At 43.2% G+C, this 71689-nt stretch overlaps 2 protein-coding genes across 4 annotated transcripts; one reads left to right on the top strand and one right to left on the bottom strand.

Moving 5' to 3' along the window:
- The first annotated feature begins 15052 nt into the window (after positions 1-15052).
- On the top strand, positions 15053-25393 carry DNAJA4 (DnaJ heat shock protein family (Hsp40) member A4). Of its 2 annotated transcripts, none has more exons than XM_007068349.4 (8): positions 15053-15207; positions 15504-15641; positions 21234-21414; positions 22351-22455; positions 23259-23486; positions 23671-23901; positions 24592-24692; positions 24777-25393. In XM_007068349.4, exons 2-8 carry the CDS (start codon positions 15510-15512, stop codon positions 24990-24992), a joined length of 1194 nt encoding a protein of 397 aa, XP_007068411.1. In that variant the 5' UTR covers positions 15053-15207; positions 15504-15509; the 3' UTR covers positions 24993-25393. The 2 variants fall into 2 exon arrangements, with proteins under 2 accessions (XP_007068411.1, XP_037766172.1); XM_037910244.2 differs by having other exon boundaries at positions 15063-15209; positions 15507-15641.
- Positions 25394-28827: 3434 nt separating this feature from the next.
- Positions 28828-43786, bottom strand: WDR61 (WD repeat domain 61). 2 transcript variants are annotated; one of them, XM_043523532.1, is made up of 11 exons: positions 43228-43786; positions 40291-40336; positions 40179-40206; positions 39017-39122; positions 38461-38633; positions 36488-36636; positions 35644-35737; positions 34083-34176; positions 32282-32374; positions 31428-31506; positions 28828-29534 (listed from the first exon to the last, which is right to left on the bottom strand). In XM_043523532.1, exons 2-11 carry the CDS (start codon positions 40300-40302, stop codon positions 29445-29447), a joined length of 918 nt encoding a protein of 305 aa, XP_043379467.1. In that variant the 5' UTR covers positions 40303-40336; positions 43228-43786; the 3' UTR covers positions 28828-29444. The 2 variants fall into 2 exon arrangements, with proteins under 2 accessions (XP_043379467.1, XP_007068412.1); XM_007068350.4 differs by having other exon boundaries at positions 43140-43248.
- Positions 43787-71689: the final 27903 nt, after the last annotated feature.

Raw genomic sequence — 71689 nt, 5'->3', positions numbered from 1 at the left:
AGCCAGAGCCTTCATCCCCCCAGACCCCAACCCTCTGCCCCAGCCCTGAGCCTACTCCCACACTGCAAACCCCTCAGCCCCACCCCCACCACATGAATTTTGTTATGTGCACCAATATGAAGGTGATGTGTCACACAACACCTCCATATTGGTGCACATAACAAAATTCATTCTGCATATGGATGTAAAAAATTATAGGGAACACTGGTCGCAAGGTTACTGTAGGGGGGTCACAGTACTGCTACCTTTACTTCTGCGCTGGCCAGAGACTGGCAGCTACTAGCTGGATGACCAGCTCTGAAGGCAGCACCCTGCCAGCAGCAATGCAGAAGTAAGGGTGGCGATACCATACATTTCACCCTTATTTCTGCATTGCTGCCTTCAGAGCTGGGTGGACGGAGAGTGGCAGCTGCTTGCTGAGGGCTCAGCTTTGAAGGCAGCAGCGCAAAACTCAGGGTGGCAATACCATACCATGCCATCCTTACTTCTGCGCTGCTGCAGGAAGTGGTGCTGCCTTCAGAGCTGAGCTCCCAGCCACCACTGCCGCTCTCCAGCCGCCCAGCTCTGCAGGCAGCGCCACCAGCAACAGCAGCACAGAAATAAGGGTGGCAATACCGCAACCCCGCTACAATAACATTGCAACCCCCACCCCCACCCCATGACCCCCTTTTGGGTCAGGACCCCTACAGTTACAACACTGTGAAATTTCACATTTAAATATCTGAAATCATGACATTTATGATTTTTAAAATCCTCTGACTGTGAAATTGACCAGAATGGACCGTGAATTTGGTAGGGCCCTATCTATGACCCAAGGGTAGCAAGTCACAATTCCTTTTTATTTTATCTTTAATTGTTTCTGACTGTTTTGTAACTGGTTTCACACTATTTGAATTGACTCTTGTATGTAGCAGGTGATGTGCTAGGATTGGTTAAAGAATTGTTTTGTAATGTGCCAGGACTGGTTAAAATATTGTTTCATAATACTTTAGTAAAAATGATTCATTAAGGTACAGATAAGCAGGACCTAAGTTTAATTATATAAACTTGAGTCTAAAAAGAAGTTCTTTGGAACTTAGCTCCAGGACACAACCTAAGATCAAAGCTGTCAGAACCCTCACACCCTGCCGATCACACCATGCAGAAAACGGAGGCCCAGATGGCTCAATCCTGACTGGCCATCAGGAAAAGTTTGTCTGCTTTATCGGAAGTGATGAGCATTGTATCCTTAGCGTGTGTATTCTCTTGATCAGTTGCTAATAAATACAAGTTAAGGATATTATTGTGTAAAGGCTCTTTCATTGGGAAAAGGCCCCGCCAACCCATAGAGGGTTACACCCCGAGCCCAGGCAGGGTAGGAGTGGGTGCCCTAAATTGATTGGCTTACACCTCAAGCCCACGGAAGGGTAGGGGTGGGTGGCCTACATTATGCGGATAACAACATCAAGAGGCATTTATGTGGCATTAGATTTTAGTGACACTAACATTCTTCAGTAGCTGATAAAGGAAAACAGACCCCTTAGAATCCGTATTCTTCAGGAGGCAAAAGGAGACTTCTGTTATGTTCACTGAATATTGCTTTGGCAATTTACAAAACTAGAATTTAAACAGAATACACAGAACCTCCCCAAGCACCAGAAGGGTACTCTCATCAGTCTAGTTACTAAAACATTTACAGTCCCTAGTTCAAAACAGATGAAATCATGATTGCTAGTATACAAAGAAACTTATTATGTATCCAAAGCTTTATATTAAGTAAAAAACAATTGATATTACCTCCTTTTTGCTTGTTAATAGGCAGCCTGAAATTATTGCTCCTTGTTGTTTTCTGGCTTAAAGCCACAATTATTTTCTTGACCTGCTTGCTATTTTACATCTGCAGGAATTTCCCAGTACTCACCATTAATATATTATTCACTCTGTTTGTAAATTTATTCTCTCTAGTGTTGCCAGACAAAGAATGTTTGCATCCCTACCCTAAAAACAAACTGCAAAACTTTTTTTAAAAAAAATTAAAATTAAATATCTTAATATTCTTAAGAAATATGTATAGTCTTAAAGTGCAAATTATTTACATTAATTAACAGACTATCTCAATACCATTCCCTCCTTCATTTACCCTCAAAGACCACAATACTCAAACTAGATGATCAGAGTTGTCCCTTCTAGCCTTAAAATCTATTATTCCAAATACTGTACTTGTGTAAAAAGAATCTTAAAAAGCATAACTGAGACTGTACATTATTATAGCAAATGCCTGATTTTCAGAAACGCTGAGCATCAGCAAGTCCCACTGAAGTCAATGGGAGTTGCAGGTGTCCAACATCCCTAAAGATTAGGCATTCAGACATCTTGCAACAGTGTAAATGGCCTTTGTTATGAAGGTTTAAGAAGGGAGATTCTGGGCTAGATTCTGTTTGTTACCACCAGTGTAAATCCAGATTACCTCTGTTTACTTTAATGAAGATACTCTGGATTTAAATTGGTGTAACTGAGTTCAAAATCAGGCATAAATCCAGACATGAGCATGACTGGTCAAATAGGAGGCGTGTCTTATGCAAAGTGCACTTAAGAGCATCCTTTGTTAAAATAAAGGGCACCTAAATCAGTGAGGTATGTTAGAGTAGTTCCCCCTTTCCATCACTGCACTGGGATAATTTCCAATTACAATACTCATCAAAAGACTATGCAGCACATCTAGCCAGCTGAACAGAAAACAATCCCAGTAAAATGGTGAGGAGCAGTGTCCTCCAAACTTTACCCCTGTTACAGTGTTCCCCTCTGTGGCCACACTGCTGACCAGATTTCAGGTCAGGATCTCTCCCAAAGCCCAACGGCTGGTCCCTTTGTCTTTTTAGATGAAAGAGAGAGCATGAGCAGTGATGAGCTGACAAAATCTTAACAACCAGTTCCCTATAAAAAGTTCTGGTTTAAGGGATGTGCCCCAGTATGTATTTTTTCTACCAGTAGAGTTACCATATTACCTTATTTTTATCTTACCTTAAATTACCTATTACCCCCACCCCCGTCCTGATTTTTCACACTTGCTGTCTGGTCACCCTAGGGTGTGCACATGTGTGGTGCCCAGCTGCTCCCTGCCCCCCTCATTGAAGCAGGTGTGCAGGGTTACTGCCCTGGGAACTGCAGGGCACCAGTGGACACGGGGCCAGCTGCAGACAGGGGCGTGTGCCAGGGCTAGCTGGAGGCAGGGGGTGCGGGGCTGGCTGTGGGCAGGGCAGGGGGTGCAGAGCTGGCTGGAGACAGGAGGGTGCGGGGTTGGCTGGAGGCAAGGGGGTGTGGGGCTGGCTGGAGGCAGGGCAGGGGCTGACTGGAGGTAGGGGCTGGCTGAAGGCAGGGCAGGGGAGTGCGGGGCTGGCTGGAGACAGGGGGTGTGGGGCTGGCTGGCTTCGGGCAGGGCTGAAGGGGGTTGCAGCAGGGGTTGGCTGGAGACGGGGGGATGTGGGGCTGGCTAGCTTTGGGCAGGGGGGTGTGGCAGGGGCTTGCTGCGGGCACGGCAGGGGGTGAGGCAGGGGCTGGCTGGAGACAGGGCAGCGGATGCGGCAGGGGCTGGCTGGAGACAGGGCACGGGGTGAGTGTGGCAGGGGTTGGCTGGAGATAGGGCAGGGGGTGCGGCAGGGGCTGGCTGCGGGCAGGGGGTGCGGGGCTGGCTGGAGACGGGGGCTGGCAGGAGGCAGGGGCTGGCTGCGGGCAGGGGGTGCAGGGCTGGCTGGAGACGGGGGCTGGCTGGAGACGGGGGCTGGCTGTGGGCAGGGGGTGCGGGGGCGGCTGGAGGCAGGGGCTGGCTGCGGGCAGGGGGTGCAGGGCTGGCTGCAGCAGGGCAGGGGGTGCGTGCAGCAGGGGTTGGCTGGATACAGGGCAGGGGGTGCGGGGGTGGCTGGAGGCAGGGGCTGGCTGCAGGCAGGGGCTGGCTGCGGGCAGGGGGTGCAGGGCTGGTTGCAGCAGGGCAGGGGATGCATGCAGCAGGGGTTGGCTGGATACAGGGCAGGGGGTACGGCAGGGGTGGCTTGATACAGGGCAGGGGGTGCAGGGGTGGCTGGAGACGGGGGCTGGCTGCGGGCAGGGGGTGCAGGGCTGGCTGCAGGCAGGGGGTGCGGGGGTGGCTGGAGGCAGGGCAGGGGGTGGCTGGAGACGGGGGATGGCTGCAGGCAGGGGGTGCGTGGGTGGCTGTGGGCAGGGGGTGCAGGAGGTGGCTGGAGGCAGGGGATGGCTGCGGGCAGGGTGGTGGGTACTCACGGGGAGAGCGGCTCGGAGCAGCCCGAGCAGCAGGACGCAGCCCAGGCCCAGCAGAGCAGCCAGGGACCCACCAGGCAGCAGCAGGAGCCCCAGGGCCAGGGGAGCAGCAGCAGCAACAGGGCTCGTGTCCAGGGCCAGGCGGCAGCCCACATGGCTCCCGCAGCGCAGCGCCCCCGGCGGCCAGAGGAGGAATTACATCACTTCCTGACTGGAGCCCATCAAAGCCTCAGCACCCCCTGCAGGGAAGCGGGTTAACAACCGGTTCTAAAACTGCTTCAGCGTCACTCACGGAGCGCTGAAGGGAAACCACTGTTGTGTGTTCACGCTGTCAGCTGCCTGCGCAATAGCGTGTTCACACTTGCGGCACTTGCAGTGGTACTCGGAGTGGTGCACTCCGGGCAGCTATCCCACAGAGTACCTCTTTCTCTTCTGCCGCTAAGACTTGTGGGAAGGCGGAGGGGGTCGTGGAGCATCCTGGGTCCTGTCCCAATGACTTGTGATGCATTGCTTCACATCCCAGCAATCCCTGTGCTTCTGTCCACATTTGGCACCATCTTTCAACGGTTTGTGCACTGCACGCCCTGCCTCTTCAGGCTGCAGGAATGGATCCCGAACTGTTGACCAATATGCTGCTCGCTCTGACTAACATGTCACAAGTGGCAGTGGAGTTATTTCTTAAACTACAAAGGCAAGAGGAGTGCGACATTGATCTTGCCACACATAGGAGCTACGACACAAGATTGCTTCTGGCATTCATGGAGGTGCTGACCACAGTGGAACATTACTTTTGGGCTCAGGAAACAAGCACTGAGTGGTGGGATCACATGTGATGCATGTCTGGGATGATGAGCAGAGGTTGCAGAACTTTTGGATGAGGAAACCCACATTCATGTGACTGTGTGATAAGCTCACCCCAGCCCTGCGGTGCAAGGACATGAGAATGAGAGTTGCCCTGTCATTGGAAAAGCGTGTGACAATTGCACTGTGGAAGCTGGCTACTCCAGACTGCTACCGATCGGTCTCTAACCAGTTCAGAGTGGGAAAGTCGACCGTTGGACTTGTGTTGATGGAAGTGTGCAGTGCCATTAATTCCATCCTGCTCCGAAAGACTGTGGTTCTGGGCAACGTGCATGACATTGTGGATTGTTTTGCACAAACGGGCTTCCCTAACTGTGGAGGAGCGATAGATGGCATGCATATTCCAATTCTAGCACCAGACCACCTAGCCACCAAGTACATTAATTGCAAGGGGTATTTATCAATGGTTCTCCAGGTGCTTGTGGATCACCGTGGGGGTTTCACAGACATTTACGCAGGCTGGTCTGGAAAGGTGCATGATACAAGCATCTTTCGGAACACTGGCCTGTTCAGGAATCTGCAAGCTGGGACTTTCTTCCCAGACCAGAAGATCACTGTAGGGGAAGTCAAAATGCCCAATGTGATCTTAAGCCTGTCTACCCCTTAATGCTGTGGCTTATGAAGCCATACACGGGGCAACTTGACAGCAGCAAGGAGCGATTCAACAACAGGCTGAGCAAGTGCAGAATGACTATTGAGTGTGTTTTTGGCCATTTAAAAGCCAGCTGGCGATGCCTGTATGGGAAGCTGGACCTGGCCAATGACAATATTCCTATGCTTATAGTTGTGTGCTGTATGCTCCACAATATTTGTGAAGGGAAGGGTGAAAGCTTCACTCAGGGCTGGACTGCAGAGGCTCAGCGCCTGGAGGCTGAGTTTCAACAGCCAGAGACCAGGGCTATTAGAGGGGCACAGCACGGGGCCATAAGGATCAGGGATGCCTTGAGGCAGCAATTTGAAGCTGAAAGCCACTAATATTTGTTGCTATGCTCGGGATTGCAGTGCTTGTAATGCTAGGAGGTGGCTGGTACACATGATGCAATAAGGGGATTTAGCATAATTGTATGATGCTTTGCAGTGCTCTTCTTGCTTTCAATTAATAGAATAAAGATTGCTTTCAAACCAACACAATTCTTTTATTAAAAGACAACAACCGGAGGAGAGAGTAAAACGAAAAAATACATCAGCAGGGAAGGGGATGAGGGAAGGGAAGGTCCCAGGAGGAGGAGGGGTCCCGGGATGGCTAAAGATTTCTGTATGTCCTGGGATCATATCCAACCTTCTCCTTTGGAGTACAATGCAGCAGGTACTGTACTTCAGCAGGGCCAAACTGCAGAGGGATGGGTGTTAAATGCAATGGGTAGTGGGAGTCCACAGTGCTGGACTGTGAGGAGGGAGGAGTGGAATGCTGCGGGTAAAGACTGGAGCCAGGAGGTTGATAAGAGTGTGTTGGCGGTGTCTGGGGAGGCACATGGGAAAGAGTTTTGCGACAGCGGCTGCAGGGGAGGGCGGGCACAGAGCTGCTCAGTTTGAAGAGCTAGTATCGCCTGGAGCGTGTCCACTTGGCACTCCATAATGTTTAAGAGCCGCTTCATGGCTTCATTCTGGCATGCCGCATTCTCCTTTCGGTCCCTCTTCTCGCTGTCCCACCACTCCTTCAATTTCTGTTTCTCGGCGGCGGAGTGCATCATAACCTCACACAGAAAGTCCTCCTTAGTTCTTCTTGGCTGCTTTCTAATTCTGCACAGCCGTTCTGCCGACGATAACAAAGAGGGAGGCTGGGCTCCCAAAGTAATCTCTGTGAAGTTTAAATGCAACATTTTACAGAAGCAGTATTGTTTGCAACACAGACAACACTGATTCAGTGCTTTAAAACACAGCCAGTACTCACACACCTGTCACTAACTGGCTGACTCCAGGCAAGCGCACATGAGCCTCAAGACCCCCAAAATGGTGAGTAGCCGCAGGAGCAGGGTAAACCACTCTTTCTGGACCCTGCTGCTGTACACTGGGCATGTGGCTCTTGGGGAGAGCCAGCACTGTAGTGGGGGCCTGATAATCATTCCTGTCCCCATACTTTCCACAGGATGTGATCATTATGGAAGACATCTCGCTGCTGAGGGTGAGCAGGGAATCAAGGGAGGGTCTTCTCCAAGCCTGTGGCCTCCACCCTGGCCCCTATGCGGCTCGCCTGTGTGCAGCAATGAGCCCAGCATAGTGGTGTGGGAAAATCACCATTAATGGGGCAAAAAACAAAGCAGTTCTGCTGAAGAACCTGCAGCAGCAGATTGCCCAGTATCTACACGAGAGTATCCTAGAGATCTCTGAGGGAGATTCCCGTGAAGTGAGGGAGTCAATCAACAGCCTGTTCTGCCGCTCAGACTAGGCATACGGTGGGAGACAAGCCTGTTTTCTGCAACCCTCCTATCCCCAACAACTCACTTCAGCGATTCCCAAAATCAGATCCACTTACCAGGGGCCTCCTCTCCTGTTTGCGCTTAGTCAATCTCCGATAGTGGAAACACAAAAAAGAAGCTTACAAGAAGTGGAGGTTGGACAAATGACCAGAGAGGAGTATAAAAATATTGCTCACACATGCAGGAGTGAAATCAGGAAGGCCAAATCACACTTAGACTTGCAGCTAGCAAGGGATGTTAAGAGTAACAAGAAGGGTTTCTTCAGGTATGTTAGCAACAAGAAGAAAGTCAAGGAAAGTATGGGCCCCTTACTGAATGAGGGAGGCAACCTAGTGACAGAGGATGTGGAAAAAGCTAATGTACTCAATGCTTTTTTTGCCTCTGTCTTTACGAACAAAGTCAGCTCCCAGACTACTGCACTGGGCAGCACAGCATGGGGAGGAGGTGAGCAGCCCTCTGTGGAGAAAGAAGTGGTTCAGGACTGTTTAGAAAAGCTGGACGAGCACAAGTCCATGGGGCCGGATGCGCTGCATCTGAGGGTTCTAAAGGAGTTGGTGGATGTGATCGCAGAGCCATTGGCCATTATCTTTGAAAACTCATGGCGATCGGGAGAGGTCCTGGATGACTGGAAAAAGGCTAAAGTACTGCCCATCTTTTAAAAAGGAAAGAAGGAGGATCCTGGGAACTACAGGCCAGTCAGCCTCACCTCAGTCCCTGGAAAAATCATGGAGCAGGTCCTCAAGGAATCAATTCTGAAGCACTTAAAGGAGAGGAAAGTGATCAGGAACAGTCAGCATGGATTCACCAAGGGCAAGTCATGCCTGACTAACCTAATTGCCTTCTATGATGAGATAACTGGCTCTGTGTATGAGGGGAAAGCAGTGGACGTGTTATTCCTTGACTTTAGCAAAGCTTTTGATACGGTCTCCCACAGTATTCTTGCCAGCAAGTTAAAGAAGTATGGGCTGGATGAATGGACTATAAGGTGGATAGAAAGCTCGCTAGATTGTTGGGCTCAATGGATAGTGATCAATGGCTCCATGTCTAGTTGGCAGCCGATATCAAGTGGAGTGCCCCAAGGGTCGGTCCTGGGGCCGGTTTTGTTCAATATCTTCACTAATGACCGGGAGGATGGCGTGGACTGAACCCTCAGCAAGTTTTCAGATGACACTAAACTGGGAGGAGTGGTAGATATGCTGGAGGGTAGGGATAGGACACAGAGGGACCTAGACAAATTAGAGAATTGGGCCAAAAGAAATCTGATGAGGTTCAACAAGGACAAGTGCAGAGTCCTGCACTTAGGATGGAAGAATCCCATGCACTGTTACAGACTAGGGACTGAGTGGCTAGGCAGCAGTTCTTCAGAAAAGGACCTAGGGGTTACAGTGGATGAGAAGCTGGATATGAGTCAACAGCGTGCCCTTGTTGCCAAGAATGCTAATGGCATTTTGGGCTGTATAAGCAGGAGCATTGCCAGCAGAGCGAGGGACGTGATCATTCCCCTCTATTCGGCATTGGTGAGGCCTCATCTGGAGTACCGTGTCCAGTTTTGGGCCCCACACTACAAGAAGGATGTGGAAAAATTGGAGAGAGTCCAGCGGAGGGCAACAAAAATGATTAGGGGGCTGAAGCACATGATTTATGAGGAGACACTGAGGGAACTGGGATTATTTAGTCTGCAGAAGAGAAGAATGAGGGGGTATCTGATAGCTGCTTTCAACTACCTTAAAGGGGGTTCCAAAGAGGACGGATCTGTTCTCAGTGGTAGCAGATGACAGAGCAAGGAGTAACGGTCTCAAGTTGCAGTGGGGGAGGTTCAGGTTGAATATTAGGAAAAACTTTTTCACTAGGAGGGTGGTGAAGCACTGGAATGTGTTACTTAGGGAGGTGGTGGAATCTCCTTCCTTAGAGGTTTTTAAGGTCAGGCTTGACAAAGCCCTGGCTGGGATGATTTAGTTGGGGATTGGTCCTGCTTTGAGCAGCGGGTTGGACTAGATGACCTCCTGAGTTCCCTTCCAACCCTGATATTCTATGATTCCTTCACTTGACCCTACATTACAATGTGTCCCAGTCATGGCCTCTTTCTGTCATGCATCATGATATCTTTCCATCGGTATCATAATTCCTACAGCTGGAGCGCAGCTGGACTGGACAGCCTCCTCTCCCCAAATGCTGATGAGGTCCAGCAGCTCGGCATTGCTCCAAGCAGGGGATCGCCTGGTGCGTGGAGCATTCATGGCCACCTGGAAAGATGCGTTGAGACCACTGCACGTATCACCAAGCAAACAGGAAGGGGACTTTCAAATTTCCAAAGGAATTTACAGGGTGGGGATGATGGTTGGTCACCTGAGGGCAGGGCAGTAGAGTTCAAACCGATGACCAGAGAGGTGAGAACAGGCATTATAGGACACCTCCCACAGACAATCACAGCGCTGTAATCAACCACAGTGGGTTTTTTAAAGCGCTACAACTGCACAGTTTCTGCGCACTAAGTGGCTTGGCAGTATGTACACCTCAGGAGTTACAGCGCATAAAGCTGCTTTACTGCACAGAAACTTACCAGTGTAGACAAGGCCTAAGTTTATTCAAGTTTATTCAAAGAAGGTGGTGAAGATGGCCCCATGCTCTTTCTTCTCCTCTGTGTATGCTGAAATGCTGATTTGCCTTGTCTCCTGATTGTCTCAAGGAGCCTGTTTACTACTTATATGTAAATTGAGGTAAACACACATTTCTTTGTTTTAACCACTCCTGCCTAGACAGTGCGGGGTGGATTTGAACAAGTGCCACCAACATCTTACAGGGAGAATTCCTAAGTTTGCATAGAGCAGGCCAAGCGCACAAAGGATCAGAAACAGGGCCCAGATCTACTGACTACAAGTTTTGTGCCTTAACTCCAAGACAATTTATCCTCAGACAGGTGCGCCAACTACCGCATCAAACATATAGCCATCTCCTACAAGGAAGTGCCCAAGTGGGAAGGGGGATTACAATGCTATCCAGACCAAACCATAGGTAATATCTATGAATAATGCTTAGTCTGTATAGCATTTATGAGTAGTTTGTTGTGAGTTTTTGATATTCAAACGTCAAGCTGTATTGGTTAATTTCAATTGGACACACAGGTCATGTGGTATTCTTCTGTTTCCTGGTTGGTTGAGCATAACTCCTAGAAGCAGGTTTTTGGTGTGAAAACTCAGGTTTACAAATTTCTATGAGTATTCTCTTGAACAGTGCTGTTTCCACAAACATCCCTTCTACAAAACTCACAATCCTGAAGTTTTGAAGAGTTGGGGAAGACCGTGATTTTTCAAATATTTTAATGTACATTCATTTATGACTATACATTCTGCTCTACACGAGCAACTTCAGTATAGGCCCTCTGAATTTAAAACAGTGTAACAGAGAGCAGAATTTGGCATAAGAACCTGATTTGCTGATGCCCTGATGCTGCGTGGCCCCACCAGTGAATACTCCCTGGTTCAGCATAACCCCAAACAGCTTTGTGCCACTCCCAAAGAAGTCCCTGGCACAAGGGACATTTCAGGGCAAACTAGAGGTTGATCAGAGTAGGAGGTGGAGGAGGGTATTTCAGCAGGAAAAGTCGCAGCCCAGACAATCCTGCACCCTGGCTATTTCACAGTTCCTCCAAAACCAGGGCTCAGTTTAGCCATGGCTAGGGGTTGAACTGGCACCCAGCAGCCCTAGAATTAGAGTAGAAGCCACTCCCCATCCCCCTCTGCACAACCACAGGGATGAATTTAGCACTAGATGTCTTGCCTTTTATCATGATATATTGGGAATTATTATCAGGAGAATTTTTTTACTAGACATTCCATGTGCTTTGTGAAACCATTAACTTCATCTTTATGTTGATTATTTTGTTCCTGGATCAAAACTCTGTCTTGTGCACTGTATCTTTTTTTTTAATTGTGTTTTTAAGGGGTAGCTCCCTCCCACCCCCACCCATCTCTCCTTTTTGCATGCTCACCTCCTCTTTTTCCATCCATTACTGCTCTAGGAACAGTTCACTGTTGAATGGTGGAACTTTCGAATTAGAAGTAGTTCTTCCTCTTCACAGTTCCTTCTGCTGCTGCTAACCCATAAATAGTGCAGCTCATCATTCAGTGTTTGGATTTACACGTGAGAAGTGTGTGACCCTGTTTTTAGGGGTGGATGCCAGAAGAAAGCCAGTCACAAAACAGATCACAAAAACTGAGGCACAGAAGAGCGGTGGAATTGAGAGTGATGTCAGAGGGGAGAAGGTGATGTCGTGGGCACAGTTGAGATGGCGAGGTTAGAGGTGGATGGACAATGCAGTTGGTGGAAGTGGGATAGTGACAGAAGTGGGGTATTGATGTGGCAGGTGGGAGATCGACTCCTGGCAGTATGAGAGGTGAGTGTCAGGGCAGTGGTATAATGACCTGAGCGGGTAGGTGATATGGGAGGGCAGGGAAGAAGCCTCAGGGGGCACTGTGAGGAATGCAGAGGAGTACCTCAATGATGTGGATAAATCATGAAAAAGGCAGTGTTAGGTGTGTTTCGGGGAGCACCCCAGGGGTTGTCTCAGAAAAAGGTGTGAAGCGGTTCATGGGGAAGCAGCGGGGGTTGTGTTTTGCATTGAGGCCAAGGAGGCTTTGGAGAGGGAAATGACAGGTATGTCTTTGGGAAGGGGGGTGACCTAAAGGTGTCTCAGTGGGGAGTTATGTGTGGGTGAGGAAGGATGTTGGAGGAACGGCAGTGTGTGTCTAGGGTAGGGTGGCATTGGGGTTGTGTTGTGGACTGAGGGATTAGCAGGAGTACATTGTGGCGAGACAGAGGGCATTGTGATGCTGGAGGATTTTTTTTTTCTGGTGAGAGGGCAACCTGGGGTGTCTCAGGGAAGGAAATTTGGAGCATACTGGGCATGGGTTTGTCAGAAAGAGTCAGGAGTTGTGTTTCTTCTGATGTGAAGAGAAAGGGATATCTCAGGTAAGGGTTGCCTCCGATGCGGGGTGCTTCCTGGAGGTACATAAGAACTGCCATACTGGGTCAGACCAAAGGTCCATCCAGCCCAGTATCCTGTCTGCCGACACTGGCCAATGCCAAGTGCCCCAGAGGGAGTGAACCTAACAGGTAATGATCAATTGATCTCTTTCCTGCCATCCATCTCCACCCTCTGACAAACAGAGGCTAGGGACACCATTCCTTACCCATCCTGGCTAATAGCCATTAATGGACTTAACCCCATGAATTTATCTAGTTCTCTTTTAAACCCTGTTATAGTCCTAGCCTTCACAATCTCCTCAGGCAAGGAGTTCCACAGGTTGACTGTGCACTGTGTGAAGAACTTCCTTTTATTTGTTTTAAACCTGCTGCCCATTAATTTCATTTGGTGGCTCCTAGTTCTTATATTATGGGAACAAGAAAATAACTTTTCCTTATTCACTTTCTCCACACCACTCATGATTTTATAGACCTCTATCATAGCCCCCTTAGTCTCCTCTTTTCCAAGCTGAAAAGTCCTAGCCTCTTTAATCTCTCCTCATAGGGGGACCCGTTCCAAACCCCTAATCATTTTAGTTGCCCTTCTCTGAACCTTTTCTAATGCCAGTATATCTTTTTTGAGACAAGGAGACCACATCTGATGTAGTATTAAAGATGTGGGCATACCATAGATTTATATAAGGGCAATAAGATATTCTCTGTCTTATTCTCTATCCCTTTTTAAATGATTCCTAACATCCTGTTTGCTTTTTTGACTGTCGCTGCACACTGTGTGAATGTCTTCAGAGAACTATCCATGATGACTCCAAGATCTCTTTCCTGATTAGTTGTGGCTAAATTAGCCCCCATCATATTGTATGTATAGTTGGGGTTATTTTTTTCCAATGTGCATTACTTTACATTTATCCACATTACATTTCATTTGCCATTTTGTTGCCCAATCATTTAGTTTTGTGAAATCTTTTCAAGTTCTTCACAGTCTGCTTTGGTCTTAACTATCTTGAGCAGTTTAGTATTGTCCGCAGACTTTGCCACCTCACTGTTTACCCCTTTCTCCAGATTATGTATGAATAAATTGAATAGGATTGGTCCTAGGACTGATCCTTGGGGAACACCACTAGTTACCCCTCTCCATTCTGAAAATTTACCATTTATTCCTACATTTTGTCCTCTGTCTTTTAACCAGTTCTCAATCCATGAAAGGATCTTCCCTCTTATCCCATGACAACTTAATTTACGTAAGAGCCTTTGGTTTGGGACCTTGTCAAAGGCTTTCTGGAAATCTATGTACACTACGTCCACTGAATCCCCCTTGTCCACATGTTTGTTGACCCCTTCAAAGAACTCTAATAGATTTCCCTTTACAGAAACCATGTTGACTTTTGCCCAACAATTTATGTTCTTCTACGTGTCTGACCATTTTATCCTTTACTATTGTTTCAACTAATTTGCCCGGTACTGATGTTAGACTTATCGGTCTGTAATTGCTGGGATCACCTCTAGAGCCCTTTTTAAATATTGGCATTACATTAGTTATCTTCCAGTCATTGGGTACAGAAGCTGATTTAAAGGACAGGTTACAAACTACAGTTAATAGTTCCGCAATTTCACATTTGAGTTCTTTCAGAACTCTTGGGTGAATGCTATCTGGTCCCGGTGACTTGTTACTGTTAAATTTATCAATTAATTCCAAAACCTCCTCTAATGACACTTCAATCTGTGACAATTCCTCAGATTTGTCATCTACAATGGCCAGCTCTGGTTTGGGAATCTCCCTAAGGTCCTCAGCCGTGAAGACTGAAGCAAAGAGGTAGGTAGGTAGGGGTGTGTGTCCTGTATGGGGGGTGACAGTGTGTGTGTTAGGGTGACCAGATGTCCTAATTTTATAGGGATAGTCCCGATATTTGGGGCTTTATCTTATATAGGCACCTATTACCCCTGCCCCCCCCCCCCGTCCTGATTTTTCACACTTGCTGTCTGGTCCCCCTAGTGTGTAGAGCAGCAGGGCATGACTGTGTGTGTGGGGTGTGACAGGAGCATTTTATCTGGGAGGGGAAGGCAGCCTGGAGCAGGTGGAAGGAGGAGGCGGGTGGGGATGTCTCAGGTGGAGGGGAGGCCTGCACTGTCTTGTGGGGAGGAAAACACTGGAAGTGGCTTTGCTGCGGGTTTCTCGGGGTGTGGTGGGCAAGCAAGCAGAATGGTGTGCTGGGACTGTGTGTAAGTGAGCTGTAGCTCAAGAAAGCTTATGCTCAAATAAATTGGTTAGTCTCTAAGGTGCCACAAGTCCTCCTTTTCTTTTTGAGTACTGGAGTGTCTCGCACGGTCAGTCTGGGCTGGGAGGAGCGGAAGTGGCTGTGTACAGTGTTTCTCCGGGGAAGGGCGTTGAATGTGCGGTGTATGGGGGGGGGGGCACAGCTAACCCCTTTCAGTACCGTGTGCGCCGATAGCAGCAGCGGTTGCCTAGTAACAGCAGGCGACTCCTGCAAAGCGCGTCCCGCCCCGGCTCCTCCTACTACAAGGGCTGGGCGGTGATGTCACGCGCAGGCATTCTAGACCGTTCCAGAACTGTGACATAGGGTGGCGTCATTCCAGAAAGTTCGGCGCTGCCGCTATAAAAGCTGCGGAGCTGGCCGGGCGCTGCGCTACGAACTAGTACTAAATCAGTTGCGTGCGGGGGCTCGTGAGTGCCATAGCGGTAAGAGCGGCCGGTCCCAGCGGCGCCGGGTCAGGGATGCCCACATGTCTGCTGGGGGCTGGAAGGATCAGCCGGTGCCTGACCTGAGGGAGCCGATCGTCTCCCGGCCGGCGTCCTATGCCCTAGGCACCAGCTGCTCGGCAGTCCCCAGCCGGGGCCGGGCAGCGCCGTGCCGGCGTCCGGTCGGGGTGGGGGGCTGGCCGGGCCAGGTCGCTGGCCGGGCCAGGCAGCGCCGTGTCGGGGGCGCTGGTTCCCGGCCCGCAGCCCTCTAACGCTGGTGTCGCTCTCCCGCCCAGGGCGCCATGGTGAAGGAAACGGGATACTACGACATCCTGCAGGTGAAGCCCAGCGCCTCCTCGGACGAGATCAAGCGCGCCTACCGCAAGCTGGCGCTGAAGTATCACCCCGACAAGAACCCCAGCGAGGGCGAGCGGGTACGGGATGGAGCGCGCCCGGCTCTCGGCGGGCACCGCGCGGGCTGGCGTTGGGGCGGCACTACGGTTCAACCGCCTGTGGGGGCGGGGCCTGCCGCAGCCGTGAACCCCTCGGCCCCCCTGCCCAGGGGCTCTCCGGGTCTTGCACAGCCGGAGGCGGGGTGTAAAGTCTCCCTGATCATTCTAGGGTCCGGCAAGAGAGACGCTGCTTAGCCGGGGGGCGGTGTGTAAAAAGCACCTGCCGTGCGGGGCGGGGTTTGCTTTTCCCTGGCTCGCCAGAGCCTTGGTGTTGGCGGGTGCTGTCCCTTTTGCCCTAGCAGCCGGCGGGGCCGGGGACGGACCGCTCACGTTAGCTCCTTCCGATCGCCAGCTGGCTGCAAAGGGACTTGCATGGCTGCTGGTGTTCCAGCTGGTGAGGCTTTGCCGCATGAGGACGGCCTCCGACGCTGTGTTCAGAAAAGCCAGTTGTAATTAAAAGCTCGTTTGAAAACCATGCTTCAGTTTCGGCATATAACAAATGCTGCTTTCGGCAAGCTTCTAGGATGAGCAAAACAGTTGTGGCACACATGAAAACTAGCTTTTTAACCTGGTTCTGCATTTCTACACTAAGATCTTTCCACAGGACCACTTACTTGGCTGTGTCTAGGACTTTGCCTTGAGTCCCATGAATAATGCCACTTACATTTTAAACATGTGGCTCAACTGCCCAGTATCTTGATGTCTATGGTATCAAAAGAAGAGCAGTTAGGAGCACTTGGGTATCAGGATTGTTGATTGGTCCATGAAAAGCAAGTTAGTTATATTTAGTCATGTGCAGATGAGTGATCATTGGTCTTGTAAATAGCAGATGCTTTCTACAAGTGCCAGGGTGGATTTGGTTTAAATCGAATTGATTTAAATCATGATTTAAATCACCGGTCAGGAAGACTCGATTTAATCATGGATTTCTACATAAAAGTGCATTCTTGTTGGTTGTTACAACCTTAATACATATTCTTCACAACTTGGAGGTAGATGCAGGTTTCATTTTTAGAAGGTACACATTATACATTTTTAAAGTGATTTCTTTTGAAAACTTTTCAGATTAGTTTTACAGCTATATCAAAAAATGAATGATTGTTTGATTATTTCATTTACCAAAGCTAATTGAAGTAGCTATGTATGAAGTCACTGGGAGGTGAACTATCTCCATTCCAATTCAACAGGTTAATTACATTAACATTTGGAGGATTTTCTTGCCATGCTGTATTAGGAGGAGAACATCAAGAAGTGAGCTGTAGCTCACGAAAGCTTATGCTCAAATAAATTGGTTAGTCTCTAAGGTGCCACAAGTACTCCTTTTCTTTTTGCCAATACAGACTAACACGGCTGTTACTCTGAAATCTATCACCACACATCCAATGAAAGCTCATGCTCAAATAAATTGGTTAGTCTCTAAGGTGCCACAAGTACTCCTTTTCTTATCACCACACAGACATTTAAGTTGTTTTATTTAACTAAAACAATAATGTTATGTATTCTGGATTTTTTTCTTCAACAGCAAACATACAATATTTTAACAAAACAAGCATATGAATTTTTGAATTTCGTTAAATATTCAAGTTTTTAAAAATCAGGTTTGTTTTTGTTAAAACTGTTAACTAAAATAGTTAAATGAAATTTAAAAAAAAACCCAAAAATTAAATAGACTATGTCAGCCAGGTCAACAGGAGAAACTTAAAATATTGTCTTCTGCAGCTAACTCCTTCATCTTCATTTTCCTGTTTGTTCATAATCTGGAAAAGAAGAACAAGCTTTCCTGCTTTTTCAGGTCCCAAACTATTTCTCAATTTGGAATGAATTAGTCCAAAGGAAGAAAATATTCTTTCTACCGGCAGAAGAAGCTACTGCTGTTAAAAGTGAGATTATCACTTCAAAAGTCTCTGAATCCAAGTGCTTAAGTGACTTCCACCAGTTCACTGGTGTGACTTTCTTTAAAACATCATCAGAAAACATATATTTCTTGAATGGTTCTTATTCCCAAACTGGGTCTCTTTTACAGCCTGCTGCCATTACAGGTTTTCCTTTCTAGTGAGAGAATGGTACGGTAGATCTCAAATCAATGAAGGCTACACTCAGAAAGACCTCAAGACTTCTGGAATATGCTGCTCAAACAGTTTCACTTTTGTTTCTACTGCCTGTCCCTCCCTTCTCACATTTATCTCCAGACTTCTTCTCCTTGTCCAGATCTATTCCGCTCCCAGCAATCTTCTAGTCATTGAACTTTTTGAAACTTTGCACTTTTAGAGAGAGGTTAGGGATTGAATCTCTGTACACAAATTTGCAGAGGGACAATGGGGTTGAGGTCTGTTATTTTTCACTGTTATCTATTATTTACTTATTTTAAAACATATTTGCTGTTAACAAGCATGCTATCTCTGGAGATACCAATCCACATTTTGAGAACTGCAAAACTAAGCATCTCTGATGGTATCTTCTAGACTGAGCACTGAGTCCCATTGGGTAGATAGAAAGATTAACCTAAATAATCTATACAGAAGCCCCTGGAACTCTGTAAAATTGGGTCCCTAATCCATGAACTATTGGAACTCATTTACAAAACTTTTCTTAAACATTACATGAATATATTGTCTCATACTATAGAATTAGAATTTATAATCCTATTCCATGATGAAATATTTTTGAGCTATAATGTATCTTAATTAGAACTATCTTTAGATAGGTTTTTTCCTCAAAAAGGATTTTATCAAAAAAAATCAGATTTAAGTTAAAAAATCTGATTTTTTAAATTGAATCATTGATTTTTATCCACCCTGACAAGTGCAGAGTAAAGGATTATTTAGTTCTGGTTCTCTTCTGTTATCTCTGTTCTATATTTAATGAATGAATGTAGTGTTCTTATTGCAGTAAAGAGTATTTCCAATTAAGCATAATGCATTTTCCAGACCCTTTTGAGACTTAACTTTTTTGCTCATGTCTTTGGAGCATATAATCTCATATGCTTTCATAAACTTTAAGGGGGGGAGGATTGCTAGCTCAGCTGTCACAAGCTTGTGGAAGAAGTAGATTGACACCATTTTTGTTCCTACAGTCTCTTCTGATTTATGGGAATTTTTGGTGCTATCCTATTGCTAAGAAATTCAGTTCATCAGTGTTAGTTCTGCTGTAAACAAGACTCAAATGACGGCTATGAGCACTTTAATCCCTGTCATGCAGTGCTAAATGGCATGATATGTAAAGCACTGCTACCAGTATTGCTGTACTACGCTACTGTTACAATTGTTGGAGCTGTGCTTGTAATGGCAACAGCAAAAAAAGACAATGGAGATGTGTGACTTAATTGTACAGAGGGAGCCATGTCAGCTCTCTATGTGGAATTAACTACAATAGAAATTTTTTTGTGGATGGTCAGAAGGAAAGCGCCTTTCTCAAACAACATTTGATGAGATGACAAGAGCCAGTGTAGTTACATGCTCAGAAAACTAGCTGTACTCTGAGTGGTAGGTTTATGAATTTAGTGAAGCTTCTGGAAATTGCTTTAACAAAGGGCATAAGTGAAATCAGTATCTCTAGTCTTAAAGAGCAATGTGCAGAACAAAAATTGAAGTAGCAGGGTCTAGCATGTAATTACTGTAATGTGGTCTGCTGTGTCTTCCATTTTTGGAATTTTGCCATTTTATTAATGCATGTACCGTTGTAATCTAAGACCTCTGGCTCCATAGGTATTAAAAACCCTTTCAGAAACAGTGTAGACAGTCTTTTCTCTAAGAAAATAAACTTGTGTCAAAAAGAATGCAAGATTAGCCTCTTTACTTAGGAACTCTAACTGCCTTACAATTGAGTCTTGGTCAGGGGAAAAGAACTGCAGGTAACATGTGTTAGGATATAGATAGTAAGGCCTGTCTGTAAAGGCCTATACTCTAAGAATTTAGGTGTATTCTTATCACTTGGCTGGTTAGAGGTATAAAAGAAAGAATCAAAATCACTATCTGCCAGTGTAAGGTCCATCTCTTACTGTGACAGTCTGAGGCCCTGTTCTTAGGCTAAGGCCTTTGGCTAAGCAACAGAGGCAGCCATAAGCTGGGAAGCGACCGGTCACCTCCTCACATTCCAAACTAGTCACATTGAAATAAGGTGCTATTGGGCTGTTAGGAATACAGTCCTGTCCTGATAGTGCCTCTCACCTCCAGAGAAAGGGAAGTGCCTAGAAAATGTAAAAGGAAACTTAGTTTGATAGCATCCTGTCTGGCAAGAACTCACTTATCAATAGCTGGGATGTGAAATCCTCACTTCTGTATTGTTTTGTCATTATAGTTCCCACTTTTCTATTGTTTGTCTGTATAATCTCTGTCTGGTTCTGTGATTGTTTCTGTCTGCTGTATAATTAATTTTGCTGGGTGTAAACTAATTAAGGTGGTGGGATATAATTGGTTACATAATCATGTTACAATATGTTAGGATTGGTTAGTTAAATTTCAGGAAAATGATTGGTTACGGTATAGCTATGCAGAACTCAAGTTTTACTATATAGTCTGCAGTCAGTCAGGAAGTTGGGGGGGGGGGGAATTGGAATCATGTTTTGCTAAATGGGGAAATGGGAACAGGGAATGGGGGTGGGGAAATTGGAATCATGTTTGGCTAAGGGCAGGAATGGGAACAGGGACACAGATGTAAGGCTCTGTGGTGTCAGAGCTGGGAAGGGGGACACTAAGGAAGGAAACTGGAATCATGCTTGCTGGAAGTTCACTCCAGTAAACATTGAATTGTTTGCACCTTTGGACTTTGGGTATTGTTGCTCTCTGTTCATGTGAGAAGGACCAGGGAAGTAAGTGGGTGAAGGAATAAGCCCCCTAACAACATACAGCAGCAGATCATGAGGAACACAGATCATAAAAATAATAGTCAAAAGAACTGACATATGAGTCAGGTCACTAGAAAAAAGTTCAATTGTTCATCATTTTGTCTTCAGCCTGTTGCCTAGTAATAGGAGAACTATAAATCTGGATTCATATAATAAAATTTCCCTTGAAATCAAGGGATATGTCCACTTCTAGACAAGACATAAAACTGACTTTCTGACCACTTAATGTCAGTGAAGTACCTCTTCCTTTTGTCATAAAAGGGTTGTTAAACCTAATTTGACCAAAATATTACAGTTAAATCCTGCAGGTTTAACTGGATATAAAATCCTTCATTGCTATCGTTGCAGGTCAGAGGTAAGTGAAGTAGTTATCAAAGGCACTTCAGTGTTCTGTAATAAAACTAATGGAAGCAAACAACACCCAATCAGAATGTATAGCTGTTGGTGGCAGACAGTTGAGAAGGCTTGATGTGACTTTGTTGTAACTTGTATTTACCATCTCTTAGTGCAGCATAGAAATCACTTAATATGTGTTGGGGAAAACACTGCAAAAACACAGATAGTATCTGTACATTTTAACTAACTTTCTGTTGACAGTGCTTTCTGCCGCAAAAGTATTACAAGTACTGCAGAAAAATCTTGTTGCAGTTCAAATTTTCTTGAGATTCACTTCTAGGTTATTCTTGCTCTTGGTCATAGTTGCTCAGAGCTTTTCTCTTTCTCTTTTTTAGTTTAAGCTCATATCCCAGGCTTATGAAGTTCTGTCGGACCCAAAGAAAAGGGACATCTATGACCAGGGTGGGGAGCAGGCTATTAAAGAAGGAGGCTTGGGTGGCAGCAACTTCTCTTCACCCATGGACATCTTTGACATGTTCTTTGGTGGTGGAGGCCGAATGAATAGAGAGAGAAGAGGTACATAGCTCTAAAGAGAAGTTCTAGAAACTTACTATGAACTAGTGCGTAAGACACCTGTGCTGCAGTATTGCTATTTTTATTAAAATGCATCTAGTGTGGATATTGTTAATAGCAACAGCATAGGTCATGTATAGTATGAGCTGATCTGTTGATTATAGAAATAATTTTCTAACATGTAGCTGATACTAAAAAAAATCAGTGACATGGCTAGATTATGTTAAATGGGACATGGATAATCTAGAGGAGAGACAATTTAGTGGCCAGAACAGAGGACTGGGAGTCAGGACCTATTTCTAGGTCTGCAACTGACTTGCTGATACACCTTGGACAAATTGCTTAAAAGGGTACTATCAACTTGAAAATAACACTTCAAAATGTTACATGTAACATCTAACACTACAAACAAAAGATTGGAGGGGGTAGGGGGAACAAAATTTAAAAACTAAGAATTCTTGCTGTGCTTTTGATGGCACTTTCTGTATAGGTCGTTTTACTGTCTGCCTATCCCCCATTTTTATGGGTTTAGTAATAGGGGAGAGAAACTTTTTAAAATTATGCCACAAACTGGTGAGGGAATATGAAGGCAGCTCTAGCATTAAAGTGCTTCTAAATTGACATGATCGCATGTTTACAATGCCCCAATAATGTCTTGCTGTCTCAGTTAATCTACAAAATGAGGTTAATAATGGCTGCCTAATTTATGGCCAAATTAAGTTCTCACGTAAGTGGATGCAACTCCATGGAAGCTGACAGGAGTTACATTTGCTTACACCAGGATTGAATTTGGCTTTTTAAAATTTGTAACAAACTGAGATTCCTCAGTTAGACTAAACATATACTAACAAGTAGTCTGTTTAGAGACCCTATAATAAGAAATTGCCATTAATAATGTTTGTATTGGCCTTTAATATTTCTAAACTCTTTTCCTTGAAGGCAAGAATGTTGTGCATCAGTTGAGTGTCTCTCTTGAAGACTTATATAATGGAGTTACAAGGAAGTTGGCACTACAAAAGAATGTAATCTGTGAGAAGTGTAAAGGTATGAACTTCAGTAATGTGGATCATATAAAATTCAGCTTTTTGAAGTACAAAGGGAAAGAAGTACTGAGTGGCTACATGAATCTCTGTAGAGCCCATCATTATGGCACCTAGCCATCAATGAAAGGGTCTGAAAACCTTTTTTACACTGTACTTATCAACAAATAAGGCCATTCCTTTCAAGTAAAACAGTAGCCTTATCGTATATTAGTGAATAGAACCTAGATTTTAGTTCCCTAAGGAGCAATAATAAAATTCAGATACAGGATGTTAAGATGGTCGCTTCTCTTACAACATTAACCAACCATGTATGTTCTTAAAATCTTCTTTTATATGTCCATTAAACATCATATGCTTACATAATTGTCTGGCCTTGTTGACTAGCATAAATCTTCAAGTGTTAAGACGCTAGACAATTATGTAAAATTCTAGCAGACAGCTTTGTTTTAGAATGCTGCTGGAATGCCAAATGGCTACATTTCCAAGACATGATAAATATGCTGATCATTCACTGAAAATGGCTAAAATGTGAAGGGAGGGTGAAATCAAGTGTGTGCAACTGGGAATGTACCAAATGTGTCTGATTTCACATGCAGTAACACTTAGAAGGGGGCGGGGAGAGTGTGAACTAAATTCAGAATGTGGATTTGGAAATTCTATTGAAAAATTGTTGTACAAACTACATCCTAAGTGTACTTCCCTCTTAATGCTAAGAGCTAGGGTTCAAGCAGTCTTATTGCAGAATGGTATTGAAGGAATAGCTTTCCCTAAGGTGTCGACCTCAGATTTTCTTTCTGCCTCAAGGATATGGTGGAAAGAAAGGAGCAATAGAAAAATGCCCCATGTGCAAAGGAAGAGGAATGCAGGTTCTTGTTCAGCAGATTGGACCTGGCATGGTACAGCAAATTCAAACTATGTGCTCAGAATGCAAAGGCCAAGGTGAACGAATAAACCCAAAGGACAGATGTGACAACTGCAATGGATGTAAAGTTGTCAGAGAGAAAAAGATCATAGAAGTTCACATTGATAAAGGTAAGAATACTTAAAATAGTAGCTCAGTCTCAAATTTAGTGTAAATCTTTGAAGTGTACAGATTTGTCCCAGAAATTTATTTTTGTTAAAATGAGTTCTAATGAGCTCTTAAAACATGTTACAGTATTGGTATCTAACAAAACCAGTATAGAGTAAACCTATTAATTTAAATTACCCTTTATAGGTATGAAAGATGGGCAAAAGTTGGTATTTCATGGAGAAGGTGATCAGGAACCTGACCTGGAACCTGGTGATGTTATAATTGTGCTGGATCAGAAGGATCATAGTGTCTTTCAGAGACGAGGACATGATTTAATTATGAAAATGAAAATTCACCTCTCTGAGTCTTTATGTGGCTTCAAAAGGACTATTGAAACACTGGATAATAGAGTCCTTTTTATAACTTCTAGACCAGGTAGGCTTTCAGAATTATGCTTGTTCTTTTAGAAATTGCTTGTTAGTTGGCAAAAGTCAAACTTCGCTGTTTAAGGTTCCACTGAATTTGTTACAGGAATGGGATTTTAGAAATCAGTCAACCCTGATCTGATTGAGTTACTTCTGTCACAGTTCCTGCTCCGGTTCTATTTCCAACTCCAACTTGTTGGCTTCCTTTATTACAGGTGGAGTGGATAGCACTGCCTGTAGATGAGGTTGCTTGACACTTTCCAGTATAAGATCCTGGTTTTGATTGCTTTATAATTTTGCTAAAACTAAAATGGGAGTCAAACATCTATGAAGTTAAAAATTGGAGTGAAGAACCAGGAAGCTGCTGAGTCCATGTAGAGCTGCAACACTTTCTGCAAGAAAATCCCTTAAAGAGAAACCAACTAACCCCGCCCCCACACACCTACCCCCCCTTGGATTTTCACCTACTGTTCTTTAAGGGTTACTTTTAAGACTGGAGAACAGACTTCATTTTTTTTCTCATTACACTTTGTGTACAGTCAGCATCCCCTTATGTTTGTATGGGCTTTCACAGGAATGGTGAAGAGAAATTCATAAACCCAGGAATGTTTCCTGTTACAAAGCTTTGCTTTTATGGCTGTAAACCCAAATGTAAAGATACCAAAATGTATACTGATTCCAGATCCCTCTTTCTGGGCAGGTGAAGTGATAAAGCATGGTGCTCTAAAATGTATCCTTAATGAAGGGATGCCTATCTACAAGTCTCCACTGGACAAAGGTTATTTAATTATACAGTTTATGGTAAGTTCACTGCTTATTCACCTTCATATTTAATGGAAATGTAAGGCAGGGAATTACTTACAGGGAAAACATTTTTATTTGTAGGTCATGTTTCCAGAGCATCAGTGGCTTCCCATGGAGAAACTGCCTATATTGGAAGCTTTGCTTCCTCCACGAGAAGAAGTAATGATTACAGAGGACATGGATCAGGTTGAACTTACAGAGTTTGATCCAAGAGAGCAAACTTGCCGTAATAGTAGAGAAGTATATGAAGAAGATGAAGAAGGTCCCAGAACAGGAGTGCAATGCCAGACATCTTAAAATGAAATTGAATGGATGAGTCATCTGGAATGTTAATTTTCACAATGAAAACTGCATGGCTTCAATAGCCACTACCTCTTCTTTTTTTTTTGTCTTCAGCAAATTGAGTTGCTGTGTTGCCCATATGTTTGTAACCAATTCATATTTAAGTATTCATAGTCTTTATATGTAACTTAACATTTCCTAGTTACGCAGCTGAGAAAATTGACTGTGCATATCTTTTAGTTGCTATAAAGGTCCACAGCTTTAGTGAAGTACCGCTCAGGAAGCAGAGTAAGTTCAAGAGTACTATTTTATGTAAGACTCTTGCAATACCAGCTTAGTGTGTCTTATGTAAATATTTTTCATATGGTAAAGTTAGCTTGTTTCCTACAATAAAAACATCTTAGGTCCAAGCAGAAGTCTGTCTGAAAAGTACAGTCTTGTGCTCCTTTCATCATTAAGCCTGTTATAAGTCTATAAATCTTTGTTCTGTATGCCAGCCCAGAACTAAATGTTGAGCTGAGGCTGTGTTATGTCCAGTAGCCAATCTCAGAACTAACTTGCTTTAGTGTCTCCATGTTAACTTTTCAAAGTTTATCCCTCTGTTGCTAGGCAGTTCAGGCTAGGGCTTTAAGGTTTAGTTTAAACAAGCCGTTAGACTGTTTAGTATAGTAATACTATGTTTTTACCTCCTCAACAATGTCCAGAAGTATAATGGATTCTGGGCAAACATACTGCTACACAAAACAAACTTTTCATTAATCATTTACTTGAGCACCAGCTTTGTCTGCCTGTCTTACCACCTAGCATAAGTATGGCTAAGTAGCAAAAACTCAAATAGGATAAGGCATGGTATGTCTATAAGTTAGTCTACTAGGAAAAGCTTTTTACCACTATAATTCCTTGTGATGAATACACTTAGTCTGGTAAGTAATGTCAATTTAGCTGAAACACTTGCCAAAATGATAAGCTAAACTGGAAAAAGAGCACTTCCACCAGAATAAGTACCCAGAGGGGCCATTATAGCCAGAACTCAGCTTTTTCTTTTCCACAAACCAAGTACATGACCTTGTCTCAAACAGTGCGTAGAGGCCCTGAGACTTCCCCCATTCCTCTCTGTAATTCACAGTACCTTTAGATGGAGTGGAGAAGTTAGGTTTACCTGCCACTTACATTAGCAGGCCAAGGGAACTTATGTCCTGTATTTTTAATAGGGACCTATTTTTTTCCTCTCCCTATACTGTCAAATGTACTCTTCCACCTTAAGATCTGTTCTATTTGTACTTTAGTCTGTAGAGTAACTACAGTGGCTGTCTGACAGTGATCTCTTTAGATTTTATTCCAGCACCAAGTTAAAATAATAAACCTGTAAAACATTAGTGTTACTGTTCCAGCTTCAGGTAGCAGAGGTTTCCCTATCCTATGTTTTAGGTCCTTTCTTAGCTCAGTTACACTCTCAAAGCTAGGACTGTTTTGGATTACAGCAGCCTACAGTAAAGTCATAAGTTTTCTGAAGGGGGATCATATCAAACAAGTCCCTATTCAGAATCCATTGGTTCTAAAATCTCCAGACTGTATTCAGATAAAATGCACAGGGGCTATCAGCACTTGTCAATTATATTTCTAGAAGTAGTTGAGATGGTCTGTACTCACTGCAACTACAGTCTATTAGCAGTTTAGTCACATGAGGTAGCACCATTGTCTAAATCAGTATAGGATTTATGTACTACTGCTGAATGGAAAAGTGGGTGCTTCCTGTAGCTGAGCTTTTCAAATTTTCATTGATGTGCTGCAGTAACTGTAACAGCAATGTGCAGGGCCTCGTACATAATTTTACAAGCACAGAATGACACCAGTCGTGCTTAAGTTCAAAGTAGCTAGCTGTTTTTATTTATGCAGCTGACAGGACTTACTGTGTTTATAGCAGTATACATCTCTATCCAAGGGTATTTGTATAGAGAATCAGCAAGATCTGAGATGGCACTAGGGATCACCATATAGCTGCTGTTCACATAAAAGCATATGGCCATATGCCCACATGGTATAAAAAAGCAACTCCCTTGTACACAATTTGATTTAGTTTCTGTAACATAACCCCCTACATCAGTTCTATTTACCTGCTTTTTCCACTAAAGGAATTCCTAGCTTCAGACAAGAAAAGAGCTGATCTTACATATGACTTCAACCTGCAGAATAAAGACTTGAACCTTCAGCTCTTGCTTGCAGTGGGATGGGTGGGCAAACTATAGCCCATAGGCTAGCTCTGGCCCACCAGCTGTTTTAAGCCAGCCCATGAGCTCCAGCTGGGGAGCAGGGTCTCAGGCTTGCCTGGCTCCAGCACTCCAGCTGAGCAGCAGGGTCGGGGGCCACTCTGTGTGGCTCCTAGAAGCCACGGCATGGCCCCGCTTCAGTTCCTACATGCTCCAATGGATCCCTCTGATGCTCCAATGGGAGCTGCAGGGGCCATGCCTGTGGATAGGGCAGTATGTTGAGTCACTTGGCCATGCTTCCATGTAGGAGCCAGAGAAGGGACATGCTGCTTCCGGGAGCTGCTTGAGGTAAGTGCTGCCTAGAGCCTGCACACCTGAGCCTCTCCCCATGCCCCAAACCCCCGCCCCAGCCTTGATCCCCCTCCCACCCTCTGAACCCCACAATCCCAGCCCAGAGCCTCCTGCCCCAAGCCAGAGCCCCCTCCTGCACTCTGAACTCATTTCTGGCCCCATGCCAGAGCCCATACCCCCTCCCGCACCACAACCCCAATTTTGTGAGCATGGCCACCATACAATTTCTATTCCCAGTTTTGGCCAGAAGGCCACATCATTTGCCCACCCCTGCATTAGGAAGAGAAAAAAAGTCCCCTTTGAACATTACCACTGACCACAGAATGTCATACTTTGCTTGTAAATACCTGTCTACCACTACATGAAGCATACTATAACTTTTATTTTTGGCCCATTTTATAATTAGGTAGCTGTCTTACACATTTGGGATAGCCTGCTTGCAGTTCACATTACAGGCATAGGCTGCTACTTAGACTATGGAGAATAGATGTTATATTTAAAAACCTATACCTAATCCTGCACTAGAGCTAGGAAGAGGGTTTTTACATGGAGTGGGGAGGAAGAGTAACATTTGTAGAACACAAATTATGGAAGTTATTTTATGGTTAAGATTTTGCCACTCACAGCATTAGTGTCAATGATAAAAACTTAATGGGAAACAGGGACCCTTAGAATGTGTCTTACATAGTGCTGGGAACTGTTAGAGCATCTCACCTTTAAATGTTTATTATTTCCTCAAACTGGTAGTTAAACACACAGGATATGACCATACACACTTCTTGTCTGAAGGACATATGATAGAGGAAAATGTGAAATTAAGCCTGTATTTTATAGAAGTAGCAAATGGTAACATCAACCTTAGAATGCAAGAAATTAATGGTATACTTTGTATATAACTTCTGCATTGAGATAAAATTGAAAAAAAAAACCTAATAAAACCTACTGCAGGAGGGAAATTTGAAGCTGAAACAATCCAGAGGTTCTGCATCAATAGCTTACCTACCATATGCCCTACAATGAGACTGTATTACAAGAGCTCCCAGAAACAGGTCATCTAAGCACTGACATGAAAGGAAACTTCCCCTCTACAGTTTGGTTTTATGGGTTTAAAAAAAAAAAAGGTTGAATTTTAACTGGAACAATGAGAAAATGTTTTTCCATGTGTCACATTGAATTCCCCCCCTCAAGAATCAGTTCATAGTCAGGACACAGGGCTAGGAAATAGGTTATAACTTTTACAGCTAATACACTTCCAGTAAAAAGAGAATATAAACTTAAGTTTGGGGTGGTTGTTTTTAATTTAAAGTTGATACACCATGACTAGTGAACCATGTGCCTTGAGCACAGGTGCTAGAATACGTTCAACTTAAATGACTCTGTCCCACATCACCAGGACAACTGTTTAGCAACCAGCATGCTGGTTGCCATATCTGACACATATACACGGTTTAAGAGCCAGTAATGTTTCTTAAATTAAGCCTCAGCCAGAGCCAGTCAACAATTTCAGATTCAAATCTATTTATATAGTTCTGGAGAGAAAAATATGGAGGTAGCTTAAGTAAGCAGTTACTTCACCTTGGAACAGTATGTATTTGGAAATATGTACCTGAGACTGCTTAAGAGAAAGCAGTAGTTATTATATGCAGCTACAATAGTAACTTCTATTTTAAAATGTAGAGTTCTTTCATGCCAAATGTAAAGTGATAAAGATACATATAAACCTTAAGTACATTTTGATTTTTCAATTGCGTCAATAGAGTCCAAGATTCATCTCAGCATTGTTAAAATACATTATCACATTAACAAAATAAATCAGAAGCATCTTTAAGTAAGTGGCAACATATGAGAAGTGCAGTACTCCTGAAAACCTGTACATACATAATTAACCAATACGCCTGACTCGGCATATTTAAATTGGACAGTCATAGATATGGATTTCCTGGTCGTCTCCAACAGATACAATTTTGGAACCATTTCCATTGTATTTCACTCCCCAGACCTGCAAATAGAAGAGCGCAAACAATAGCTCATTGAAGTGGGTAACAAGATGCCATTGTTTCACATTTTCAGTAGTCACCAAGTAGTGGGGATAGTATTTAAATATATCAGTTCCACTACTAGTGTAAAGCTGTTGAGATAACCAAGGCACTGTAGGAGACTGCCATCGGTCTGAAAAAGGCACTAGCCTCATGTTTCATCTTCTGAACCCTGATATTGTTTAAATACTATAAAAACCCAATTATCTTCCTACTGCACCCATCTAGCTGAATATGCAGTTTATGCCCCAACAACCTGGATGAATGAGGAATGCAAGGTATGTACAAAATGGTCATTCTAATGTGAATCGATTTCAACAAGTTCGGTTCTCTCAGTAGCTGTGGTAACCTACTCCATTCCAAGCCAAACTAGTTTATAGTAATTTCAGGAAGGGGAAGGGAAAGGGAAAGGAAACAAAGCATGAGAAATGAAAGGCTGAAAGGAAATGGAGGGGTGCACAGGCTAAAAGATGGCCACCTTCAGCAGAAGTAAACCCAGACAGCTATCTAATGACTTAAGTACTAATACAAACCCTATAGAGGTTTGGTCAGTCCTTAAACTATTCCTATCATGTTACAAGGTCTAAGATAAAAATTTAAAAATAGCACATTAGCGGGCTATTGCCAAAAGGGCTCTGTCTTCAGTCTATTTTGGGAAGTCTTTGTCAGTTGCACCACCACTTTTCATTAATTCTCCTCTCACACCTGGAAGGGCACTACTGTGTGTTAGTCTCCTGAGAGCAAGACATCAATACAAAAAGACAGTTATCAAAAAGAAAAAGAATAATTTATTTTACTTTTTTAAAAATTAGATATCCAGGTCTTATCTACCCTGTTTATCCTCAAAGACTGGGGGAAATCAGTAGCGATGACAGCACAAATTACCAAGGAAGTGAAAACTGACTAATAGGGAAGATAGGGTTGGTTTGTTTTCAATTATTTTGTTTTAATTAAATACACCCCTCTCTTTGGTTTGTTTTTGTTAACACTTACATTCAAATGCCCAAAATGTTTGGGAGGAAAGAGGTTAGTTTGGGAAAGATTTAGCCCCCACGCTGTCTCAAAGACAGCTACCACTCCAGTGAGAGCTCCTATTCCAAGAAGGCCTCCCAGCAAATGAGTTGATAATCCTGATTTTTGAGAAAAACACCTCAAGAAGAAATAAGCTTTCAGGATTTCTTCCTACATAATTAGGGGAAAAGGCACCAACCCACTCCCTTTAACAGTCTATATTTTTTCCTTTACATACAGAGCACACTCACCCTGTTTGCTATGAACCAAAACAGGAGTGTAGCAAAGATGTACTGATTTGATACAGACTGATGAGATTCCATTTCACCACCCTAGAGGGTGCCTCTTGACTGGGGCTGTAAAAAGTATTACAGTACTTAGAAAAGGTCAGCCGAGGAGCTGGGGGGAATAGATTCTAGGATAGCAACTGTCAAATACCATCAAATCTTTAAAATGTTAATGTACTATCCCAAGGACTGGTGGTGAAATCCTGGCCCCACTGATTTCAATGGGCTTTTGACTTCAATGGAGCCTGGATTTCAATTAAAATATGTAAGGACCTGCCAATACAAAACACTTAATTTGCAGCAAGCCAGGGTGTAAATCGACCCCATTCTAGCCCGTTTCAAAACTGGAGCAGATTAAAGCACACTAGGGAACTTCTGGTGTACTGCAGCAGGGTCCACACAGACATTTAGCATGCGGCAGGTTCACATGCCTGCTTGCTGCAAACTAAGCATTTGTATGGACAAGCCCTAAGTGAAGTGAAGTTTTCATACTAGTAAATCTATCTAGATAAGAAGACCGGATAAGAGAATTATACATGTCCTACATTCTTAATATACCTGATCCTGATGATCAAAGAAGGTATGAACACAGGTCCTTGTTCCAGCATCCCAAACTTTTACGCTTTTGTCAGATGAACTGGAAAATATTTTAGATCAATATCTGAATTAGTAGCAATTCGATTATAGTATAATTAAGAGACCAAAGATCTGATACTACAGTATTAAAAAAAACCTCAGAATTAGGGGGAAGACAACAGAATAAATGAAGATCTACCAGCAGGTTCTAGAAACACTGGCCTCAATTTGCAATTATTTTAATATGAACAGCATGAAAAATAAATGAGAATTCCAAACACAGCAATCACCAATTCTCTGAAGCACATTGGTTAGCTAAAGAAAGCACAATTGAGTAGACTCTTACTAGTCTGTACTGTTCCAAGGGTTATTACCAAGATACCATTATTTTTACAATATACTATAGTACAATAGGATGATGCATCAATTAAATAACGAGAAGCTAAGCTACAATCGTTAAAATAAATTAACATGCATTTTGAGAATCAGTATCTTTGCCTTCAGTTAGGTATGTTCACTTACTTGCTACTTTACAAAAATTTAGGGCCAGCTTGTGATACCCTTATTTACATGCAGAAGTACCTCAACTGCACAAAAAGCCCCACGGATGTCAATGGGATTGTTTGTATAAGGCACTATTCCGATGTAGTGAGCTGTAGCTCACGAAAGCTTATGCTCAAATAAATTTGTTAGTCTCTAAGGTGTCACAAGTACTCCTTTTTGCGGATACAGACTAACATGGCTGCTACTCTGAAACCTATTCTATGTAAGTAAGGATATCAGTCTGGCCCATAGTAATTTATAACAGATCTTTCACTCATTAAAATGCTAAATACCTGGAAACAAAATGAGTATCATCTGGACAAAATGCCACATTTAATACCCAGGATCCATGACCACTTAGTGTGCCTGCCAAGTTTGCATGTTGTCTACGGGAGACAAAAAGTTTAGACAGACATATAATAAAAAAAATGCATTAAAATTTCATGTGCTAATTCCAGGTAAGTTCTTGGGGGCCTAGGTCACGGTTATCTGAAACACAGCCCCTCCCACACTGGGGAGAGAGTCAGGGTGCTTGAACTAACAAGGCCTAGGATTTGAGCATAAAATACCTTTGGACTTAGCTAGGAAAAGGTAGGTAGTGATTTTGAGAGAAGTTTCAGCAAAGCGGAAAGGAGAAAAGCCAGACTGGTGGAAATCAAAGAAAGCCCAGATAGCAGGAGGAAGATCGTATTGCCACAGAGAGTCGGGAGAGTGATAGGCTGCAGAAAAAGAGGGCAGCGATAGGGAGAAAGCCAAGGGCTTCAGGGGAGTGTGAAGACAAAGACAATGAATGAGGCAGCATATCTTAGGCATGAAGCAGAAATTCTAAAGGTGGACCAGAAAAAAATGTATGCAGGAGAAGAACGAGGCTAGTAGGTATACTGAACTACCAATACAGCTCAATTTTCTGAGCCAGATCCACCATCTACCCTTGCACCTTTTAAAAAAAGAGTCCAAGTTCACAGGATTTAGTGTTTTACAGTTTAAAATGTCAGATTTTTAAAAAATAGTAAGTTATTCGACCACACTTTTAAGATAATTCCATACAGCAGAATGCTTGGTTTGTTACTCCTGGTGGAATTCTGGTGACAAAAAAATAAAAATTCTGTGCACAATATTTTAACATTCTGCAAAATTCTGCATATTTTATTTGTCAAAACAACACAATATAATCACACCAGTTTCAATTATTTTTGGTCATTTATTTCAAAATACCTGTCAGCAAGTATGTCTGTAACAATATAGACAGCAAAAAAGATTCAGGACATGTTTTTTAACAAATAGATTCCTTACTAAGCATATTAATACAGAACTTTGTGTAATAATTCATTTAAACTACAATACAGAACCGTATTTCCCACACACCTCAAAAGCAGAGCAAAGGCTTGTGGGAGTCAGGGTAACGGAGGAGCTGAGGGAGAGGGAAGTAAATTGTTGGGAAGGAGCCTGGGTGTGAACTTGGAAGGCTGTTGGGTATGGGTGGGAAAAGTACGGAACAGGTGTTTTGTTTTTGGGGCACAGGGCAGGGAGGAATTGTTAGGGAGCTTCCCCCATGTAGACCCTGGATGACCCGTAGCCTCTCCCAGTTAGTCAGGCACATCTGCCCATCCCCATGTGTCTCTGTGCCCTCACCTAGCCACTCCCCTGTCCCTATGTAGTTCTGCCCTCCCTCCCCACGTCCCCATGTCTCTGCACCTCCCTCCCCACGTGCCTCCTCTCCCATTCAGCCCCTGTCCCAGTCTGTCCTCCCCCACTAGCCCTTATGAGCCCCCATCTGACAGCCCCCCCTCCTCCTGCACCCCACAGCCCGTCTCCTGACCTGGCCTGACAAGCGCTGGGAAGACAGCTCTCCCCCTCACTGTGGGGAGCTGCAACTTTGTTCTATTGCCACATCGCCGTCTGGTGGGCAAAAGGCAGCACTGCAGCAACATTTTGGCAGCAGCTTTTTTCTGCGCAAAAAGTTAGAAATCTGCAGGGCTCATTCAATATACACATGAGCTGTACAGCGCAGAATTCCCCCAAGAGTAGTTTGTCCTGGGACATTACAGCCTCTTAGAATATTAGTTTTATATCACGTCTTGTGAAACAACTTACACATCATAGATTTTGATATATCCATCATCTGAAGCTGTAACGAGCAGCTGGGAATCCGGAGAAAACGTCAATGAGCGAATTGGCATCGCATGGCCTAAAATTCAAAATAGGCATGGTTGATCTGTAAATACTCTATCATTGGTAAGAAGAATTATTAAAGCGAGTTTAAGTCAAGATAATATCTTTCCTCCAAAAAAAAAAAAAAAAAAAAAAAAAAAAAGGCAAGGAGATACTTTTCAATTTACATATTTGAACAATTGTTAAAGCTCCTCATTCTTAGGCTACTTCTGCCCTTGCCCCCAAAACTCTTCTCAGTACAGTCAGTATAAGTATATATAAGGAATCTGGAGGGTTCCTGAGCACTAGTCTCTGTCATGGCAGAGCATATTCATTTCCACACAGGATTACCATGTTTTTACAGCTATGGTTCTTACTTAGAAGAACTACAGAAAAAAATTCAGCACCGTGGTATCAGAAGTCATATTGTGCCCTGTGTGTCATTTATCTTCAGTCTTTTACATATTTTCTAAGACTACATTAAAAAGAGAGTTGCATAAACTACTTAAGAGTATCTCTTCATCCCTGTTAGAGAGTTTCAACATTCCAGAACTCTTCTAGCCATGGGAACTAACTTTTTAATATCGGGGTGGGGGGGGGGGGAGAGAAGGAGTAAGGCAGCATTGAGAGACCAGCTTCATTTGCTAGCACTGGGGAAAGTTAAACTGATTTGTTAGGAAGAATCCAGTTAAGCATAACTGGTTTTGCTTTCTAAAACACATCCATGGTGCATGCTGAAGATTTACAATTGGATCCTGCACATACTTCAGCATTTAGAACAGAGCTGGGCAACCTACGGCCCGTGGGCCACATCCGGCCTGTGGGACCGTTCTGCCCGGCCCCCGAGCTCCTGGCTGGGGAGGCTAGCCCCTGGTCCCTTCCCCATTGTCTCCCCCTCCCCCGCATCCATGCGGGCAGCGCGGCTTGCGCCCACCCACCTCCCAGGCTTTCCAATAAGCCTGTCCTGCCACTCTGAGCGGCATGGTAAGGGGGCAGGGGGAGGAGGGGTTGGATAAGGCGCAGGAGGTCCCAGGGGGCGGCTGGATGGGGCAGAGGTTCAGGGTGGAAGCGGTCAGGAGAGAGAGGGAGTAGGGGGGGTTGGATGGGTCGGGGGTTCTGAAGCAGACAGTCAGGGGGCAGGAAGTGGGAGGGGGCAGATGGGGGCGGGGGCCAGGCTGTTTGCAGAGGCACAGCCTTCCCTACCCGGCCCTCCATACCGTTTCGCAACCCCAATGTGGCCCTCAGGGCAAAAAAAAAAAAAAAAAAAAAGTTTGCCCACCCCTGATTTAGAACCATAAAAATGATGGTGCCTAGATCAGAGCACAGATATAGGTGGACTGGCTTGGAAACCTGTCCATCAGTGTAAGCTTGCAAGTGAACATTCAAGATGGACAAATTAACATGACATTTCAACCCATCAAACTAATATTAAAGTGTTTCTTAACTAACATTTTAATCTGGACTAAAGCTATAACTTGCACACTGCAAACATTCCAAGACTTACCTTCTAGCGTATGCAGAAGTTTTCCAGTTGCAATATCAAAAATATTGATGATGCCATCTATTGCTCCACTGGCTAAATATTTTCCATCTGGACTCTATAACAATACATATATTACACATTTTATAACTACTCTTATTTTGTATTGGGAGGATGGAGAAGGTGCAAAGAGACAAGATGACATCAAAACAATCTGCCATGCAAGATATTTAGTATGCTGGGCTCAGTAAAATCTGAAGATCTAAGACTGAAATTCATAAGTAGCGCATGAGCAAGAGCGACTTTTCCAGATAGTTTTCAGACTGCATAATGTCCTTAATGTCCATCTGCCTGTTTATTTTACTAGATGCACTATTCATTCTAATGTACAACAACAGGGGATTTTCTATTGTAATAATTTACAGTCAAGAGTGTGTGCTTTTCGATAGTTTTGTGTCTCACTTAGGAAAAGTCATTTAAACTTATTATGCCTCAGTTTCACCATCAACAAAGTTACCTCCTAAAGTGGAATTCAGAGATTTAATTGGTATCTGTAATGGTCGGATATCCTTGCTGGAAGAGCAAGGGCATTATAGAAAGCTTGTATTACCTTTAAGGCTGGTCCAATTCATCAGTTAAGTTGGAGCAAAGGACCATTATACATACAGGAAAGGCCAACGGCAATTATAAGCAGAAGTGAAGTGCTTGCTTTAGAAAGTTATTGCCTAGAAGTGGAGGATAGGTAGGAAGGAAGTCGGTGTTGTTTTTTAAATAAAGGTTCCTGTTAAGGTTGTTTCTACAGTGTTAGAAAATGAGTGATTTACAGCAGATTACAAGGATGATATTTTAACAGAAGAGAAGTTCTTACATATGCAATGCTAAGGATGAATTTCCCTCTAGTGTCCAGAGAATATTCCTTTTTTCCAGTTTCAACACCAAAAATGTTCACTTTTCCCACATGACTTCCTGTTGCAAGATACTGGGAATCTGGTGAAAACGCCAACGACCAGGCATCAACTGTACAAAAAAGAAAAAATATTTGGTATATTTAATCTTGTTTATAGTTTTTAGCCAACAATGTTAATTCCACGTATACCTGTTCACAGATAGTTTATTCCCCTGCACTTCAGCCACAAAAGTTAAATTCACACCAAGCTAACAAAAGCTGACAGAATAAACGCTTAAGGTGTTTGTTTTTCAGCTTAATCACAGATCACATTTTCCAGGAATATCTTAGTCTAGGGCATCCTCCTAGAACAGCAGCATATTAAGAGCGTTAAATAGCATTAGCTATCACTGCCTTTCAAAAAAAAAAAAATCCTCCTATTTGCTTGAAAAGCATTAGAAGAAAGAACGGTTGCCTTTGTCAGAAGCAGCACTACAGCAACAGAGACCGAAAGCACTTACAGACATAAGGGAAAAGAGTGCAGGGCAGATCATTATTCATTGAAATAGAATTACATGGTGACTTTTTATAGTTATCTACTTAGCCTGGTGCTGTGTGCCTCAGATTTATTATATATGTGCTTAGTCATTCATTCCCCGACCCTACAAGGTTGATCTACCAACATTCCTTGTTATAATACATCTCTACCCTGATATAACGAGGTCCTTGGGAGACAAAAAAAATCTTACCGCGTTATATCAAACTTGCTTTGGTCTCGAGCATTTCCGTTATTAATAGTCACTTCCCACCCTCTGACTGACCACTCATAACCCCCGACCTATCCAACCCTCCCTGGCTCCTTGCCCCCTGACTACCTCCTCCAGAGACCCCCGCTCCTAACCACCCCTCCCAAGACTCCACCCCCTACCCAACCCCCCTGCTCCCTGTCCCCTGACTGCCCCGACCCCATCCACACCCCCACGCCCTGACAGGCCCCTCAGGACTCCCATGCCCTATCCAACGCCCCCGTTCCCCATCCCCTGACTGCCCTGCCCCCAGAACCTCCAAACCATCCAACCCCTCCTACTCCCTGACCGAGTCCCCGAGACCCTCTGCCCCTTATTCAACCCCTCAGCCCCGGCCCAGCACCCTTAACACGCCGCTCAGATCAGTGTTGGAACCAGACATGCTGACGCGCTGATCTGCCGGAGCGCGCAGCCCCATCCCCCAGAGCGCTGCTTTACCGCGTTATATCAGGGTAGAGGTGTATTTCAATCCTTTGGTTAAGATCTTGTGCCCTCCAAATTGAAATTCAGTGCTTGTCAAGGCTTATCTAGGCTTACGCCTTATTTGTTTTGATTTGCGCCTTCGGACATAGCCATGCATTTCATAAACAAGCACTCTCTGCACAGTACTGAATTTCAAAGTGCACCTGCAGCAAACCTGGGGCCTTCTTAGTATGCAAATCTCAGCCATCACTATGTATTTGAATAGGGTTTTTTGCCACCACTAGACTTTCTGATCACTACACCTATGAGATAACTGGATTCTATTCTGCCTTATGCATCCTCAACAAAAAAGTCACTTTAGTGCAATTCAGAACTCTAATGAGACAGTGAGTAAAACCAGCAAGATTACATGATGGCCTTGTCTACACCTAGAAGTTGCACTAGTTTAACTAAAATCAGTTTTTAAATAGATTGTTATCAGTGCAACCCCAAACAGAGACACATCAGTTTAACACTGGCTTATACCAGTATAGAGTGCACTGGTAAAGTGAATGCAAGTGAATGTCTGTTAATCTCATATCCTTGTTTTGCAAAAAGGAAGGAGACAGTTGTGACACTATAAAAAAAACTAATCACTCCCAGCTAGTATGTTAGTTCTCTACTGTACTGTACACACACACACATTACACAGATTACAAATAAACCAAATTAGCACCAAGATCTTACCAGGGCCAGCATCTATGGACTTGATCTGTTTGCCAGTTTCTAAGTCCCACAGACGAATATGAGCATCTAGGGAACTGGATGCTGCGATGGTACCGGTGTGGCTGATATCTACTGATACCACACCCAGTTGATGGCCCTCTAAAGTCCATTGTAGATCTAATTTTTCATCAGTCCTTTTGTTAAAAAACACAAACAAAAACAAACTAATTAACAGTAATTTCAGGTACTGCACCCACCTCCAGCTTTCCCACCTCCCCCTTCTTTATCGGTCTCTCTTTTTTTAAAAAGCATTTCTTACCTTTTGCACAGCAGGTGAAGAGTGAAAGCAGACAGTTTGTGCGTGGCACTACTTACAACCTTTTTTTCCAGTTTGTTTCCCAAACCCAGCCCCCATTTCAGCAAAGCAAAGTGCTCTGCTACTTACTGTGCAGTGCACAGCTACTGATGTTCTAGGGCTGGAGAAAGGAAAGAATACTGTATTTCTGCACTAGTTTACATTGTATTTCCAATTTAAATTTAATCAGTTTAACCAATGTTTATTGAACCCCTCACTTACCATTTCCAGACCTTCACTAGATCATCTAATGATCCAGAGATTACCGTTTCAGAACCATCTCTTTTATTCTTTCCCCATGCAACTGACCAGATGGCATCATCATGTGCTGAAAGAGAGCACAAATATTAGAGAGAAAACAATGGTGTTTCTTGGAATCAAGCAGGTATATTTACCCACAGCAGTTGCTTGTTCTTACTTCCTGCTATAAGCAGACGGAAGCACTAATAATGCGCTGAATCAGCTAACAATACCTTCCCCTCTCACCTATAATTCTCATGTCATCCTGAGAACACATACACTATGGAAAGAACAGAATGGAAAGCTGCTAGGAAGCACGGTATCTGAGCAGCAGCCATGTTAGATTCCATCCACAGCACAATGCAAGCCCCGGTCAAGGCCATGTAAACCATGTAGCCAGCTGGACCTAAATCCTGCAGCAAAGCTTCTGGTTACTGTGGCATTTCAGTACAAAAGACTTTGAAATTCTGCGTCAGGTTTAGGTAGTTTACAAAACAAAACAGGGACATTTAACAAAAACCAATCAGATTCAAAAATGAAAAATAAATCAGTACAGCATTCATTGTGTTAGAAATCTAGGAGCTCAGTAAATCAAACGCGATGCAGATGTTCATATTGACAATTCATAACTATAATGGAAAAGTTGTCAGGGAGGAAGCTCTTGGTATCTGCAGTTGGGAATACTATCACTCATGAAAACATGGGATTCTGCTGCAGGATTCTGTGGCACATGCTGTAGAACCACAGAATCCAGGGAGCCGTGGTCACAGTAAATGGCCTCAGGGATCATGGGCTTGCCTATGACTCCATACATTCTCAAGTACACCTGAACCAGTCTACAAAAAAGTAACATGGATTGGGAATGTTCTCATAGGGCCTGATCCAAAGCCCACTGAAGTCAATAGGAGTCCTTTTGTTGACTTTGGTGTGCTTGGATCATGCCCATGCAGCGTTAAATCCAATTTTATTTACCATGATTACGGCAGCTAAAAATACCATAAAACCCATTCAGATTTGTGAAACGTTTCACATAGATTTAGACTTAGTGAGAATACAATCTGTTAGTACTCATTTTAAATCCAAGGAGATAAAGATTTTAGAGAAGACAAATTAACAGCACAATACCATGTTAGTATCTCCTCACCTTGTTCTTGCTTGAAGAGAATACTGTACTGAAATGAAAAAGAACATCCACGTTATAGAAATGGTCAAAAATAAAACTAGAGAGATTAATTTAATTACTCCTGTGTATTTACCTGTGTGGTCATTTCTTTATATAAGCTGAATATGCATAGGAATACTCTGGAAACAAAAAGAAAAAAAATTAAGGTCAGAAATAAGAATTAGGGCTGTCAAGCGATTAAAAAAATTAATCGCGATTAATCGTGCTGTTAAACAACAATAGAATACCAATTATTTTAAATATTTTGGATATTTACTACATTTTCAAATATATTAATTTCAATTACAACACAAAATACAAAGTGTACAGTGCTCGCTTTATGTTTGTTTTTTATTACAAATATTTGCACTGTAAAAACCAAAAAAAAATATTTTTCAATTATCTCATACAAGTACTGTAGCGCAATCTCTTTATCATGAAAGTTGAACTTACAGTATAGAATTAAGTAGGAAAAAAACCTGCATTCAAAAATAAAACAATGTAAAACTTTACAGCCTACAAGTCCACTCACTCCTCCTACTTCTTGGTCAGCCAATCACTCAGACAAACAAGTTTGGTTACAATTTGCAGGAGATAATACTGCCTGCTTCTTGTTTACGTCACCTGAAAGTGAGAACAGGCAACGCCAGCTACAACAGTGCCATGCGAACGCAAGATATTTACGTGCTCGTTGTGCTAAAGATTCATATGTCCCTTCACGCTTCAACCACCATTCCAGAAGACATGCATCCATGCTGATGATGGGTTCTACTTGAGAATGATCCAAAGCAGTGCGAATTGACACATGTTCATTTTCATCATCTGAGTCAGATGCTACCAGCAGAAGGTTGATTTTCTTTTTTGGTGTTTTGGGTTCTGTAGTTTCCGCATCAGGGTGTTGCTCTTTTAAGACTTCTAAAAGTATGCTCCACACCTCGTCCCTCTCAGATTTTGGACGGCACTTCAGATTCTTAAACCTTGAGTTGAGTGCTGGGGCTATTTTTAGAAATCTCACATCGGTACTTTCTTTGCTTTTTGTCAAATCTGCTGTGAAAGTATTCTTAAAACGAACATGTGCTGGGTCATCATCTGAGACTGCTATAAGATGAAATATATGGCAGAATGCAGGTAAAACAGAGCAGGAGACATACAATTCTCCCCCCAAGGAGAACAGTCACATATTTAATTGACATTATTTTTTAACGTGCATCATCAGCATGGAAGCATGTCCTCTGGAATGGTGGCCAAAGCATGAAGGAGCATACGAATGTTTAGCATACCTGGCATGTAAATACCTTGCAATGCTGGCTACAAAAGTACCACACGAACGCCTGTTCTCACTTCCAGGTGACACTGTAAATTGAAAGCAGGCAGCAGTATCTCCCATCAATGTAAACAAACCCTTAGCGGTTTGGCAGAATAAGAAGTAGGACTGAGTGGACTTGTAGGCTCTTGTAGAAAGTTTTACACTGTTCTGGTTTTGAGTATGGTTATGTAACCAAAAAATCTGCATTTGTAAGTTACACTTTCACGATAAAGAGACTGCATGTCAGTACTAGTAGGAGGTGAATTGAAAAATACTATTTCTTTTGTTTATCATTTTTACAGTGCATTTATTTGTAATAAAAAATAATATACAGTGAGCACTGTGCACTTTGTATTCTGTGTTGTAACTGAAATCAATATTGAAAATGTAGAAAAACATCCAAAAATATTTAATAAATTTCAATTGGTATTCTATTGTTATAAGTGCGATTAATTTTTTTAATTGTGATTAATTTTTTTTACTTAATTGTGTGAGTTAACTGCGACTGACAGCCCAAATAAGAATACAAATAAATCTTCACAAGACAGTTTACCCTTCCTCTTTTATCCCTCAGGTTTACCACAAGAATGAACTAAAAGAGTAGAAGTACTATTTAACCTTCCAAGGCAAGACTTGCCACTGAGCCCTACCTGGGATTCAAACAGTGGCATATAAAGTAGCGTCAGCAATAAGAAGCCTCTAGTAATCATATCATGTTCTGATATGCAGTGAGATATTATTTTTCCAAGGCCACAGTCCTGCATCAGGATCCAGTACCATATACCTCTCCACTTACATGGCATCCCAATTAAATCAATTGGACTTTGTACAGATTCATGGGACCAGGACAATGGATCCTGCAATATGCATCCTATGGGAATGAGGGTCCAACCCACTTGGAGCTCATTCCAAGATTGAGGCCTTAGGCTGTAAACACTTCAAGGCAGAGAAACTTGAAAAGAGTGAAAGATGAAATACTTTTTCAGGGCTATACATGTGCATTGTAACAACAGAAATATGACAGAGCTGGGTGACTGGAAGTAAAGCAAATATGAAATCCATTTTTCATTACTTAAATTTTCTAATTTCAAATTTGGGGTTTCCTGTATTGTCACAGATTAAATGGGCACTGTCATCTTGAAATCAAGCTGATTTTTAAAAGTGAGCTTAAAACACTTCCAGGTTCTACACCTACTCCTGGGTCCCCCTGCCACTTCTTTGGGTTTGATAATCATGTTTTCTTAATTTTTAAGAAACGCTTCTCTCCCCTCTGGCTGGGTGAAAGGTTCACACAAAGAAGAGGGGGAACTAGCTAATTACACGGGGGGGAGTGACACCCACTACGCAGAGCGCGGCCAACTGCACGGAGGAACGGACCAGTCTGGGCCAGGCCAGTTCCTGGGATCCTGGGGGCGGGAGTAACAGCAGGCGGGTGGGCACTGCCCAAGAGGAACGCAGGACATGGGACCCTCGACATCCTGTACCACCCCCACCTCCCCGGAAACCGCCTGAGGGTCCCCCCGGGTCCCCGGCGGCCCCCCCAGCACCCGCCGTCCGCGGCGCCAGCTCCCCTCTCCCGCACCAGTTAACACCCCAACAGGCGCCCGGCGCCCGCCCCGAGACCCCACATCTCTTACCTGGGCGCCGCTCCTGCTCCTCCCACCCGAACTCGCTGCCACCCAACCAGCACCCGCGACGCCGGCGCCCTGTGATGAGGTTTCTTACCATAGAGAGAAAGGCTGGAGCGTCCGACTTCGGTGCCTGTCTCCCCGCAGTGATCATAGAGGAAGACGCGGCTGGGGCGTCGTGCTGCCGCCTTGTGGCTGAGAAGGCCTCTTGAGCCGCCCTCCACGTGCCCTGGGGGCTACCCACGGCGCCGCCTCCGCTGGCCCCTCTTCGCCTCGTCTCTCTCCTTTCAGAAGAGCAGCGCACGGGCCCTGTTCGCCCCGAGTGTGACTCCACCGAGCCCAGGGCCATGTGCAGCCAGGCGGGGTGGGGCTGGCCTGGCCTGCAGGGCGCAGTGGGTGGGCATCCAGGGTGCCAGGCGAGTGCCTCTGCGCACAGGCCCAGCCAGGCCCACGCAGGGCTGTGGCCAGTTAGGAAAGTCCCGTCACTTCAGCCCCCCTGTCTAGCCAAAATGCTGCTGTGAAAGTCCTCCCCAGCCACATGCAGCCCCTCACCAATCCCAGCCCCTCGCCTCTACTTCACACCCGGACGCCTGCTCCTGGCCTCCTGCCCACATAGCACCTGCCAAGCAGCCTGCTCCCTCCAGCCATTCACCAGTCCCTTAGCTAGCTGCCACCGCCGCACCCCTCTCCTCTCAGCACCTGCTGCCTCTATGGCTGCCCCGTTCCTGGCCTCCACCTTTTCCTTGGTCAAGTTCCCCCTCAAAACATTTCTTCAGTGGGGCCAATAACCCTCTCCAAAAGATGATGGTGAAACTGGTGGTACTACCCACACTCCTGCTGAACCACACTGCTCAGTCGCTTGCTGTGCACCACATCCCTTCCCCCATCCTCCTGTGAAATATTGCCATTCAGATTTTAACTTCCTTGGGGCAGGGACCTTGCCCTCATATTTGACCGTAAAGCCCTTCGCACATTTTGGGCTCCAAATAAAGTAACTAATTATTTTTGTTACTATAATTAATAATAAATAGTAACAAAAAATTAAACCTCATTAGGACATAATTGGCAGGATTTGGGAGTGGCTTCTTAAGAGGCTGACTCGGAAGTTTAGGGAATTGCTGGCTTTGAGTTGTATCTGGCTGCCTTTTGTCATGGTTAGGGAGGAACTTGTCCAGAAAATTCTTCTTGTCCTTGACTATTCTGTGAAATAGAGACTCCACATACTCTTGAAAATGTTCTGGTAGTGGGATCCATGCACCTGACAGCTCCTCCAAGGAAAATACTGTAGCTTCTTTAACTTTACTGAAGGAAGAGGAAGTTTCCTTGGTAACCATCTATGATCATACAGAAGAGGTAGGCTACTCTTTCCAGCAAACTGGATCATTTCCAAATTTCATTTACTAACTCTCACCCATGCGTTAAGATTGTGGAAAAGCTGTCCAAATTAACTGATACTGGGACATTAAGTTAAAACCCCTGGATGTGATTCAGAAGGCATTCTAGAATTTGTAATCCGTCTTTACTTGTCAAAATTTGCCTGAGTAAGCAAAGTAAAAACAGAGATGGGACCTTTGCATTTGTCCCAACACAATACTGCAGTAAAAGAATGAAAATCTAGACAATATTATTTAGTATAATTTCACAATTCTGTGGTATCCTGATTATTTGTGGACTGACTTTTAAGAGATACCTCTGTACTGATTGAATTTTAAAAGTACACACTAGCTACAGGGTGCTAATTAGGGGCCTACCAAAAAGGGAGCTACCCCCCACCAAGTTTCATACAGGAGGTGCGCTCCCAGGCGGAGCTCTTAACTGCAGCATTAGTGTGGAATGTGAGTTCTGCAGAGAGGTGCTTCTCCTAGCTTGTGTCCCTGGGACAGGGAGTCAGTGTTTTGTTTACAAACAGAAACCGGGTGATTAAGATAAGAAAAGGTTGGTAATTAAATTAAGGATCTGGAACCTGTAGATGAACCTGTAAAACAAACAAAAAAAACCAACAAGGATTACTTGTGGCACCTTAGAGACTAACAAATGTATTTGGGCATAAGCTTTCATGGACTAAAACCCACTTCATCAGATGCATGGAGAATACAGTAGGAAGATATATATAACAGTACATGAAAAGATCGGAGTTGCCTTACCCAGTGGGGGGTCAGTTCTAATGAGACAATTCAATTAAAGTAGGCTATTATCAACAGGATGAAAAATCACTTTTGTAGTGGTAATCAGGTGGCTCATTTCAAACAGTTGACAAGAAGGTGTGAGTAATAGTAGGGGAAAATTAGTATGGGGAAATTAGTTTTTAGTTTTTGTAGTGACCCATTCACTCCCAGTATTTATTCAGGCCTAATTTGATGCTATCCAGTTTGCAAATTAATTCCAGTTCTGCAGTTTCTCGCTGGAGTCTGTTTTTGAAGTTTTTATTATTGAAAAATTGCAACTTTTAAGTCTGTTGTTGAGTGTCCGGGGAGATTGAAGTGCTCTCCTGCTGGTTTTTGAAAGTTACAATTCTTGATGTCTGATTTGTGTCCATTTATTCTTGTGTAGAGACTGTCCAGTTTGGCCAATGTACATGGCAGAGGGGCGTTGTTGGCACATGATGGTAACTACTTGTCAGCTGCTGGAAATGGGGCAGCTTGATTGCACTGACTTCGTTAGCACTACAAAAGTAATTTTCCTTCCCTTGGTATTCACCCCTTCTTGTCAAATGTTGAGATCAGGCACTTACTCCTTAATTGAATTGTGTCGTTAGCACTGACCCCCCACTTGGTAAGGCAACTTCCGTCTTTTCATGTGCTATAATATATATTCTTCTTACTGTATTTTTCACTCCATGCATCTGATGAAGTGAGTTTTAGCCCACGAAAGCTTATGCCCAAATAAATTTGTTTGTCTCTCAGGTGCCACAAGGACTCCTCGTTATTTTTGCTGATACAGACTAATATGGCTACCACTCAAAAACAATAGGATATGTGCAGTTCTTCGCTACACAGGAGCAGCAATCACAATTACCTTCCTAGTCTTTATCAGATGGCAAATGTGCAGGTAACTTTGATTTATTAAGGTCTTGGAGGTATCTGAAATCTTTATAAAATCAGCAGATTCAATAATCAGGAGTTTCAGCTCTGAGGGTTGCCTGAGCTTCACAGGACTCAAACTCAACCCCTGCAGAGCCACTCAGCTGACATGTCAACTCCTTTCTCTCGTCCATAGTAAGTAGTTTAGTGAAGGGGTTTGCTGACCGAGGTACATAGTGCTTGAAGCTCCATGTGGGTTGCTTGGAAGTGGGCATGTGATTTGTATCGGAAAGGCACAGTCTCTGGTTTATCAGGATGGTGAATATGAAAGGTAGAGTCGGGAATCTGGTCCAGGTAGGGGCAAATTTTCAGGTGCTCAGTATGCACAGCGGGGGCCAGATTTTCAGAACAACTCTGGGCCCACTAAGGCACCTAAAAATAAGGACCAGATTTTCAAAGGAGCTCTGCACCCAATGTGCTGAAATGTTTTGAAAATTTGGCTGTTTATTTTGGTGCCTTAATAGGAGCACAGCTCTTCTGAAAATTCTGGTCATAGGAGCATAGCTAGGGAACAGTTTTGGTTTGGGGCTGCATGTGCAAAATATGTTTTGAGCTTTGGGGTATCCTTAGGCTTCTGTGGGGAGAACTGCAGTGTGAGGTAGGTATATATGTCTATGGGACACACAGAACTAGAACAAGTTGTATTAACAAATGCAAAGAACAGTGTATAAGAATACCTGTAACTTGCTATATATAGATCCACCACTGGGGGAGCTTTCCAGCGTCTTGACCAGCACCAGCAGCTGGGATTGGGCAGGCCCAAGTCTGGTTCTTCTGCAAAAGGTAAAAGGTGAGCTATATTGGCAATAATGGGCAGGTGAACTAGAGGATAGTCTGTGGGCCAGGAAGAGTGAGTGGTGGGTTGTGTGAATGCGTAGCCCGTAATAGAGATACAATGGAGAGTAAATGGGCATGAGCAAGGCTGGCCTTAGGGGTCGGCCACCCAGCCAACTGCCCAGGGAAGCCATGGTCAAGGGGGCGCTGTGCAGCAGCACAGAGGTGCACGCTGCCAGTGTAGAATCAAACTGCTCCCGGCTGGCAGGGGAGTGCTGCATGCAGGGGTTCCGGATTTCTCCCTGCTTCCTGCTGGTGGGAGGGGGGGTAGCAGTGCTAATATACAGATACTGCTCACACACACACACCGACATTCCTCTGCACCCCCTAGGGGGCTGTGAGGAAGGGAGCGAGGAACAACACCAAGCGCTCTGTACCGCCAGGTCACTTTCCCCACCTTGGATGTGCTGTGAGGCAAGCAGCAGGAGCTGCTGCTCTGCTGCCTTCCCCTTACGCAGCCCAGGTGGGGAAAACAACCTGGATGCAGGAAGCCCTGATGTTAAAGTAGCAGCCAAAAAGGGACACTAAATAAAAAATGTTTTTTGTTGTAGATAAAGAATTTTAACCTACATGGCTAACACCTTAAATATGTTAAAAGAGAGAGAAACTTAAAATCCAATTTCATTTTGTATGCATTTTGTTTGATTACTATTATTATTAATCATGTTGCTATGGTATTGCCTAAGGACCAGTCTAGGACAGGATCCCATTGTGCTAGGTTCTGTACAAATAGAGCAGCAGACAGTCCCTGCCCTGAAGAGCTTAGAATCTAAATAGATAAGACAGAAAAGTTGCTTTTGTTGTGATTTTTTTTTGGCGGGGGGTGGGAGAAAGGGTATGAACATGTGAGCAGAGTGAAGTGAGTTTTCTTGCATTCCTGTCAGCTTGGACAATGAAAATCAATGAACTATTCCAGCAGTTTCAGCTTCAATTTCCCTACCTAAAGAGGGCTTGGTGTACCAGAAAGGGGCCATTGACAGAAACTGTAGCACCTGCAGCCACCGCAGTGACAAAGGGTTCCTAAACGCAGCACTATCAAGATTCTCAGCCTGTCCCTGGTAACACACATGCAGCCCTCACAATGAAACATTAATCACTCCGAGACTGTCCTTGTTCTGGCAGTGGAGAAGCAGACTGTGACCAGTTGTGGCAGGTGGAAAGAGTCCTCTGCTGTCATCTTGGGAATGAATTGAGGCAACATTTAGCACTGCTTTCTCATTCATTTCAGTGGTATCTATCCCTTTCACGCAAGTCTCATCCAAGGACTGGATAATCACGCAGAGAGCGTCTGTCTTTCTTGACAAGTATAGTATAAGCATAATGCCAGCAGCGTTGCAACAAACTTGGGAAGCAAGGGAAATGAAGATAATAGGAAGATCTTTGTGGATGCAGACATAATCTCTAGTGCCTTGGCTCCTCTTTTGAAATGTGCTGGTTGGGACAGACATGAGGTAAAAGAACATCAGTTTTTTCTGCGGCTTTGTTTCCTGTTTCTTTCTTTGCTCACTTCTTTTGTCTTCCTTCCTTTTCTTTTTTTTCTCTTGTACTCTTTTCCCTCCCTCCTTGTCCATTCAAAATTCCCAGGCCATTTTATTATAGGATTTTACTTAGAGCTAGTCCCAAGCTACAAAGTTGGCATCCAGGTTCAGATCTGAAGTTTTCTAAAGCTCAAGGAGGTTCAGAACTAGGGTTTTGCTTTGAGCCCATCTCTTGCTTTTTCCCAACCCCGTGACTGCCCATAAGACCCTTAAAACTAGCCAAAGCTGCTACACCTTCCATATGGTGGTGCCTGGTCCAGTTGTAACAGATATTATGGGATACAAGGGGATCCGATTTGAAATCACAGCCATTCTCACTCTCAGATTTCAAGTACTGGCACAGCCAAATAGGAGGATGATATAATAGAAACCTTTCCTCCACAAATCTGAAACATTACAAATGTCAGTGCAGCCTCCTCACTCTGTGAGGTAGGGAAGTATCATTATCTTCATTTTACAGATTAGGAAAACTGAGGCCCGTAGAACTCCAGATATACCCAGGGTCACAAAGTGAGTCAGTGACAGTGCCAAGAGTAGAATCTAGGAGTCTTTTTTTTCTCAGTCTCCTGCTCTAGGCCCTGATTCAGCAAAGCACTTATGCATGTACTTAACTTTAAGCATATTTTTGGGAGTTTTTTTTAAGTGATTACTGAATTGGGATTCCATCCAGTGGACAAATCCTGCCTCCCATTCAATTAATAAGCAGTTACAAGTACAGTACAGAGGGCAGACAGCAATTAAAAAGAAAATGAACCTCCCAGAAGCTGAGACTGGCAGAAGCAAGACAATAATAATAATATCTAACTCTTACATGGTGCTTTTCATCAGCAGATCTCAAAGCACTTTTCATACCATTATCCCCATTTTACAGATGATGGAACTGAGGCAGGGGAAGGAAAGTATTAGTGAGGTTTATTTTGTGGGTGAAGCTAGGATGCCAATATCCAGAAGTTCTGAAGCTTCATGAAGAGCATGTTATAATATACTTAGCAAATGATAATATCAGAAAACTTTATTGAGATGGGAACCCTGTTTAGGAAGGCATGAAATATTTGGACCCCTGAACCCAGGAATTTGGGGCTGGATGCAGTTTTGTTCTAGCCCTCTCTCCCCATTTCTCTCGCCCCCCACCGCCACCAGGCTCCTCTACAAATTGATAGCTGTGTCTAATGATGATGACAATAATGCAGTATTTGGCACTTGGGAAAAATCATTCTCTGACTGGCATTGTGTGCAATCCAGCTGCAGTGTGGTTGCATGAGGTGCAACTCTGAGAAGAACTTGGCTTGTACAGTCCCTTCCATCAGAGGGGCTGATGTGGGCAGTGGAATTGGAGTGACTGAACAGCTTGTTCTGGGAAGAAAAGAGGAAAATAAAACAGTTAATTAAACAAATAAATCCTAGAAACTAAACTCCATCCTCCACTGGAAGCATTCACATCCCCAATATTTCCTACAGGGAGAACAAAAGGGTCGGACAGAATTGCAAGCCTTTCATTCTCCTGTTTAATGGCCTTTGTAGGTCACAGGGAGCCTTTAAGAGCTGAATTGTTTTGGAAGAGGATCAAAAAGTACCAAGAGCAGCATTCCCCTTTGTGAGATACTTTCCAGCTATTAGTCTATGCTTACTGATAACTAAGCCCAGCTAACATTCTCTCCCCAGCTTCTCTCTCCTTCTAATATTGGTTTCTGGAAGGAGAATTCCTCTGTTCTTACCTTCCCTCCGTTGTTCATCGCTTTTGATAGGAATGGTCCTTTCTTGTGGGGGGGTGTAATTGGTTTTGTTCTCACTTAAAGCCACTTTTACAGAAGGGGTTTGGAGAAGGTTTTTAAAATATTCCCCTAGCTCTGAAATGCTGAACTGCTGCAAAATGCAATAGTTCTCAAAGAAACATCTGGTGTTTATATGTCAGGATTAGAAGAAGAAAATGTTGTGAATGTGTCTGTGACTTGCTCTTAGAAGGCACAAGATGTTAGCCCATGATCCAAAACTAATAATGAAACATCTGCACATCTTGATGAGTCTTCTGTGCATTGACATTACAGGAACTTTCATGTATCGGAAGGTAGTATGTTGGCTTCTTACATGATGTCTTCTCAGCAGCCATCTGAGGTAAAGTGTTATCCCCATTTTACAGATGGGGAACTGAGAGATTCAGTGAGTTGCCTGAAGTCAGACACAGTCAGTGGTAGATATAGGGATAGACTCTGAATCTATTACCTTACCCCCAGGACCATTGTGCCAGGCTGGTCTCATGGTCCTGTATGTGTAGGGCTCTGGTGAGGGCAGGGGGAGAGAGAGAGAATTATTGCCTGACCTCTGCAGATATACGTTTTAAAATACTAGACTGGATCTGGGGCAGTCCCGTAACCACCCTGAGCCAGATTCTCTGTCTAGCCAAGCTGCACTCAGCGCAGGAATGGAAACAAAGACAAAAGTAGCTTTCTGCCACCTTCACAGTTCCTGGATGCTGGGGTCGGTTCCTAGCATAAGAGCAGCTACACTAGCTCTCTGCCACTTGGGGATTCCCTTTCATAAAACACTCTCCTGTAATAAGTGACTTAACGCATGTGATCATGTCTCTTGTATAAAGCAGCTGAGGTGGGGGCCAGAATCTGACCACCAACATGGCATCTCATTGACTTCAGTGGACTTTCTGTGGGCAGTGCCCAGAGTACATAGCTCTTCAGCAGCCCAAGACACACAGCACATGCCATACATCAAGATCTGTGTAGAAAAACTCAATTAGAGCCCTTCACTGATTGACAGTGAGTGCAAAGGTAGACTGCAATAATTAGCTCAGCCACTATCAAAAGCCTCCCAGTTTTATTTGGTATACTCAGTATTCTGTGCCAACACTTTGGTTATTTCTAGAGTAAATAGAATCTAGGAAGCCTTAATGCCCAATGTCCATTTTTGTAGGTTGCTAACCGGCTGAATATAAAGACACACACTTGGCTCGACCAGGCCAGTTTCTCTGCCACTTAACTCTGTGTCACTGCACTGCTTTATTATTGCAGCCTTCAATGCCACTTTTGTCTCCATCAACACTGTCTCATGCATGCTGTCTGCTTTGATAACTTTACTGGGCAACCACCACTTCCATGTACTCATCCCCAAGTGAGTGAGGCTCATTCTTCTCCAGTTTGTTTGTCTGGCTTGCACATCTTTGTGAATGTTATTGACAGTATTAAACTTGCACAGAGGAGCTACCCTTCAGGATAAATGCCAATGCAGTGCCTGCTCTGGTTCCCATTGAAGTCGGTGGCAAAGCTCCCATTGACTTCAACAGGAACAAGATTGAGCACAGCACATTGACATACCATTATGTTAAGCTGCCCTCATATGAGGTGCTTGCATCAAAGCATATTATTACAGGGATAATACATGCCTATGGCATCCTTCTCTGGCTGTGGAGACAGGAAGCACTGTTTAAAGCCCTGATTCAGCAAACCATCCCAATGAGGCAAAGCATGCAATTACATCTCATTTATTTTAATGGGACTAAAGTACGTGTTTAAATGCTGTGTTGAATCTCTGCCTAAAATACTGCATATTGGTATGTTTTACACTTGTCCCCACTAATGTGAGTTCCTGCCGGGATCATTTCAATCATCCCCAGTAGCGTGGTGGCCACAGCTGTTTGCTTTTAGGTTTATAAAATTAATAAAATACCTGACCTTGAAGAAAGTGATGACTTTGTGTGTTCTGGGCCAGTTGGTGGCTAGCCCTGTGTGCTAGGGAGAGAGAAGGTATAAAGAGATTGCAGTTCTTGTACATGGGTCCCTGCATTCTATGGGCCTGATCCAAAGCCTATTGAAGTCAATGGAAAGAGTGCCATTTACTTCATTGGGCTTTGGATTAGCACTAGTGAGTGGACAGCTCTTGCCAGCAGCACAAAGACACTCCAGAGTTTGGCATCAATGAACATTGCACCTCCTGTTTTATCAAAAGGCAGGATTTGGTCCTGTGAATGTTCCTATGGGAAAGCTCATTTTCTGAACAGTGCAGCGTCTGAGTTAGTATATTGGGTGGCGACAGGGAATTCCAAACTGGGGGTGGGAGAACTCTAAACTTGGAGTTTGGCTTGGGTATACACTCAGAAGTTCAGACGATCCTCCTAATAGGACATGCAGGTCTACAAAATAGCATGGGAAGACCTATGGGAACAGGCTATCTTGTAATATTATTAGCATTTTCTGCTTTTGGGTGGGCTGAAAATGCCCTGAGGACAGCTTTTACCATGGGGTTTGGGCACTGCTGCTTCCACTGTCTAGATAGAACAAAGATGACTCTGGGTAAGGTAGCTTTTGTGCCTAGGAGAATCACTAAATATATTTATGATGTTGCTGCTTGAAAGGTATGAGCAGGATCCCCAAATACAGTACTTGGGCTTAGTGACTTTCAGAAGTTATTTGAAAGAGAAAAATGTAAGAGTCTGTGTCTGAGCAGGCTAGGGAATTTTAACACCATATTTGTATTCATACCCCAGTTAGCTCAGCTGCAGCTTCCCAGAACTTAGTAATGGAAGGAAGTCATGCAAGATATTTCTGTAATGACACCTGGGGATATGGAAGAGCAAGTCATCAAAAACATCAGGCCAGTGTTGGTTCTGCATGAAAAGTATGACTCATTGACCCCAAAACTTCTGAGATTGGAAATGAAGAGCAACCTTTAAGGCCCCCACCACGTGCCATCAAACTTTGCAAAGTTCACTAAGTCACTAAACCCAGTTTGCCAGCCTTAGTTCATTCCCTACTTCCCTTACTACCTTTACTGATAGGGGGCCTGATGCTACACTCCTTACACTTGCAAATCTCTCAGTGAGTAGACTAGAAGCTGTGCCTGATGAAGAGTGCAGGATTGGTCCCATACCCAAGACATTAGTCTTCAGACAGAAGCTGCTTTCTTTCTAATTAACTGCTTGGAGTGAAATTTGTTGATTTGCAGAGGGGCCAGAGCAAGTCCTAGACACCACCTAAGTCCCACTTAAACATTCAAAACAGAGCTTAAGGTGTGCATAACCCTTGTGCTGGCCCCTCTAGGTACATCTACACTGCAAAGAAAACCCACAGCGCCGAGTCTCAGAGGCTGGGTCAACTGACTCGATCTTTCTGGGCTTGGAGTGTGGGGCTAAAAATAGCAGTGTAGATGTTCCCACTCAGGCTGGAGCCCAGGCGCTGAGACCCTCCGTTCTTGCCAGGATTTGAGCCTGGCTCCAGCCTGAGCCAGAATGTCTACACTGCTATTTCTAGACCAACTGCCAGAGCCCCACAACCGCGTTAATAGACCCAGGCTCTGAGACTTGGCACCGCAGGTCTTTTATTGCAGTACTGTATAGACATAGCCTTAGTGCACAGATTGAATTTCACCCCTGTGATGTATCAGCGCAGTGTTTGAGATGCCTCTTTTGCCAGGGAAATAACAGAGATGTCTCAATCCCTGAAATGATATCGTCGGATGAATTTGGGAAGAGCCTTTGTCTATACTATGGAAACCCCAACCACATATTTCAACACTGGTGCCACTCCACCAGTGGTAGCAATCGTGGAAGCTATACTGTAGCAACTTAACTACCAGAGCAAAATTAGGCAACATGGAGGGGAAAATGTTGAAGCCCAGTTACAATACAGCTTCCACTATTGCTACTATATTGGAGAAATAAGGGTCTGATTTTTGCCAATATCCATAGAGTGTTAGAAAAGAGAGAGCTGCTATTTCTGACGCACACATGTCCATTATGAAAACAATGGAAAGAGAAGTAGAGTCCAGGACAAATATTCTAGGTGGGGATTTTTGCAAAGGAACCAGTCAGTCACTATTTGACGTTCAAATTAAGAGAATGCTGGAATTAAGTAGGGTTGGTTGTTTGTGTTTTTGCTTTGTCTTTTTAAATTATCAGAAAAAACTAGCACACCTGCATGTAGAGGAGTTGGCCTAATCCAGCAAAGCACTTAAAAATGTGCTAACTATGTGCGTAGCCCCATTGAAGTCAGTGGGATTATTAAGCATGTGTCCAAGTGCTTTGCTGGATCTGGGCTTTAATAACAAGAGCTGAAGTTAATAAAAGCTACATCCATGTTTCTCAGTGCAGAAGATTGCTCAAGCCTTGAAGAGTCAATTTGAGGGGACATGACTGGCTGTACTCCATGTGGAATGAGGTTTTACTGAACTTGCCATAAATGACTATGGATTGCTGGCAGTTTACATAGGACCAGATTTTGCCAGCCCTACTCAGGGGAGCCTCCCACTGAAGTTGTTTGGAGTTTTGATTTAGGGCAACAAGGTTTGGCTGTTTGGCTCTTAGACATGATTTGTTATATTTCGGTGCGTTAAAGGTGCCTTGTCGTACATTAGAAGAGGGAATGGAAAATGCAACCCTAGCAGCTTGATGGTCCAACAATTGGCATGTAAGCTTTGGTTTGTGCAGCAGCTTTAGATTTTGAAAAGAAGCTTTTCCAACACATGTTTAGAATTGGAATGATTTAAAATAAAAAAAAATGAAAGATTTCCCAACATAAAAAATAAACACCAGTCAATTCTCATTTCCTTATGCTACTTTTTATATCTGGTCTTCTCCTGAGAAATGGAGCAGGGCCGCAGTAGAAGGGCTTTGCTCTGAGGTTAAGGTGCTAACGCACAAAGGGGGCTTGCCTGACATATGCTTAGGACCTTGAGTCCTGTATAGCTAGCCCATAGTCATCTACCTCCAGGTCCTAGAAGTACAGGAGCAGCAAACAGCCTACTGCTCCTCCCTTGTGCAGTGTGAGCCTTGTCTAGTTCCACTGTGGAAGTACATTGCCTTCAGCATTCCCAACCACTTCCCCATGTAATCTGCAGTTGCAAAGGACTCTTCTGTGCAACACACAGGAGGCCAAATTCTTCTCTCACATCCCTGGAGTTACTCAGGATTGAGAATGGTGTAAATGAGAGTCTGGTCCAGTAGGTGCAGTTCCTAGATTAATTACTTTTGTTAATGAAAATATATTAAGGCAACTGCAGGCAAAGTTGCCACTAACAATGGGGTAAATTCTGAAGTCTTTTCTCATTCACTTCAGTGGAAAGTCTTGCCTGGGTAAAGACCAAATAAAAACTGAGTATACACTTCAGGATTTGGCCTTATCAGTTGTAGTGACCAAGATGTTGGATCTGAGGACCAGATTCTCTGCTGGAGAAAATATGTGAAAGTCAATTGTTAATGGAAAGAATGTGAGTCTGAATATTTATTTTACAGCTTGTATCCACATAAAGAAAATCTAATCTTGTCAAGCAAAGATGTTCTGTTTTGAATTGCAAACTTTTTTCCTGTGTTTCGTGTGGGTATCTGACCAAGTTGTTTTTCATATGAATTGGGTCATTTTCTTCTGCCTTATAAAGTCATGTTGCATTAAGACTCTGTAATGAATCCAATGTGACAGTTCTCTCCATCGAGTGGCAAAAGGAGGCTCTTCCCTTAAAGGAATTAAATCTCTTGGAAAATGCATTCTTGTATCTTTCCAAATGCGACTTCTCAGCAAAATGCTGGAAAGATAATTGGACCGTGTTTTGACTTGTAAGTAGGATCTGCAAGGCAATCAACAAGCAAAGTGGGGAGATGGGTAGGGATCTGAGATGCACTGTGATAGGGTGGGAAAAATACCCTTTCCATGTGGGGATCCAAATCTTCTCAAACTGTTACACTCAATACAAGGCACATACAATCTCTTCATTTGGATTGTCTTCCGTGCTACCACATTACCCTTTCTTCTTCCCCTTTTCATCTATGGTGGGGGCTGGATTGTGTAATTTGCAGAGAATCCTGTATAGGGAACAAGGTGTAGCAGCACCACCTCAGGGAGCACACACAGAGATTGTGCCTCAAGAAAAATATCTTTTCGATGCTTTGTACACATAGCGAGGGGGTGGGGAAGGAGTGTACTCTCTGCCATCCGTTAGGATGGTGCAGATTGCTGTCCTGGTACACTTCCCCGACTCCACAAGCTGGTATAGAGGGTGTTGGAGTCATGGCCTCCCATCTTTCCTGATCCTCTCCAATCCCTTTCAGGCAATTTGCTTGTCAAGGGACAAGGTGGTGAGCAGTCCCTGCTCAGAGGGACTGTTATTGTGCCCTGCCTTTGGGCAGGACAGGCAAGACCAGGAAACTTCTGTCCCTTACACCCTGTGGGCCCAGGCAAGAACCAATCATAACCCTGCCCTAAGTGGAATGGCCATGGTATACCCTTCCTCTGGGGAAAATGAATTCCATATTCTATATGCAGTAATTGAGACATGTAGGCCTGGTTTGACATGAATAATTAAACATGGGGGAGGCTTTATATTTTAGAAGACAGGATTAAGGAGATAAATAGATTAACAGACTGAAAACAAAATGTTTGTGCTAACTAGGTAAATGGGTCAGTGAACTAAAAGACAGAATGTCTGAACTAACTAACACCCAGAAAACCTTTTACAAAGAACAAGATAAAATGGACAAAATAAGTCGGAAATGTAAAAATGAAGTAAAGAGTAAGTCAAACACGGACAGTGCATAGACAGAGTATGCTGTACAGGGATTGGTTCCTACAAAGTAACCAAGTCAGTCCTAAAATGTAGAATGCAATATGATGTGTAAATGTATGTAAAGGGAGAGGATTTCTGTGTAACTTTAGATCTGTAATGTATCCTGTATCTACGCCCTGCATTTAAGTCTAATCAGTTCAGCATAGCATTGCTGTATGCCAAATAAAAATACCTGCATGATGAAGTTTGGAATCAAGCTGTTCTTGGAAAGCCGAGTAAAATAAAGTCTCGGAAACAATCCCAACATAGTAGTGCCATGACTCAACCCAACAAGACAGGTCTACCATGTAATGAGATCTAATCAGAGAGCTATTTATTTTAGGGTTAAGATGTTTAAAATATTAATATTATTGTAATATATTCCAACACAAACAAATGTGTTAAGGTGAAGTTAAGGTTGCATCCACATTATTTGCGGTTTGGGTGCATGTTACCTTTCAACAATGATGGAATTATCCCCCCCTTACAAATATTGGAAACCCAGGAATGCTGAATTAAAGTTGTACTTCAGATGATCCACCAAAATAATCTTAACTCTGCCCCTATAGCGATGCCTGCCTATCAGCTTCTCTTCCCTTTGCTTTGAGTATAGAAAATGTGCACCATGAATTTACAATCTGTTTTACATACGACTGTTTTCAGTAGCAGGTGTGGTGATTAGCACCACACTATCTTTTGTTCTTTTCAGGTAAGGGCTGTAAGCGTATGGATGTGAGGTTTATATATGCTAGCTCGTTAGGTAATGGCAATTGGAGGACGAGCTGCCATGTGTAATTTTTTAGGGCCTGATGCTGAAAGGTGCAGAGCATCATCTATAAGGCACTGCGTTCCCCAACATCCACGGTATTTGCAAGTGCTGAGCATTCTGAAAATCAGGGCACTTTCATTTAGGGCCTACCTAAGGATTAAAGAGCCTAACTTTAGGCACGCAGGTTGGAAAATTTTTGCCTTACTTTCTGAGTGCACCAATTTTCCTATGTGTAAAAAGGGGAAAATAGTATTTACTTACAGATATCATGTAGATGTTGTGACAGAAAGTGTGATCATGGGCCTATCCTGTACCATTACTTCAGCACTGATCCTGAAAGGGATCCTCTAACAAAAAACCTAATTCTGTGGAAATCAATGGGATTCATGTGGGTTGATACAGTCAGAGGATCAGGACTCTACACAAAATTCTCATTTGCTTTAGCAGATGTCTTCCCAGACTAGAGAGTGCACAACTGGATTCATAAATGTGTTGACTAATATATGCTGGCTAGTATATAAATATATCATATTAATAATGTATATTATCTGCTATATATATAAAATTAGTATGTATTAAGGACCAGTAACATTAAGCACAAATACTATAATCATGATATAGCATAAACTGGCCTATACCATAATCCTGTTCACTTATGCTAAGTATCCCATAACTCCTTGCATTTGCTGAAGTAATCATTTGGCATAAGTAGAGAGGAAACTTGTCAACATCAAGATAGATTTGTTCTGTGTCTTACTACAAGCTAGGAAGTACCTTCCTGGACCAGTACCTGCAATGCTAATATCCAAACCAAAGAGAAGGAAGAAAGGAATTCCCTAACAAGAATCATCATATAAATAATACTAGCTAAAGTGTATAACTTGAGGCACTCACCTGTGTACGGTGAATGTAACCACTGCATGGGACAGCTCCTTGGAGACTAGCATTGTTTCGAACCTCTTTTCCTGTACATATTAATAAACCTGGCTGACATTATTTGGTCTTCTGAATATGTTTAATAATGAACCAGAGTGTGGTCAACCAATTGACTATACACATTATCAACAAGTGCCAGGTATAATCATAGCATATCTAGGAAGAAAGAACCATTTTTGGCTGAAAGGAAGCTCATGAGTTTGATCTAGGTACCTAACTAATGGCTATATACAGTAATACATTGTTTGCTCTTAAATAGCTGTTTAGCTCTTGTGAACAATCCTCTACTACAGTATTTGTTTTTACCGCATCCCTTCCACTAACTCCCCTGTGTAGGGGTGAAAGATTTTCCCTGTATTTCCTTTGTGTCTACTGTTTCCTTTAATATTCAGCTCATTGTGTAATTGTCTTTGGACTTTTCATGATTTCAAATGGCTTTTCTCTCTGTTTACCTGCTCTGACTCTTTTAATGTCTTGCAGTATTCAATCCCTTTAATAATAACAGTACGTAGCCATCATGGTGACCAGTATTGTCTCATTGTTTCCTTGCATTCCCCCATCTATCTGTCTGTATCTTCTCTTGTCTTATACTTGTGAGCTCTTTGGGCCAGGGAACATCTTTTACTTCTGTGTTTGTACAGCATCTAGTACAATGGGGTCCTGTTCGTGACTGGGGCTCACAGGTCTTATGATAATACAAATAATAATAATTAGTAATTAATAATTCTGTGCTAGATTCTACCTCTCTTACTCACATAAAGTAGTACATTAGTCCTCAAGTAGTCCTGTTGATTTCAATGGGAATACTTGAGGAACTGGGTATTTACTATCCACTGTCAGTATGGGTGGGAGAATCTCACCCTCTATCATTATATTTAAAAATCCTCTCCAGATGACCTCAGTGGGACTGTTCTCAGCCCAGTCTACTCTTTCAGAACAAAGTAACAGGAACAGACATGTCGACTTATTAACATCTGCTATGAATCAAGTGTATTGGAAAGAGCCAGTGGATAGAAGTCTTGACTACTAACATATCGATTTCCTCCTGTTTCCTAATAACTTGGTTCAGAAAATTATCAGGTAGACAAATTATATTTGAGTTTATTTGGTTATGTTTAGAGAGAATTGCAATATTTCTCTGTAGCTGCTTCATTGTACATTCAAAGCCAGATCTAGAGAGAACTAAGTGGAGTATTGTTGGACCTATACACTGGTTTTATTATTCTTTGTGCTCTCCTCTTTCCACCTTACCCCAGCAATATTCCACCTTACCCCTATTTGCAGTTGCTAGTAGTCGTTGTTCATGATAATGATAGAGCTGTTTCAAAAAATGAGCACTTAAGTGCAATTAAGTGAATTAGAAGCAATCATTGTGGCCCCAGCGAAGCAAACAAATGTTGAGAGATGATTGAAAGTAGCAGTTTTACTGAACAAAAAAAATTCCATAGAATCCATGCTTTGGGATATTTCTAGAGTAGCAGCTGAAATGCATTGTTCTGAGTCTCTGCATGGTAAGAGAGCTGTGCTAGTTTTTGTTCTTATTGTTTGCACATTTGGTTTTGATGAAGATCTGTTTCTGTTGGTACTATCTATATTAGACTTTCAGCATCGGCTTGTGTGGAGAAGATAGTGTGTAAAGATGATAGATCATTAAAGTTTACTTATAATTGTGGTTCTTGAAGAGTCAGCTTTCTAGTAACGTGGGGTGAAAGACCTGTGCATGTAGAATCTGTGGTGCAAAAAGACTCATGTTCTTGGACTCTGTTGAAAGTGCTATAGGTAAATAACTACCCACTCATTCTGATTTTTGCCCTTTAAGACTATTCCCCCATTCTGGCTGTGTTAGAAGTTCATTCACTAATGGCTGCCTTCTTAAATGGGTGGAAAAATATATTTGATTTCTATTTTATGAAATTTGATATGCACTTACTGGAAATGATGTAAAGTTGGCCAGTTTTCATGACATTCAAATAAATTGTTGGAAGTATGAATGCTGCTTTATCAAGCAAATCACAGTTACATGGGAAATTTATTATTATTCCACCTGGGATTACATGATTGTGTAAATCAGGGAAAAGAGAAAATTAGAGAGACAGAGAATTTTGTGGATGAAGATTTCCACCTGTATTTTATGATGGAGAAATTTAGTAGATACTGATGCAGTGGCACATCTGTTCTGAAATGAGCTGATCTTGGTAATACTGTTCCAAAAAAAAAAAAAAAAAGAATCAATGGCTTCCTAGAAAAGCAAAACAGACTAGTATATGAGGTGAAAAATTCATTTTTGACACATTACGTCTCAAGTATTTTGTGCCGCTGGCATTTGGCGATATTAAAATGGGATAGTCCCTGTCTTTTTTTTTTTTTTTTTTATTTTCTTCTCCTATCTGACCCAAGGCTCATTCTGTCAACGTGCCTTCTGCAGGGATGATGGAATTACACTTATTTCTGAAATTCTGTTTCCAAATGCTCCCCTCCTCTCTATCAAATTCAGAGTCTAGCACCTACTGTAAAAGTAAGATTTTTGTGTTGATGATTTTCTCTGCAAATAGCATCCTCTTGAATATGTATAATAAAGAGACATAGTTGGTTTGAAACTATATCTATTTCTTAAAATGAGTTAAAACCGTTTCAGATGCTTCACTTGTCCTGGGATCTCCCTGCCACTTTTTTTGTGGTTTCACAATCACATTTTCCTAATTGGTTTTCTCCCCCCACTACTGAGTGAAAGACACAGTGGAAGAAGCTGAATAATTGAGGCCATGATCATGCAAATGGATCCATGTGAGTGACCCTTGTGCCCATGCAGAGCCCCACTAAAGTCATTGGGTCTCCACCCAAGAGCCAGGGTCTGCCCATACCAATCTAATTGCAGGATTGGGGCCTAAAGGACAAACTAGGAGAAACTATTAAATTGACCATAGAGTAAAATGCACAGAGTAAAACTGTAAAAATATCAGAAGAATATTTTTTTCTCCAACTCCTTTCAGTTACAGTAATCTTAAGTGTTTACTTACTTGATAACTAAAAATCAGATAGGAGTGTGATTCTTTTTTTTTATTATTGATGGTGCCCTTTAAAGTGTAGCATTTTAATATGAACACAAAATTGAAATAAGAAATTAAACACTAGATCCTTATAATAGCAACAATCTTTAAATTCAGGATAAGAGATCAGGTTCTATATATATTATTTTTATAAAAATCTAAATATTGATTCCTCCCAAGAATGAGACAGTAGGACTGAGAAAAATAACACAGATTCAAAAATTGCTCCAATAGGAAAGTTTGTAGGCTAGATGGCATTATACAACAATTGTTTCCAACACTTTCACACTCTTTCTACACACACACAAAGCCTGTCTGACTTATCACCTGCTACCACGCCACATGATGTCTAGAGACTACAAAGAGTCAGTCAAGCAGAGTTGCTTCATAGCAAGCTGCCATATCAAGATTAAATGACCTTCCCTTTTCTGTTGCTGTCAGTGTTCAGGGCCAGGAAATGAAAGGTTTGAATCTATTCTCAAACCTGAGTGTTGATGTGCATCTGCTGCTCTGCTATTGGACTGCTACAGCAGCTGCAAACAGTCTTTTAAATACAATATTCAGACCTATAATACACTTAAATCCATGGTGACGCCCCAGCTGGCTTTATACACTGTTTACATTCCATGTTGTATACACATTCAGAATTGCTAGACCATGGCTGACTTATTGGCGCAATGATCGGTCTTTTTATAATGCAAGACCCAAGCCAAATCATTAGCCACAAATCCTGCCAGGTGCTGAGCACCCCGACTCCCACTCAAATGTGCTGAGCACAGTCATTAACTTCGAGTGATTCCATTGGTACTAGTTGGGTGCAGGCTTTACTTGGATCTTCAGCTGTCTAACCTTTCCCTTTCAGCTTGTCCCTCTTCCCTCCATTCTGCCCCCTCACTCCTCTCCTCTCCTCTCATTCTTACCTTTCCTTTCCTTCCATTTCAATCCGTCTGAATTCCACCATGGTAGTACACTTTCCCCTGACATAAAAATGCTTGCTGGAAGAAATGCCACTAGGTACTTAGCTGTGTTGGTTGCCTCCACCTCCCAAAATGTTGGAGATCCAACATGCCATATCAGATGCTCTGCCATTGTACCTGCACCCTTTCCTTGCCTCCTCCAAGGTCAGGAACTCCATGCAACGTGTGTGCCAGTTCACTTGGAACTGTGTCTCATTTCAGTCATATTGGACTCTGTTTTTCTGCTCTCACTCACACTGGGTAGGACCTTACTGTGTGCTAGTCCCCTTGACTCCAATCAGTGTGACTACCCACAGAGTAAGGTGCTACTCCAGATGAGTGAGTGTGGCAGAATCAGGTCCTTTATAACTGTTAAATAGGACAGAATTCTGAACCTTTGGCCAGCAGTAAACCTGCTTGCCACAATCATGAGAGTATTAATACAGGGAATGCCTTGGAGTTTATTGTGAAAAGTACAAACTGTCCTATTGTAGCCGAAGGCATAGTTGTCTGAAGCGATGACTATATCAGTGTAATGCAAATCCAATTTAATAGTGAGTCATGAGGAGTTTGTATGTTTACAAGTCACCCTGATAGTAATGGTGGATTGTATATTTTTCAGTAGGCAGTAATAGTTATAATTGGCCAATGCAAATGTTCAGTATTGGGATGTGATGTTCAGCCAACCAGCTTCCCAGGGGCAAGCCTTGTTTGTGGAATGCTATTAGGGCTAGTTCCATTTTCACACAAGGCAGGTATGGGGTTCACTTTTGTGCCAGCAAACTTCTCCCATGAACAACAGTGGTCAAGAATAATTCTGGGTGTTTTCACAGCCTGGCCCAGTCCCACTCTCTGGATGGACACCAATCTGTTGTGAGTGGATCCAACAGCTGGCTCCCACGTGCTTCTAAACCCCCTGGGTCTGGGCAGTGACTGGTCACTGTTCCTAGTCTGGGCTTCCCAAGCACACTTCCATGTGCAGACCCTGTGTCTGACACCCTTCTTGGGTAGTGAGGCCCTGCACTCTGCACCTAGAGCCCAGAACCAATACCACAGCCCTCCCAAACCCCAAATTGCTTAGACATGTTTCCCCGAGAATCCACCTGGATGTGGGAGCTCTGTGCCTGAAGGGTGTAACTAGAAAACTGGCAATAAAGCAAGGAACACAGGCTTATCAAAACAACTTCTTATTCACAAATACTTGACTCTTTTTAAAAAGCACAAGAGAATTACAGATCTGTGGAAAACAAGAACCTCCTGAATGCAACCCCCTGGATCTGCTGTTGTCATACCTGTGCATCTGTGGTTTGGGCCAAGTCCTTAGACCAGGCAGCCCTTCTGTCCTCCTTGGCTTGGCCATCTTGCTTCTGGAGGTAGAATGGGTTCCTCCTGTCCTCTAAGAAGCAGCCTCCTTAAATTAAAGTCTCTCTTTTAGTCAGTCTGGGCCACTGCATGTCTCCCAGCCATGTGCTCTGACTGGGGGATTCCAACACTCCGCCACCCCCACCCCCCTTCAGAGACAGGTTTCTATGTAGAGCGAGTCCATTCAAAATCAATAGCACTGCTAGTGGAACCCCTATTGTTCCAGTAGGAAAGAACCATTCAATGCTGATGACCCTTGATTGCTCGGTCACAGCTTCTCGGACAGTGGATCCACATAGTCAAGTCTCTGCTACAAAACAGATGCTCTAATCACAAGGAAGGTCATAAATTGTGTTCATAAAACAAAATGGAATTCCTAATTTGGCACAGACCTATCCCCAAACTGTCACAGATGCAAAGGAGGGTATGGAGAAGACAGAGGCAGGTGCAATTAGTTTTAGATGTGTACATGGATTTGCTTGTGCTGACAAAATAGTACTTGCTGTTATTTGTGGATGTAAAATGGCAGAGAGATGTTTGTATAGCACCTAGCACAAAAGGGCCCTGATCCTGACTGGATGAGACTCTAATGCGAATAAGAAACAGCATTTAGGGTTTACACTGTATCTGTCGATAGGCCAAAAGTGTCCTTTGTGTGGAAGTATGCTTGATTGATGTACAACAGTATTTAACTGTTATTCTCTGGTAAAGAAGGGATTTGGCTTTTAAAATGTTCAGATTATTCAGATTCCTCTTTTAAAATTGATTTCTAAAGCCATAAACAAGATAGTAAATGTACTAAACAATCAAACAGTCTATCCTATACAACATTCACATTGCCTTGATTCTATGACCAGAGGAGCAGACTCTGTTGCATGGTCTGGGAAGCTCCAGAAATTTCTTGTGAAATCATATCAGCGCAGTTTCGTTTTAAAAAAAACTGGAGAAAATTTTTTGATTTTTTTTTTGTTTGTTTCTAAATGATTTTTGGTTTTGAAATTTAATTTTATTTAAACGCTTTTAAAAACAACTCCAAACGATTTTTTTTTCTGAATTTCATTTAGTGTATGCTGAAATTTTGGCTTTTCCATCTCCAGTGAAATTTTTCATGGGATGGAAAATCCATTTTCCTGCTAGTTCTGATTACAGTATAATTACAGCATTACAGTAAAATAACCACTTAGTCTTCTCATGTGGTTCTCTCCAGTTGTGTTGCAAATACCCTCCCAGAGTCAATACAAAATCTCACATCTCCCTACGGCTAGAGCTGATGTCTCTACCTATGAGATTTTACTTACCCATTGAAATTGCGCATTACTAGTTCCTCCTCACTCTCCCATGAAAGTGGTTTGCGCCACTGTAGATTCACAGCCTCCTTCAGCTCCCATTGAAGTCAGTTGGAGTCTTTCCACTGACTCCATTACCTAAACAAAGATATCTTCCTTTGGGTTCTCACTCTCTTTTTCTGGTCAGCTGGAAGAAGTCATGTGATCCTTTTGTCTGTGGAGACGAAGATCTTTTGAGAGTTCCAGTAATTAAGAAAGTCAGTCACCTACAAAAGATGCACTTTACAATGAAAGTGGTCCAGGGGCATTTTGAAGTAGGATGGATTGAGATATGAATAATGCAGTACTTAAACTTTGGGTGGATTCTTTTGAGGAAAGGGCTTTTGATAAAAATGAGGCCCTCTTTGGAGTGTGGCTTCCATCCACTAAGTGGCTTCCTGAGTTTCAGAATATAGGTGTACCGTTCTATGGGGGATGAAAAACCCTTAGTGTGTTCCCTTGTCTTGGACAGAGTGTTCTGCTGTTCTAGGGTATGTAAGGCAAAAGTCCCCATTCTGATTTGACTTGTTGGGTCTTTGTGATCCCTTAGCTAAAACTGAGGGCCAGTGGTGCCAATTCAGATATTTCTTGGAGTGGGAGAGGGGGAGGGAAGAGATCATTCCAATCATCCCCCTGCGGGGACCCTGTACAGAGGGGCAGCTGGGTCAAATTTCAGTGGTGGTGTGACCATACAGTGATATGGACCACTTTGGCAGCAGCCATATCAATTCAGTATGGGACTGCTGCTTAAAAGTAATCTCTCACCCCACACCCCCTGCCACCCAACTCTAAGGCCTGTGGAACTTTGAGCAAGTGCAGAAACCTTGGGGGAAAGAGGGGCATTTGCCCTCCCCTAATTGGCACCACTGATGAGGGCCAAGGTTTTTTGAAAATAAGTGTTTACAGTTAGAGGTGGATTTGCTGGATGTTCAGCACCTTTGAAAATCAGGCAGGTTTCAAACTATGGATTTAGGAGCCTGATTTTAGGGTCCTACTTTTTAAAATCTTGGCTGGAGACCTTGGCCAAAATTTTCAAACTTGAGTGCCTAAAATTAGTCACCTAACTGTAAAGGTAGACTCCTAAATAAAAGTGGTCTGATTTTTTTCAGAGGTGCTGAGCATCCTTAACTTCTGCTGATATCCAAGGGAGCTACAGGTGTTCAGTACCTTTTAAAAATTGGTCCCCTTTCATTTAGGTGCCTAACTGTAGGCTTTTTTTAAGTAACTTTAGGCATCCAAGCTTGAAACTTGTGGCCATAATCATTTGGGCCTTTAAGAATGGCTCTTCAAAACCAAGAGACAAGGAAGTGGCTTGCATTATCTGGAGAGCATCAAGATAACTCTTAAACAAAGAATGCTGCCTTATTCTATTTCAATCACCAGCATCCCTGAACAGGAGAGGAGCCAGATCGATGGGCAGAGCAACACAATGCCTCATCTCACCACCAAAGGATCTCTCTATTTCGTCACTGGACAAAGTGATGTCCTTCGCATTTGAGGACTTCAATAGCACAGATATAGGTGTGAGGTTTTTTTTATAGGAGTGGTGGGTGAAATTCTGTGGCCTGTGTTGTGCAGGAGGTCAGACTAATATGATCATAATGGTCCCTTCTGACCTAAATATCTATGAATCTGAAATCTGCCAACCCAGTACTGAGGGAAGGAAGCTTGGGAAACAATGACTTCCTTGTTGGAGACTCTGATTTCAGTTGGAAATTGTCACTCAGTCTGTTTAGTTAATAAGACCCAGAAACTTTTCCTAATAGAAAGAGCAAAGGATGTTAGTTTAGAAGGTCAGAGAGTTAACAATGGAAGGAGCTGTTTTTCTCCAGGCCATTTTCTGAGCAATCATGAAATCATGGCAATGCAAAGATGGAGAAGAGTGAATGGGAGTCAGGACACCACCAACGTGGAGATACCGAGGGCTGTATCCTCAGCCGGTATAAATCAGAATAGCTCCCTTGAATTTGGCAGAGGTACACTAATTTATACCAGCTGAGGATTGGGTCCTTACATCTTAAACTTATTAGTGCTTTGAGTTAGGATGATGAGCAGTGTTCTAAGGAGCATTTATAACTCTGTAAATTAAATTAAAGGATGGGATTCCTGTTTATCGTTCCAATTTATATGGAATGCCAAAGTACTCAGTATTGTCCGGAAATTAAAAACAAACATTTTCTCTTGGTCTCTCAGTGGTAGTGCAAAGCTTTTGAATCTGGTATATTCACAGCAAGGAACAGGTGGAAAAGGAAAACCTTCTAGGTTTGTGCAAATGGTTTGGGCCTCTGTAGATTCACAGCCTCCCTCAGGTCCCATTGAAGTCAGTTGGAGTCTTTCCACTGACTCCATTACTAAAGCAAGGGAATCTTCCTTTGGGTTCTCACTCTCTTTTTCTGGTCAGCTAGAAGAAGTCATGTGATCCTTTCATCTGTGGAGACCAAGATCTTTTGAGAGTTCCAGTAACTAAGAAAGTCAGTAAATTTGTATCCATCTTCTTGGGCAAGTGAATCTTAACAGATATGGGGCCTCTTCAGAGAGAAGTTGACATGGTTTGATCATTCTTACATTGACAGCTCCAGTTTTAGTAATGCTATTTGTTCAACTGTTTCTTCTGAGTAAGACAAGTGAAGTCAAATGGGAAGTGAGGTGACTCCACAGAAACCTCGAAATGTAAAAATCTCTAGTTTCTATTGTAACAGTTATCACCATTACAAAAAAACCCACTTTTTTCTGTCTTGGTGCCCATAGACAGAAATCTCAATTCAACAGCCAAATGTTAAGTGATGCCACAGCCTTAGCTCAGGGTTCTATAAACACCCAAAGCAGGAAGTCTCACTTCCTCCAGGATCATATAAGGTAAGTTACCCACAGTGATGATATCAGATGACTTACGTGAGCTCACTCAGTGAATTCACTGCACTTTGCCCAAAGGAAGGGGATGGTTTTCAAGGGCTAATTGGTTGTATATCTCCAGCTCCTCTGACTCAAGGACACACAACCAGGTTTCTATTTAAAAACACTTGACTATGTATTTATTAAAAGTCCTCTGATTGGGGAACAGCCACTTGGCCACTGGCCATTAGATACTTCTGCAGCAGTTTATCCAGCTCAGATTTATTTTATTTCCTAGAAGCTTATGTCAGTATCATGCAGAGTCTTTCATGGGGCTTCCTTGAGTTAGGGGTGTGATGGGGGACAGATTTGGAGGCTAGAGACTCATCTGATGGTCTGGTGAAATCTATGCTGCATGGCATGCTGCATGGCCTAGGTATTCATCTAGGGAGAAATTCACCGCTGGGTAGACAGTCAGCACATGCACCACTTCAGACCCACATAACCCCAATAAGTGGTGAACAAGCCTTGTGCTGGCTCTCTACAGGGATGACTTTCGCACTCCAGCCATTCCTGAGTAAGGGTATGGGAAGGGAGGCTCTTTCCTTTGTGGGCTGGAGGCGCACTTACAAGTATGGGGGTGCACTTACAAGTAGCACTTCAGCTTCCTTTGTTGGCCAGATAGACAGAAACAGCTCATTTGGAACCCGGTGAGTCTGATCTCAGTGGTCTACTGACATAAGCTTTAAAAGGGCTGTCTACTGAAAATCTTTATTAGAAGTTGGTCATGAAGCAATAATTATGGTTCTGCATCAGCAGTTTGACTAAATGAAATATCTCAGCAGTTCCACAGAATCCTGCTCCCCCACAACAAGCCCCTAGCCCTTAGAGGTCGGTGTCTTTGTTCATGCTAACCAACCCAACCTCTAACTCAAGGACACCCAACTCAGCGCTGGTATTCTGGCTGCCCCCTGGAAGGCTCTGGCAGTACTGAAAGAGCAGTGGTGCTGCATCTCCGTGCCGATGTGCATGAAGAGAGCTGGCAGAGGAAGCTTGTACAATGCCTGCAAGCGATAAGCTAGCTCTAACCAGTGCTATCAGCCCTTTACTGTCTTGGACTCTGAAATTCACTAACCATCCCCTCCCGTTTTTTAAGCACATTATTTACCCAGCAGACCATAACAGCTCTATTTAATTATGTAAATAGGTTTCCTTAGTCTTACAAAATCATCTTTTAAAATTGACAGACTGTAAATGCTCCTTCAAAATCATTCTATTCTGCCTTGTTAACTTTTGCTTTGTTTAACCCAAGGATTGTTGGCCTGATAGACAGACAGAGAGACAGCTCCTTTGGAGCCCAGCAGTCTATGGTCTCAGTGGTTTTCTGTACATGTTTGTTAAACAGGATGCCTGCTAAAAATTATTAGATGTTGGTCATATATTACTATGACTCTGCATCAGCTCCCTCTCCAAAGCAACTCAGCAATTTGTAGTTGTTTCTCCTAGATTGTGAACTTCATGGAAAGACTCCTGCAAATTGCTAGTCTGGGAAGGGGACTGGTCCTGATTTTCCTCTCACTTGTTTTACACTACTGTAAATCAATTGCCTTCAACTGATTTACTGATTTACTCTGGTGCTGATCCAGCAAAGCACATAAGTGCATGAGCACTGGGACAATTCATGCTTAAAGTTAAGCATGTGCTTAAGTGCTTTGCTGGATCAGGGCCAGAATGCTCAGGCTCTTGTGAGACTGAGCACCAAGTGAGAAGAGAATCAGGGTCCCTGTTCTTAAGGTTGAAAGACACAATATAGTAAGGGCAGTACATTGTATTTTATTTTATAAAAACATATGCAATTTCATTGTATTCCCCTGGCAGGAAAGGGAGGAGACAGAAGGAGCAGGTGGCCAGTTTGAGGCCTGACTTTGGGAGAGAATAGGGGTCAACTGCATTCCTGTTGGGGGAGGAGGTGACATGGGGAGAATACTGGGAAGATCATAGCCATGAGTGTACATAATCACATTCATAGTGTAGGCTTATAATAGTATTTTAAACTGATGGACTTTTTACCATTCAAGCTCTAGCAGTGCAGGGATCCATCCACCTTGCTGCAATAAGAATTACATTGGGGGTGGGGGGAATCTCTTCTGTGTTTTAGCTCAGGGAACAGTGGGTATCCTGTCAGCTGATGCTAAACACAAAACTAATGATGCAGTGACATCTTAATGAGAGTGTAATAGACAATACAAGGCAGAATTGCAGAAATGCTTTTTATTCCGCATACATTTATATTACATTTCATCTATTGTCACGCTGGGAGCCTCATTGTAAATTAATTTGGCAGATAAATTTACGACAGCAATTTGCCTTCCAGATGTATAATTTATTCATGTCCGAAATAATTTATTATATATTCCCTCAGACCAATCTTTTTTTCCAGTAGCACCTTAGTAAATAAAATTTATTGTTTCCACTGAGCCTTATGTGACTTTGCAGTGGTCGGTCAATAACCACAGGGGGATAGTTTTGGTCACATTATTGGTCACTTATTTGGATGGATGATGGAGTACCTTGTCCCATCTGTACATATATTACTTTCTTTTGTCTTAGGGGCACTTTTGGGAAGATTAATTAGGTCCATCTGCAAGGAAAGATCAGCCTTAGGGATTCAGGTATCTAAAATAAATGCCAAGGGGAAGAACTGCTGAAGGAGACACTTCGAAAATCAAAGCTATTTTCCACGACGTTAATGGGGAAATATATCTATATAGATTGAAAGAAAAATAAACCTGCTTCTTAATCTGGGTCATTTTAACACCAGCATGATAAATGCCTCTTATAGACGCTGTGCTAGGGTAAGGATCTGTGCACATGGTTAGAGTACATGGGCCATATTCTCAGCTGTATGTCAGCATAGCTCTACTATTGTCCATGGAGCTACCCCCAGTTCGCATCAGCTGAGGATCTGAGCCATTACTTGTCAAATATATTCAAGGCGGCTTGTAAACTGATCAAGATCCATGTGTATACACCTTATTTAGCATGAACTGAATGCAAAATACATAAAATTTGCTGCAACTTAAGTAATAGCTAACTGCATAGCTTGGCCAGTATAAGCTGGGCTCCATGTACTCTGCAGCATAATGGGATCAACTCCTGGAGCATCTAAATAACAGGGAGGAAAAGGCAAAGGACCATTTTTCTCAGCAAGGCTCAGCCATATTGTGGACTTTCGAACGTGGTAAAAGCATTGTATTGCTTGAAGGGCATTTTGTTAGAATGATATAACTGTACTTGTAGATTTGGGGCCACATTCTGCCCTCATTTACATGAATACTACTC

This window comes from Chelonia mydas, chromosome 10 (genome assembly GCF_015237465.2).
Source record: "Chelonia mydas isolate rCheMyd1 chromosome 10, rCheMyd1.pri.v2, whole genome shotgun sequence".
NCBI classification, from domain to species: Eukaryota; Metazoa; Chordata; order Testudines; family Cheloniidae; genus Chelonia; species Chelonia mydas.
This window is presented reverse-complemented; position numbering and strand designations above follow the sequence as displayed.

Excerpts from the sequence above, each read along its gene's own strand:
- DNAJA4 (XM_007068349.4), top strand. The coding sequence starts at position 15,510 with ATGGTGAAGGAAACGGGATACTACGACATCCTGCAGGTGAAGCCCAGC. Across the intron at positions 21,415-22,350 it reads AATGAATAGAGAGAGAAGAG|GCAAGAATGTTGTGCATCAG; the intron begins GTACATAGCTCT and ends TTTTCCTTGAAG. Across the intron at positions 23,902-24,591 it reads TTTTATAACTTCTAGACCAG|GTGAAGTGATAAAGCATGGT; the intron begins GTAGGCTTTCAG and ends CTTTCTGGGCAG.
- WDR61 (XM_043523532.1), bottom strand. Across the intron at positions 32,375-34,082 it reads TATATCAAAATCTATGATGT|ACAACATGCAAACTTGGCAG; the intron begins GTAAGTTGTTTC and ends TGTCTCCCGTAG. Across the intron at positions 31,507-32,281 it reads GATACTCATTTTGTTTCCAG|TTCATCTGACAAAAGCGTAA; the intron begins GTATTTAGCATT and ends AATATTTTCCAG.